This window comes from Cornus florida, unplaced genomic scaffold, assembly GCF_030987335.1.
Source record: "Cornus florida cultivar Cherokee Brave unplaced genomic scaffold, ASM3098733v1 CherokeeBrave_3.0.0_Hap2_Chr08, whole genome shotgun sequence".
NCBI classification, from domain to species: Eukaryota; Viridiplantae; Streptophyta; class Magnoliopsida; order Cornales; family Cornaceae; genus Cornus; species Cornus florida.
In genome coordinates, this window is record NW_026775578.1 from 9,863,731 (window position 1) to 9,935,819 (window position 72,089).

The 72,089-nt window shown below is 38.0% G+C and overlaps 4 protein-coding genes and 1 non-coding gene across 5 annotated transcripts; all 5 read left to right on the plus strand.

The window, feature by feature from the left end:
• The first annotated feature begins 782 nt into the window (after positions 1 to 782).
• Positions 783 to 4,520, plus strand: LOC132269698 (disease resistance protein RPM1-like). The gene is made up of 3 exons (XM_059770955.1): positions 783 to 3,525; positions 3,746 to 3,839; positions 4,280 to 4,520. Exons 1-3 carry the CDS (start codon positions 783 to 785, stop codon positions 4,518 to 4,520), a joined length of 3,078 nt encoding a protein of 1,025 aa, XP_059626938.1.
• Positions 4,521 to 9,069: 4,549 nt separating this feature from the next.
• Positions 9,070 to 11,376, plus strand: LOC132269310 (probable N-acetyltransferase HLS1). Its single transcript, XM_059770461.1, has 2 exons — positions 9,070 to 9,583; positions 9,754 to 11,376. Exons 1-2 carry the CDS (start codon positions 9,353 to 9,355, stop codon positions 10,747 to 10,749), a joined length of 1,227 nt encoding a protein of 408 aa, XP_059626444.1. The 5' UTR covers positions 9,070 to 9,352; the 3' UTR covers positions 10,750 to 11,376.
• Positions 11,377 to 33,808: 22,432 nt separating this feature from the next.
• On the plus strand, positions 33,809 to 35,921 carry LOC132269311 (zinc transporter 6, chloroplastic). Its single transcript, XM_059770462.1, has 2 exons — positions 33,809 to 34,724; positions 35,467 to 35,921. The coding sequence occupies exons 1-2, from the start codon at positions 34,011 to 34,013 to the stop codon at positions 35,779 to 35,781; spliced, it is 1,029 nt and encodes a 342-aa protein (XP_059626445.1). The 5' UTR covers positions 33,809 to 34,010; the 3' UTR covers positions 35,782 to 35,921.
• An 18,723-nt stretch (positions 35,922 to 54,644) lies between these two features.
• On the plus strand, positions 54,645 to 54,718 carry TRNAI-UAU (transfer RNA isoleucine (anticodon UAU)). The gene has a single exon. It is a non-coding gene; the product is annotated as a tRNA-Ile (tRNA).
• Positions 54,719 to 62,611: 7,893 nt separating this feature from the next.
• Positions 62,612 to 64,377, plus strand: LOC132269312 (cytochrome c oxidase subunit 3). The gene has a single exon (XM_059770463.1). The coding sequence runs from the start codon at positions 63,446 to 63,448 to the stop codon at positions 64,241 to 64,243; it is 798 nt and encodes a 265-aa protein (XP_059626446.1). The 5' UTR covers positions 62,612 to 63,445; the 3' UTR covers positions 64,244 to 64,377.
• Positions 64,378 to 72,089: the final 7,712 nt, after the last annotated feature.

Genomic DNA, 72,089 nt, shown 5'->3' on the forward strand with positions numbered 1-72,089 from the left:
TGGTGTCTGTGTCATGTCACCAATTGTTATTGTGCATGTGCTATCACAAAAAAACAGGTGCCCTGCTCATTTCAGCTTGAAAGTTGCAAACTCTAAAACGCTCACACATCCCATATCATAGATTGAAGTACACTGTTAGAAAAAAATAAGAGTTTGTTTGCTTTCCATTGTCCAACCATTGCCCCCTTCATGTTGCTTTTATTCCACATAAGGATCCATCATAAATGCATGACAACCCCCATAGAAGGCCACCCTTTGAGATTCCCCAACACACACAAGAGCACACACACAGAGACAAAACCACCAAAAGTCAAAGATCCCTTCTGCGTCTGATAAGCTCAGCTCTCTCTTCTACTAATGCAATTTTATTTTATTTTTATTCCTTAGCCCTATCACTTATCAGTGCCCTCTAATAAATTATTCTGCCAGCCACATCAAAACAATAATTGTTTTATAAACAGTAAGATAAAAATATGAAAAATTGCATTAGAGGATTTACCAACTGAAATCTACTATCCACTAGATTCGATAAGCAATTCTTAAATTCATGGAAATAAGCTGGCTTTAAGTAACCTTATCAATTCGACAAGCAATGATCTTATATTGTGTGATTTTGACCTTATCAATGTTAATAGACCATATTCTGAATCATGCCACTTTGATTTATTATTTCTTCTATTTTTCGGCTTTTAAGTTAGCTAAGCATGTACCTAACCAAAAAAAGTCAACTGAGCCATTAAACGTTGGCCTAGTTTGTACATAAAACTTCAGGCATTCCCTCCATGACTCCACCACCTGAAGGCTACCTGAAGAAAATTGAAGAGAGAATGGCAGAGAGTGCAGTAACCTTTCTGCTCAACCAGTTGACGCTCTTGCTTTGTAAAGAGGCAAAGCTCTTGGGAGGAGGAATACGGGAAGAAGTTGAGTGCATCAGAGATGAACTGGAACGCGTGAGGGCTTTCCTGAGAGTTGCTGATGCAAAGGAAGAGACTGATCCAGAACTCCAAGTATGGGTTAAGCAAGTGCGGGAAGTTGCTTACGACACTGAAGATGTTCATGATGAATTCATGCTCCACCTCGCTCATCATCAAGGGGACGGATTCTATGGTTTTCTCTTTAGGATGTCTTGTTCTATCAGGAACTTGAAAGCTCGTAATCGAATTGCTTCTGAGATACGAAGAATCAAGTACAGAGTCAGCAATATTGCCGAGGGACATCAGAGATACCGTTACAAATTTAGTCTCTCAGAGCAAGGATCAAACTCCAGTATTATCAACAATGCATGGTATGATCGTCGAGGTGATGCACTTCTACTAGAAGAAGCTGAACTTGTGGGCTTTGACAAGCCTAGGAAACAGCTAATTGAGTGGCTTGTTGAAGACAATCGGAAACTCAAAGTTGTTTCAGTGGTGGGAATGGGGGGGTTAGGAAAAACTACCCTTGTTAAGAGAGTTTATGAGGATGTAAAGGTGAAAAGAATTTTTCAGAACCATGCTTGGATCACCGTTTCTCAATCGTTTGAGCTCAGGGAGCTCCTAGAAGACTTAATTCAACAACTCTTCGACGAAATTAGGCAGCCGGTCCCTCAAAGAGTCGAAACCATGGACAACAACAAGCTGAAGGCACTAATCAAAGATTTCCTCCACCAGAGCAGGTATGTACTTGTTCTAGATGATGTTTGGAGTATAAATGCATGGGATGTTTTCAAATATGCATTGCCTAATAACAATCGCGGCAGCCGTGTACTGCTTACAACGCGCATTGTTAATGTAGCTTCTACCTCTTGTGTAGAATCTCATGGTAACATCTATACTATGAATGCATTGTCTCCGGAAGACTCTTGGACTCTGTTTTGTAGGAAGACATTCCAAGAGAACTATTGTCCTCCACATTTAGAAGGACTCTCACGAAGTATCTTAGGAAAATGTGAGGGCTTGCCACTTGCAATAGTGGCAATTAGTGGTGTTTTGGCCACGAAAGACATGAGTGGAATGCATGAATGGGAAATGGTTCACCGCAGCCTTTGTGATGAACTAGAAGGCAATGACAAATTTGAGAGTATGAAAAGAATATTGTCTCTCAGTTATAATGATCTACCTTACTATCTGAAAATTTGTTTCTTGTACTTTTGTATATTCCCTGAGGATTATCATATAAAGAGCATGAACCTAGTTCGACTGTGGACTGCGGAAGGATTTGTGGAAGTTAGGGCTGGAAAAACAACAGAAGAAGCTGCCGAGGGCTACCTCAATGAGCTTGTCAACAGAAGCTTGGTCCAAGTTGCAGATACAACTGAAGATGGAAGGCCTAAAATTATACGCATTCATGACCTTTTGCGTGAAATTACTATTTCGAAGTCAAGAGAACAAAACATTGTAACAATAGCTAGTGAAGGAAACACGTGGTGGCCGGAAAAAGTTCGACGCCTATCAATCCACTATACCTTGGGGAATGTACAGGAAAGTAAAAGTTTTTCTCAACTTCGTTCATTGCTCATGTTTGGTGTGGCAGAACATCTGTCCAAGTCAACGGTGCAGATATTATTCAATGGTGGTGTGAGGTTGTTGAAGGTTTTAGATCTCAGAGGTGCTTCTTTGGAGACACTTCCAGATGCAGTTGTCAAATTATTTCATCTCAGGTATTTAAGCTTGAGGAGAACGAAGATTAAAATGCTTCCAAACTCCATTGGAAAGCTTGAAAACCTTCAAACTTTGGATATTAAACACGCCTATGTAACTGAGTTGCCTATTCAAATCCTAAAGCTCCAACGACTTCGTCATCTCCTGGTGTATGGTTACAACATAAAAGAAGGTTATTTGCACTTTATAGATGGTTTTAAAACATTAGCAAGGATAGGAGGATTGTCATCTCTGCAGAAACTCTGTTACATTGAGGCAAACCATGGTGATGGTGGCATTATAGCAGAAGAGTTAGGAAGGCTAACCCAACTGAGGAGATTAGGGATTGTTAAGTTAAGAAGTCAAGATGGACTGGCTTTGTGTTCCTCCATTGATAAGCTGAGCAACCTTCGGTCATTGACTGTAGGTTCATTTGACGAGGACGAGATCATTAATATTCAATCTTTGTCTTCACCTCCTAAGTTTCTTGAACGACTTTATTTGGATGGACGTTTAGAGAAGTCACCACATTGGTTTTCTTCTCTCCATAATCTGGTGAAAGTAAAATTAAGATGGAGCAAATTAAGAGATGATCCACTGCCCTACCTTCAAGATTTGCCCAACCTGGTAGAGATTGAATTGTTTCAAGCGTATGAAAGGGAGGAATTGTGCTTCAAGTGCGGAGGGTTTCAGAAGCTCAAGATATTGTGGCTTCTAAGCTTAAAAGGTTTAAGTCGGGTGACAGTGGAGGAGGGTGCAATGCCATTTCTTGAACAGCTTTATTTCCGAGAATGTGAATTGTTGGAGGAGGTGCCCTCAGGTATTGAGCATCTAACCAACCTTAAAATCCTTGAGCTTGTTGATATGCCTCATAAATTAGTTATGAAATTGAATCAAGACAGACAAGGTGAGGATTATTGGAAAATTGCACACATCCCCAAAGTTTGGATTGGAGCTTTACAAGATGGCCGTTGGGAAGGACATTTCCTATAGAGTAGAAGTATGATAGACCGACAAAGAAAGTCTCCTCAGGTTAGGATGATCATTTCCATTGTTGTATTTATTATTATTGTTGTTATGTTTTATTGTACTGTAACATTTTTATTTATTTATTTGTATATAAACAGGGAGTACTTGCATATCCTTTTATCAGAACAGAGAGTGGAGTGCTGGAGTAGGCAAATCTTGCATAGTAGAATGCTCAATCAATTTTTTTAACAGGTAAGTTGGTAGGGACGATCGCGAACTTGTCCATTTTTTAATCGTTTTCATTTCATAATACTTATCTTGCAATGATCTCTAGGCTCTTAAGCCAATTATTTTTTAAGTTATCAAGTAAGGATCATTTAAACAATAGAATGAGTTTAATTTTTAGGATACTAATTCAACATTAAATCTCAAATTGCTTGAACAAATTGGTTCCCAGAAATACCACCTAAAGAGAACTGAAAAACAGTATCAATCTCAACTTCAATGATCAGAAAATTAAAAGGTGGCCACTTTATATATTTACTACCACTCCTGACAGATTATCATAATTTAAATTAAAGTCAGCAACTATATATAATTTTCATAAGCTTCCAATGTGGCAAAGAATGGCCATCAATCCCAAATGTGGAAACTCCTTTCATATTGTGTGCATTCAGCAACTACATTTGCAGCTTTCCTCACTCTCTCAGTGACCTTCTTGATTCCATTATTGTTGGTGTTGCATCTGAGTGTCAATGTATAGCGAGGCTAGGCCTTGATCGTCATTTGGATGAAGAGGAGGAAAAATTAAGGCTGTCAGCACGAGCTATGGTAGCTAATCCTAGTGATGGTGGTGAAGCAAATAGCAAACATGCGGTTGACATATTTGGGCAAACTCATGCTCCTGTAGCCAATGAATATTCGAGTGCATGAACTATGGGTGATATATTATGGCTGGAAGGTTTGCCCCTCATTTAAAGAAGTGCATGAAAAAGGTAATTCTCTTCCCCTATAATTTCCTGAACTCAACTTAACTGAACAGAGGTTTAATCACAACTAGTTATTTCTTGAATACTGCCAATTTGTTCAGTTAATAATTGATTTAGAGATTAAACGATGGATATTTCGGTTCCTGTTGTCTGTAAGATCTTATTTCATGTAATTCTGTACCATATGCATGGAAGTTCTATTGAAGGGCTTCCCTACTTGTTTGCAGGGTAGAGAGGCTCGTCTTGTGGCAACAAGAAGTAGCACAGCTGCAGAAAAACTGGTACTCACAAGGGAGCCCAACTGGTCCCAGCTACTCTTATTCGAATTCCACGGGCATGAACCGGTTGCCAAATGGAATACCGGTGTTGCAGGTGAGGAATACTCAAATGGCACTTCAGAAGAACAATGAAACAATTCTAAACAGTGGGTTGATGAATCATGATTTATGTTTTCTTTTTCCTCTTTTCCTGCTCTATCTTTACTTTGGAGGAATGTAAACAGGTTTACGTAATTTTTTATTTTTTTTTTCTTGTTCTTTTTTTCATAGCAACATAGTAGGTCTAATATGTAGCTATTTCACAAACTTAAGAGAGAATGATCACAAACAACTCTTGGATGTAATTAGATTTTAAGTTGTTATATAAGTTGCTTGAACATGTTTCACTTTACCGTTCTTTATAAATGAATTGGAAACTTCAGATTTTGTAATTGGCTAGGGATGGAATGACCCATGACTGGTTGGAATCAGGGATTGCTTTTTAGATCCTAATTTTTTTCTCTCCATAATTTTCAGTTTTTTTTTTAACAAATATCAAGTTTTAGAGTCAATTTATCAGTATCAGAGAACTGTCAGAGCTTCTCTTCATTTCCTCCTCTGCAACAAGCAACCTTCCTAAGGTATACTAATATCCTCTCTTTTTTTTACCCTGTTTATCACCCTTGAACATATGATCCTGTTTTTTTGTTTAAATAAATAAAGGAAAACGATTAATGAAATGAAAAGAACAAAAAAAAAAATAATAATAAAAAATTACAAAATTACAGCACCTGGTGCTATCTTAGCTGATCAAACACAAGGAAGCTGATGTATGACTATGTTTTGAAAATATGGTAAAGGGTTGGGGGTGGGTTCGGAAATTGAACAAATGCCATTATGCTACCCTTGATGGTACGAAAACATTAACAGTGAAAAAGTTATAGTAGTGTTTTAGTATCCTATTAAAGGCATAACATTCTTTTTTTAAATGTTAATGTTTCACCTGAACAAAGAAGAGTTTGGTTATCCAAGTCTCATCATGGTACTAGTAGTGTCTCGTTTTCTGGATATGGAAAAAGGTATCTTTCTTATCCTCAATCCGTGTTTTTAATTTTTTTTTTACTGGTGTCAGTTTCGTCACATGGCTTGTTTGTACGCTAGTACCAAAAATGGGACTCCCAGATTTCAAGGTGGACCCATTATCATTCAGGGCCATCATAATTTGGACTTCACCCTTAATTGAAGCCCAAATCCAAAGGCGTAGGCCTTGATTTTGATTATCAAGTCAGAAGGAAGGAGAGGGAAATTATATCACAGGAGTGGTGAATCATCATTTTTTTTTTTCACAAATTTTTATTCCGTATGAAAAAAACTAGTGGATTTATTAAAAATTAAATTAAATTACAATATTATTTTTCATAAATTACAACAATATTAGATAGTGATAGATCTAATAATTAAAACAATTTACAACTCTTCCTTTTCTTTTCTCCTAACCAACATTTCTACTTTCTTCTCTTCCCTTCAATCTAAGAGAACAATATGAGAGAATAACACAGTCACTTCTCTAAAGATATCTCATTCATTTAGTTTTCTCTCCGACAAGGATAAGTGATACATGGGAATATATGAGAATCACTAGACTTGACTCGTTAGTGACAGCTTGTCAATTCCGAAACTCGTTGTTCATCCCAGATATTTTCTTATTGAATTGCCTTTCTTGAAAACATATCGAATTTTATTGTTTTATAGATAACGTTTTCAATTTCTCTTATTCTGAATTTTTATTTTATTTTATTTTGGCTAAGTATTTTTTGTTCTTGTTTGTTCTTTGTGGCTTCTCTCCAATAAGATAAGGTCTGAAATATTTCAGATCCACACAAACGTTCTTGCTAACCAACAATAGATCTATATGTAAGAAATTTCTGAATGCGTACTCTTATCTATCTACATGTAACGTTGTTATTATTTATTTTTACCTACTTTAAACTCTAGACTCATCATTTCAGAATGCTGTGTGTGTGTGTGTGTGTGTGGGGGGTGAGGAGTTAGTGGAAGGGTGAGATCTATTGCATTATGAGGAACCCTAATGTAGAGAGGACCAATGGACCTCCATTATCTTGTGTTTTGCATCCAAGTGTCAATGCTCTCTCTAACACCGGTAAATTTGTATAAGTGAGAGTGGAGGGAGAGTAAATGGATAGGGATGATTAAAAAGGAGACTCTTTTGGAAGATACTAAGAAAAAACATTTTCACACCTATAATTACAATAGTATGAATTTTGAACCATGGAACCAAAATATATATACCTGGCCCAATAAAAGGATCGAACCCCCAAAAACAGCCAAATTCCCCCAACCCACCAATGTGTTTTCGTGTGGGACCGACCCATCTCCTCCCCCCACAAGAAAATGTGGGGTCCCACTACTCATGGACACATTATAAATGGCTCCAAAGTATCATTGAGATAAAGCATGCAGACAACATAATGCATGCAAAGAAAAACAGAGAGAAAACAGATTGTACATTTATTGGATGGCACTTGTGGAGGGTTAAATCATGAATATAGGGCCCCACTTTAGTAAAGATGTCTAGTAAAAAGATCTCTCACCCCCTTGTTGCTAATGGTGGGGCCCAACGTGATTTCCACATGTGAGAGTGTTTAAACACGTGTACGCTGTGTGATTGGTTTCTGCCTCTATAGTGTACGTGTCTTTTCTTCGCAATAATGGGGAGTCCATTTGATTAATGAATTAATAAGTGTGAGGTAGTTGAGACCTTTAAGTAGGTTAAAGTGCAAAGGAAAAGAGGAGATTGAGACAGTTAGGGTTTCCGTGGCCATTTTTTGTGTGTTAGTGATATGATGAATGTGTGGTATAGTGCAATATTACTATCAGCAACTAGGATTTTTATTTTTATTTTTATTTAATGTTGTCTCAAATAGATCACAAATGATGAATGTGTCGTATAGTGCTGAAATATTACTATCAGCAATTAGGGATTTTTTTTATTTTTATTTTTTTTAATGTTGTCTCAAATAGATCACAGATGAACTATGTGACTCTCTTTCACTTATATTTTCCTATTTTTCGATTGCACTTTTATTTTCACATTCAAAAGTTCTTTCTCGTTTCGAACTTCTGAACTTCATACTTAAATGAACTTAAAATTTAATGTGATTAACGGGTGAAGTTAATCCTTTGTTAATAACAAAATTAAAAATATATTTATGTTAAACTAAATCATTATAGGTCGTGAAACTAATATAAATCCAAACTCAGCTTAGTTCAATTGACCCCAACTATACAAATTAGATTTATTACTGTATATTATAAGGGCAATATATTAATTAGGTTATGGCAAGTTTGGTACCCTCTAGTACACGTGCTTAAAGCACGTGAGTATGCCATGATAATTATTAAATTCTTTATCATCATATTATATACATCTAATTTAGCTGAAAGCGAGACATGGTTGTAGTGGTGTTTCACTTTCACTTCCGAATCCAAGTGTTTAAAATGAGGGACCACCCAATACAACATAGAGACTCCAGACAACGAATCATACAATAAGATTAATAGTACAAATGAAAAAGATCAGTGTGTGAAGAAAACGACCTCCCCTCTTACAAAAAGCTGAAACACAAAAAAATCTCATTCATTAATTTAATCCTCCACTTAATTATAATGTTAGCTACATTACTCAGTTAATCTTATGTCATACACGTAACCCGCCGCTCTTAATTTACTTCAATAGCATCTCTCCACGTTACGATTAGTATTTTTAATTTTCTGATCATAACAATCTTAGAAAGAGCAAGCTCAGATTATATTCCAAGATATTTTTGAGCTTGGTAAGGATTAATTCGGGTTGGTGTGGTACGTGTACATGTATGATTTATATCAGTACTGTCAATGGGGTATATAATTTAATTTTTCTTTGGTACAATGTGTTAGTGTGTGTGTGTGGAATGAGGAGGGTTGGCCAACAACAACAGCCCATATGCTTAGGCGTGCACAATGTCGTGAGGCTGAGGTTATCCTAACGTGGATGGCCGGGGTAATTAAGTTAATAATGATAAGGGTAGAGACAAAATACACATTCTATAATTAATCACCTTTTGTCTGCTATGATTGTTGAGACCTAGGTTGATGATGATGTTGATCCTTACAAACAAAGAACATTCCTCTATCTCCTCACCTTAGATAATAACTCCACTACTCAATGTCCTTCCAATAAAGGGTCTTGGATAAAAGATTTCAAATACGGACCTACCATTTTGATTTTATTTTTATAAAGTGATTCTACGTAGCTTCGTATTAATGTGTGTGTGTGTATATATATATAATGGATCGATGGATCGGAGGATCACTATGAATTTCAAACTTGTGTCCTTAGCAGTATGTAGCTAGCAGAAACTAGCTGGTACCCTTCTTTATTGTTTCACCAGCTCTCTTAGCAGTAAAGAGAGCTAGAAACCATTGTAGAGTTCTCAATAAAGTGTTTATATATATATATATGCGTGACATATCACATATATATGGTTCTTATATACATATGTTTTTAGTAAGTAAAATGGCAATTGTGAAGATTAAGATACGAAGCTACGACGAGGAAATTGACAGAGCTAGAGTGGAGGATCTGGAGAGAAGATGTGAGGTAGGGCCAGCAGAGCATGTGTTTCTCTTCACAGATACCATGGGTGACCCCATCTGTAGAATCCGTAACAGTCCGATGTACAACATGCTGGTACCACTAATTTTCATATATTTATAACTTTATAATTATCATATCATATCATCATCTTCATTTTCTTTATTGTGTTCATATTGATGATGTCTTATCGAAAAAAGAAAAAAAGAAAAAAAAAAAAAAAAAAAAAAGGAAAGAAAAATAAATATATATCTTTTGTTGGTTAGGTAGCCGAGTTGGACAAGGAGATTGTTGGTGTCATTCAAGGATCTATAAAGGTGGTCACAATCCATAAGCCCCCTAAGGATCTAGCCAAGGTGGGATACATCTTAGGGCTAAGGGTCTCACCTCTTCACCGGCGAAAAGGGATTGGTTCAAGGCTAGTGCACCATTTGGTAGAATGGTTCATCACCAACCAAGCTGATTATGCTTACATGGCCACCGAGAAAGACAATGAAGCCTCGGTGAGGCTGTTCGTGGACAAGCTCGGGTTTGTCAAGTTCAGAAGTCCATCAATCCTGGTCCACCCTGTTAACAATCGATTGTATCGTGTTTCGCCAAGCGTTGAGATATTGAAGCTAAAGAAAGATGAAGCTGAACTTGTGTATCGAAAATTCATGGGGTCAACCGACTTTTTCCCACAGGACATAGATAAAGTTCTAGGAAATGAGGTGAGCTTGGGCACTTGGGTGGCCTATCCACGAGGCGAGTCATGGAGTCAATTTGGGGTGGAGGGACGTTTTCCAACCAGTTGGGCCATGGTGAGTGTTTGGAACAGTGGAGAACTATTCAAGCTGAGGATAGGGAAAGCACCGTTATCTTGCTTTCTATATGCAAAGAGTTCTAGATTGATGGAAAGGATATTTCCTTGCTTCAAAGTGCCTGCGCTACCGGACTTTTTCCGCCCATTTGGATTCTACTTCATGTATGGTGTGCACCGGGAGGGCCCATTATCCGGCAAGCTGGTCCGGACGCTTTGCCATTTCGTGCACAACATGGCCAGAAAAAAGTGTAAGGACTGTAAGGTGATTGTAACAGAAGTTGGAAGCTGTGACTCCCTCAAACTTCACATCCCACATTGGAAGTTACTGTCATGCCCAGAGGATTTGTGGTGCATAAAAGACCTTAAGAATAATAATCATGAAGAGAAAAACCACCCACTTCGTGAATTGGCAAAAAAACCAGCAACAAGAGCTCTTTTTGTTGACCCAAGAGAGGTATGAACAAAAATACTATCAAATTGCGATCGAGGGAAAAGAAAAAGAAAAAAAAAAAGCAACCTCGATCTTATGTGATGGGTTTGATAAGTCCATATCCATGTATTATTGTGGCTGCTGGGGGGTTCCTCTCTTGTTCCTTTCACATGTGTGACCAGTACAATATCTCTTAAAGATTTCCTCAATTGGGTGCCCCCCATGGTGTCTTTGTTATAATGTTGACATCCATGTATGTTTTGCCTTGTGAGTTGGACTAATCAAGCTTGGGTAAGTGGTCCATCTTTGTCCCATCTATTTAAGGTTGGGATTTGTACACCAGTCCCTCCGACCACCGTCGACACTCTTAACGTGTTTATGTAAAAGCACTAATATCAACAAATTCATTATTTGAAGTGAAAGACATTTCAAAATCTATAATTAGGCCGCCTTATATATTTTTTTGCTGAAGTTTTAGTGCTGGAACATTAATTTTTGGTTATCTTCTCTTCACTGCTTACATTATTGTCTATGTGATAGGGAAGATGCCAACCTCGCTATATAGGTCACGTGGGAATAAAAATACATATATGGTTGGCTATTCATAGCTAGGGTTTCAAGTGCTCTGTTGTAGTAGAGGTGGGTATCAATTAATTTTAATTAGGTAAAGAAGCATGGGTTAGGCTTTTATATAATCCACTCATGGCAATTAATTAGAAGCTAGCTAGGATGCTCCATATATATATATAGCCTCTGTGTGTGTGTGTGTGTGTGTGTGTGTATATATATATATAAATATAAATATTCACTATCATTTTCTTTTTGATGAACCGCATGTGTGCCAATAAGGACTTTGCAACTGTGTTTAATGATGATTAGCATGATGGAGACGCTAAAGGTGGTGTTATTCTTCATTGGATAGATAGATAGGGTAGAGATGGGATTGGGAGGTTATTTGAGAAAGTGCCAAAATTATATTATAATGGACTTGAATTTGTTGATTCTAGGAAGAACCTTTCGTCCTTACCGGATAATTTCGGTAGTGGGTTCAGCAAAAGCATCAATCCATGGTGAAAAACTGATTTATCTAATTTAGAGGCTTTACTTATATTTTAGCTGTTTCAGAATTTATTTAGTATTATTTTTTTAATATGTATACACAAACACACAAGAATGAATATCAAGAAACCTACAAGCTATATTAGTTATACATATATATTATTGATCCAACTAACAGGATTCATCTGATCACAAAAAACTAGAAGAAAAAATAGTTCATATTTATAAACTCTATTTATGTAAAGGCATATAGTTGTGGGAGGGAGGGGGAGGGGCATTATATAATTGTGGGATATTCTACCAGGTTAAGCAAATATACACCCATGCCTTGCCAATCTCCCTTGAAGAGATTGAAAGGACTTGTACAAGTTTAAGTTATTGCCCATTTGGTGTCGTGATATTCTTCTTATTGAATGATTGTCCAAACAGTTATGTTTAGAATTAAGGCGGACCGGAAGTGTGAAAACTTAAGTCAGATAAAGAGATAACGGGAACGAGATCGAATTCAAGAGTGAAAGTGTAAGAATAGTAAAATTAAGTCATAAATAATAATAATTTGAATCACAACATGCTGAGTGTGAGAACAAAAATACACTCAGAACGTGAGAGTTACACTCATTTAAAAAAAATTGTATGACTCAAGTGAAGATTACACCAACCACACAAGCTTGGCCTCTTTATAAATTAATTTGTGGTTTAAAATTCCCCAAACAACTCCTATCTGAGCCATGCTTAGGATGTAATTAGGGGTTCCTAGCTAGCTAGCTAGTGGGACAGGTCAATCAAGTAGATTATCAATGGGAGAATTATACTAGTATATGTTAGTGGTTAAAGTCAATTTCAATCTTCCTTGGGAATAGTCTGAGTGACAGCCAGTCTAATCTATAAAAATAAAAAGTCAATTTTTTCTTGGAAAGACGGTACTGGAACTTATTTCTTTTTCATCTATTGAACCATCACTTTTAGTGTTAAGCACAGACCCTTGGCTAGTGTTATTATTCACCGAGTTGAATTTTCAAAATCACATGTGATATAATTCTTATTTTTTTCCTCGCTTTTGCTAAGCAATTAATCTAGATTATTCATGATTTTGGCGGTTTTCATTTTCGATAATGTGAATGAATGACAATAAAGCTATTCCAGATAAATTCAGTGACGATTTTTGCAAGATAAGAGAAAAGAGATGACCGGTATGGTGTTGACCGGATGCACTCCGACGGTCAAGTTAGTCCTCCTCCATTTCATCTCCGATCAAGCATTAAATATGAAATTTATGACGTACCTTTTTCTGTTGATTGGCCTTATTTTTATAAAAAATTGAAGTTGTCGTTTTCGCATTTTCTTCTGAGAGAGAAAAAATTAGTTAATCGTATTATTAGTACAATATTTGAATTAATCAAATCTTATCATTTAATTACCTTATCAGATGATTACCTTATCTCCTTAAATTTATTCATGTCACTTAAAATTGCTATTTAGTCAAAAATTTCGTATCATTATATATTATATATTTAAGTTTTTCAGTTGCTTTGGTTTTTGGCTCTGTTTGCGCTCTCTGTAAACTGGCCTTCTCCAGTTTTGTGGCTGATCTTCGCTGGGTACAGTTGCTTTCTTTTCTTTATAATATTTACCTTTTCTCGAGAAAAAAAGAAGAGTAAAGTCAAGAAAGAAAACAAGTTGAATGTCTGCAAAATCAAAGCCACTGCTTATGGATAATGTTTCGGAGTGAGTACTTTTTACTGATGTACGTAACTGAAGGCTGATTAATTATTTTGATGTTATTAATGACACCAATTTATATTCAAATAAAATTATTTGTCCACTTCTAAAATTTATTATTAATATGTCACTGTGAATATAATTTTATCTGTATCGTTTTTAAAATTTATTATTAATTTATCACCGATATGTGAGTATAATAATTCGATTAGATCGGTACGAATGACACGATCAAATCGAATTCGTAAATTATTTACCCACCTTTAAAATTTACTATTAATCTCAAAGGAAATGCTCCCAGATTAGAAACGATTCAGTCTTTTACTCTAATTGATTAGATGGAAATATATAGAAAAATAATCCTTTGTAGATACACTGAAAGTTTCTGAAACCAAAGTAGATTAGATTACTAATATATTTAAGAAGTCTATGAATTGTATTTTGAGTTTAAATATTTGAGCCTACATCCTCAAGATTCGATTTTTTTTTTTTTTTTTTCAACAGCAACAAGAGGCTAGATGGTGTTGTATGCTCATTGCTTTCATTTGGGCTGTCAAGCCCACCTCAATATGGTACTGGCAGCTAGACTTGAACCAACCCACGAAACATCCTCACACTCTTTTGGGCGTTTAATGGGTTCAGATTGAATCATGAAAGAGGCTTACCTCCAAATTAATTAAACCAGTTTAATTATATTTTAATTTATTTTATTTTAAAATTTTCAAAATGCTCGCCCCCATTTAATTCGGCCCAATATTTTGAGTACCTTTTAATTATCTGTAAATGGGGTGTGACTGCGCTACAACTACAGTTTAATACTGCTCTAATCACCATATTTTGGTAAAACCACTTATGTTGAAAAAGATACTTCAACGTGAAGAGAGGGATGGATGGAGTCCAATGCAATGAAAACCGAACCCTTTGGGTCATTGGTGGTATATATTTGGGCTTGGGCAGGTATCATTCACACAGCATGTTTATGGTCCAAGACTGGCCCCTTCTAATATGTGAACTTTCAAAATTCTGTTAAGGTGTGTTCGATTATATAGTATTGTAGTATTCGAATTGAAATTTGTGGAATTCGAATTTAATTGTATAGAATTGAATTCTTCGAACAATCTTTAATAATCTAAATATAATATTATACTCTAGTGCTGTAACTGCAGTTACATACAAAAGCGTCATTAAACTTATCAAAATAATACGTATCATTTTATACTTTGAAATTCACCAATTAATTGGTGAAACAAGACCCTTTACATTGATGAAATTGTAGTGGGTGATATTAAAATATGGGGAAAGTGCAAGAAACACTCCTGAAGTATACCTTTCATAGCACTTTTACCCCTTATTTTAAAAGGTGTGCAAAAAACACCCCTATTCTTTTCAATTTGTGCAAAAACACCCCCTCAACTAATATAATACCCATTTTACCCTTTCACTTTTCCAAAAATGCCCTTACCAAACCCAGAGATCACGATCCGCCTTGTTCGTCCTCTTACACTCATTCTTCAATACTAGAAACCCAAATCATGATGGGCCTTATTTGTCTTCGGAAACCCACAACCACAACAAAAGTATTGCATTCTAGCATCATCACCACAACCTGTGGCATCACAAACTTCGGCAGTGCTTGGATGGTGGAGAGACGGTGATGGCGAGCTTGGCCGGTGGAGATGGGCTGGTGTAGCGGTAAGCTCGGCCGTGATGGTCTGACCGACGATGAAGGGGTCGGTTGTGGAGAGGTCGGTCAGTGAACTGTGGATGGTGAGCAAGAGGGATACTCGGCGGGATTAAATGGCAGTGGCCTTGCGGCGGGTAAAGCGGTAACGGATTGGCGAGGATGAAGACAGCCGACGAGCAAGGAGGGGACTTGGCGGGTGGTGGCGATAGCAGTGAACAGTGAGTAGTGAAGTCGCGATTCCGGCGATGGTTTGTGAATTGTGGCTTCGGATGATGAGTCCAATTCTGAGGAGGCCCCGGACGACATGGGCCGGATCCGACTTGCAAACACTACATTCAGTCCGTACAGCTGGGTCGGCCCATATAAAGACACTGCCATATGGGCCGAACGCGAGTAAGCCCATCAAAGGTGACCAGGACTTATGGAGGAATAGGCCCAGATCCAGCAATCAGTCAATATCTTGTAAATATCTTGTAAATATCTTGAAAATATCTATAAGTAGGATAAGGAATAAGGAGGAAGGGGATCTTTTTGGAGGGGAGGTGTAAGAATTCTAGAGAGAGAAAGAGGGGAACGAATTTCTTGCATCTTCAATTGGCGCCGTCTGTGGGAAACGCATGGAAGTTTGGTTGATCAATGAGGAATATCGAGTGGATTCAAACCAATTCGGTTGATCGAGACTCAATCTTTGGGATTTGGATCCAGATCTGAGCGATTGTGACCTACTTTGGAGGAATTACAATTCTTGAAGCTTTGGCAGGAGTGACTTCAGATCTACGCAACAACGAGTTGTTCGATTGTGGCAGGATCTGACGGATTTAGAGTTCAGACAATTCAGATCTCGTAAACAGTGAGCATAATTCGGAGAATTAGAAGCCAGATCTAAAAATTCCTACTCACGAAGCTCGGATCTACTCGCGAACTTGAGATTAATGCCTTTACTCCGTTCGGGAATAATGATAGGTGAAAGCTCCAATCCGATGGAGGCTGTCCAGCAAACAAAGCTTGAGGAGTTGATGAACTTGATTGAAGCTCTCAAAAAAGAGAATGCAGAATTGAAAGCTGGAATGCAACATCGGCAAATACCTGCGGTTTCGCATCCACTTCCGGTCGGAGAAGGAGGTGTTCAATCTAATATCGCACATCAAGGCGAACAGGACGAGAACAATCAGTCAGCTCACCACCGTGATGAAAGGATGATGGACAATTTGCCGCCAAATGTTCGTCGAGTTGAAGATCACGAAGGATCGACTCACGTTGATCCGCATCGGGAAAGGATCGACCGAGAGGAAGTGATGGAGGTTGATCGCCGTCGAGTAGCGTCGCCTTGGCAAAGAGAGTTCATAGAGGAACGGTCGTTCGATCCGTCTTACCGGCCCTCCATGGTTACTATCACTCATCACGGTTCGGAGGGCAGAACCGTAACTCACAGAGCTACCGCTGGACTCCAGAGAGAGAATGAAGCTCTCCGATCCGCAGCTCGGATGGTGGATTCACCATTCACCGACGAGATCTTGAATGCCCCGCATCCAAGGAAGTTTGCTATGCCAGTTTTTATTCTGTTCGACGGAACGACCGATCCGATCGATCATGTGTATCATATCCAGTTGAAAATGGCCCTGAATACGGAAAACGACTCTTTAATGTGCAAATGTTTCCCTACAAGCCTAGCCGGACCGGCACTCAGCTGGTTCAAAAACTTGCATAGGAGCTCCATTGGTAGTTTCAGAAACCTGTGCGATCGGTTCATAAGCCAGTACTATGGGAACAAGCGCCCGCCGAAGGACATCTCGAGCCTATTCACGATGAGGCAGCACAAGGATGAACGTCTCCAGGCCTTTCTTACCAGGTTTAATCTCACTAAGAGTATGGTGATCGAATGCCACCCTTCTACAGCAGTTCAAGCCTTCAAGTTAGCCATGACACGCGGAACTCCGTTTCACACCAGTCTGGTAGTGAACACGCCGACTACTATGGATGAACTCAATGAAAGAGCCGATGGCTTTGTGCGCCTAGAAGAAGAGGAGGCAGCTAATGCTCGGACAACGTCGCTTGTGTCGACCGAGGAAAAGTCCAAGGCAAAGATCAGGCAGAAGCAGGCTCAGCCACAACGTCAGACCTCTTGGAAGGCAGAAAAAAGGTCCAGGGAGGAAGAGCTGATTACTCCGCTGAAGGTCACTCTGGCGAGGCTGTATCAGGAGAACAAAGATAAGTTTCATCCACCACTGCCAATTAAGCAACCCCTCGAACAGAGGGATCAAACTAAACATTGTGCTTTTCATTCTGATTTCGGTTATCAGACTAACGAATGCAGGAACCTGAGGAGGCAAGTGGAGATGTTGATAGCTAGAGGGGAGTTCGCGAGTTATGTTCAAGGTTCGGCGATGGAGCAGAATCGACCGGTGGAACAAATAAAAATGAGTCATAAACAAAGCTCCCACAATTCACAACCAGTTCGTATACTCAATGCTATCCATGGTCGACCCGAGCCTAGTGAAGAGTCAGATGAGCTGCTCCGGGTGCGCCTGCGGCAGGCGCAAATGAAGAAAAGGGTCGGCAGTGTGAATACTCTACACCAGCAGAGCCCGTCGATGCAGATAAAGTTCGACTGGACAGACCTGCAGCGTGTTCAACTGCCTCATGACGACCCGTTGGTAGTCAGTTTGACAGTGGCAGATTGCTTGGTGCGCAGGGTTCTGATCGATCCTGGGAGCAGTGCGAATGTCATGCCGAGGGACACATTTGACAGGCTCGAGATTAAACCAGAGAGGCTCAAGCCCACTGGAAATCCCTTGTTAGGGTTCGATGGGAAGAGGGTGGAGCCCGTCGGGATGGTGGAAGTGGAAGTTCAAGCTGCAGAACGAGCTCTTATGGAAACTTTTGTGGTTGTGGAAATTCACCCCTCGTATAATCTCCTGATGGGAAGAGGATGGATTCACAGAGTTCAAGGTGTACCCTCAACTCTGCATCAGGTCATGAGGTGCCTCGGACCCGATGGAGATAAAGTGATAGACATTCGGGGGGATCAGGTTGCAGCCAAAGAGTGTTATTCCGTCACACTAAAGCATGCTGGGAAAGGAAAGGCGCCCGTCCGTTCGGCAAGCCCCAGATAGCAATTACAGGAACCTCCGCTCGAGCAGAATAGGGTGGAGGAGTCAGTCGACTTGACCGCGGAGCCCCTTCTGGATGTGCAGATCGATCAGTCCAGGCCAGAACGAACTACCAGAGTAGGTATAAGACTGACCAGAGAAGAGCAGCAAGAGCTAGTGGATTTCTTGTCCCACAATGCCGACGTATTTGCATGGAGTCACCTAGACATGCCTGGAATTAGTCCCTCCGTATCCTGTCATTCCCTGAATGTCAATCCCAATTTCAAACCAGTGAAACAGAAGCAGCGAAGATTTGCTCCAGAACGTAATCAGATCATAGCGGAAGAAGTCGATAGGCTGCTTGATGCGGGATTTATCAGAGAGGTGCACTACCCTGATTGGTTGTCCAACGTCGTTGTTGTGCAGAAGAAGAATGGGAAATGGCGAGTATGCATTGATTTCACCAATTTGAACAAAGCCTGTCCGAAGGACAGCTTCCCGCTGCCTAAGATTGATCAAATGGTGGATGCCACCACTGGGTATGAGCGTTTAACCTTTCTGGACGCTTATTCAGGTTATAATCAGATTCTTATGGATCCCGCAGATGAAGAAAAAACTTCTTTTGTCACCGAGCGAGGAACATACTGCTACAAAGTTATGCCTTTCGGACTAAAGAATGCGGGAGCAACTTATCAAAGACTTGTTAGCAAAGTTTTTAAGAATCAAATGGGTAAGATTGTGGAAGCCTATATTGATGATATGGTGGTAAAGAGTAGAAAGAAGGATGATCATCTGAAGCATCTGCAAGATGTATTTGATGTACTAAAGCGATATGGGATGAGGCTCAATCCAACCAAGTGCTCGTTCGGTGTGAGTTCCGGACAGTTTCTGGGACACGTGGTCAACCGCAGAGGCATCGAAGTTAGCCCCGCTCAAGCAGAGGCTTTGATTAAGAATGCCGAGCCAAAGACGATCAGAGAGGTGCAAGCCCTCACAGGACGAATAGCTGCATTAAGTCGATTTATTTCAAAATTGTCAGATCACTGCAAACCATTCTTTGACACGATTCGGAGCCATGGAAGGCAGGTCTGGGGGGATGAGCAACGACAAGCATTGACTCATTTGAAGGAATATATGCAGAATCCACTAGTCCTGTCAGCCCCAGATCCGGAAGAAAAATTATTTCTATATCTTGGAGTATCTGGTGTCGCAACGAGTGCCGTTCTGATTCGTTGCAAGGAAGGGGTGCAATACCCGGTATTTTATGTAAGCAAAACACTGACGGAGGCAGAAAAAAGATACTCAAAGGCCGAACGGGTGGTACTTGCACTTGTAAATGCAAAAAGAAAGTTGAGGCATTATTTCGAATCCCACCCCATAGCTGTTCTAACGACTTTCCCAATCAGAACGCTTATGCACAAGCCAGAGCTCTCGGGCAGAATGACAAAGTGGGCCATAGAGTTGAGTTCATTTGACATAACGTATGAGCCGAGAACAGCTGTTAAAGGGCAAGCGGTGGCCGATTTCCTGCTAGAATGTGACGCCGAAGATACGGAAGAAGACCTTAGATGCGGCTCTTGGAAACTTTTTGTGGATGGCTCCTCTAACCAGATGGGGGCTGGAATTGGAATCAAACTGCAAACCCCAGAGGGTACTTCCTTGAGCCAAGCACTCAGACTTGAGTTCTGTGCCACCAATAATGAAGCGGAATACGAGGCGTTGCTAAATGGATTAAAGTTGGCCAGAGAGTTACAGATCAAAAGTTTGACAGTGTATAGTGACTCGCAGCTGATTGTTCGGCAGGTAAATGGTGAGTACGCGACCAAGGATGACACGATGGGGGCATATCGTTCTGCCGTTCTGCATAAAGCCAAGGACTTTGCAAAGATTGAATTCATACAGCTGCCGAGGGAACATAATGCAGATGCAGACCGGTTAGCATGTAGTGCTTCGAGTTGCGGTGAAACATTGGCGAGGGTGATTCCAGTAGGAGTAGTGACCCAGCCATCTATTTTCGAAGAACCGTTGGACTCTGACCCTTGGCAAGTCAACGTCATACCGTATGAACCGAGTTGGATTGACCCCATCATTACCTATATTCGAGATGGCGTTTTGCCTATGCAAAGGGATGAAGCTAGGAGACTCAAAAAGAATGCTGCAAAGTACGCCATCGTGCGAAACCAGCTGTACAGAAGGTCCTACTCTGGCCCATACTTGAAATGTGTCACCCCCGCGGAGTCGCAGCAGGTATTGCGAGCTATTCATGAGGGTGTGTATGGCAATCATTCTGGGGGGCGATCGTTAGCGCATAAAGCAATGACACAAGGGTATTTCTGGCCAAACATGTCAAGAGATGCGGAGGAGTTCTCTCGAAGGTGCGATAAATGCCAACGATATGGACCATTGATCCACCAACCACCTGAGGAATTGCACGTAATGGCCTCGCCATGGCCTTTCGCGCAATGGGGGATGGATGTGGTCGGTCCTCTGCCAACTGCAAGAGCTCAGAACAAGTATGTGTTACTGGCCACGGATTACTTCACTAAATGGGTGGAAGCAGAACCATTTCCTAGCGTGACTCAGACTCATGTGAGACGATTTATTTGGAACAATATTATCTGCCGTTTCGGTGTTCCCAGATCAATAGTCATGGACAATGGGACAAACCTCGACAGCAGGCAAGTAAGAAAGCTGCTGGAGGAGTATGGAATCAACCAGAAGTTGGCTGCAGTAAGTCATCCTCAGGCCAACGGACAAGCAGAAATCACAAACAGAACCATTTTCGCCTGCATTAAGAAGAAGCTGGAAGATCCCACAGACGGCGCCAATTGAAGATGCAAGAAATTCGTTCCCCTCTTTCTCTCTCTAGAATTCTTACACCTCCCCTCCAAAAAGATCCCCTTCCTCCTTATTCCTTATCCTACTTATAGATATTTTCAAGATATTTACAAGATATTTACAAGATATTGACTGATTGCTGGATCTGGGCCTATTCCTCCATAAGTCCTGGTCACCTTTGATGGGTTTACTCGCGTTCGGCCCATATGGCAGTGTCTTTATATGGGCCGACCCAGCTGTACGGACTGAATGTAGTGTTTGCAAGTCGGATCCGGCCCATGTCGTCCGGGGCCTCCTCAACTGCCCCCATAATTGCCCCTTATTTAATAAGGGGTAATTATTGATGGCGTCTCATCATGATGTTGACGGCTCGAGATAACCACGTGGGGGAACGGACGGTCAGATCCAGAATCAATGTTCCGGGGCTCGAGGAATTTCTCGCCTTCCCGACGCTTCTGCCCTCGGGCCCCTTCGCCTTTATAATGCTCTAGAACACCACTTCACGTCCTTTTACCGTCTCCATCATCAGTCAAGTCTCTCTCTTTCTAGAACAGTGCTAAGCTTTTTCTGGTGAAATCCTTCAAGAGTCATTCTTCCAGCGATCTTGCAGTCCTCCGAGGTTAGTTTCGTTCTTTTTTACTTTCGGCAGGCTTCCATTTACCCCCTTTTAGATTTTTCAAGCACTTCCACCATGGTTGTAGATCTGGATGTTCTTCGTATGAGACTTAGACTTCCTGACAACATCGAAGTTAGGGTTTGCCCTCAGGACGTTAACATTATGACCGGCGCCGGCCTCCTGCCCGGCGAAGTCTTATTCACGAACCTTCAGTTGAATGTTGTTAGGTTCCCTCTGCACCCTTTCTTTAGTTATGTCTTCAATAGATTGGGGATATCCCCTCTGCAGGTCAACCCCAACTTCTTTAGAATCATATTTGTTATGCTCTTGTTGATGCGTGACAGAAATCTGGACCTTGACCTCATAGACCTTCTTCTGTGCTATAAGGTCAGTAAGATCCGTACTAACGAACCCTTCTACCACCTCTACCCGTTCGAGAAGATGTCCATATGTACGGACATAATAAAATCTGAGAAGGGTTGGAGGGATAGCATCGTGGGCATTAGTGGGGCTTGGTCTTCGCCGGCTGCAGAGGGTTACCCAATCCCGAGCGCCTTTGGTGTCTGTTCTGTCTCCTCCTATAAGAAATTCAAATCTCATAAACATGATTGCCCTGCGGATGGATGTGGTCGGTCCTCTGCCAACTGCAAGAGCTCAGAACAAGTATGTGTTACTGGCCACGGATTACTTCACTAAATGGGTGGAAGCAGAACCATATCCTAGCGTGACTCAGACTCATGTGAGACGATTTATTTGGAACAATATTATCTGCCGTTTCGGTGTTCCCAGATCAATAGTCATGGACAATGGCACAAACCTCGACAGCAGGCAAGTTAGAAAGCTGCTGGAGGAGTATGGAATCAACCAGAAGTTGGCTGCAGTAAGTCATCCTCAGGCCAACGGACAAGCAGAAATCACAAACAGAACCATTTTCGCCTGCATTAAGAAGAAGCTGGAAGATCATAAGGGGAAGTGGTTGGATGAACTCCCGAACGTTCTATGGGCTTACAGAACCACCCCAAGGCGGCCGACTGGGGAGAGCCCGTTCGCAATGGCGTATGGTACCGAGGCAGTTATACCGGTTGAGCATTTAGTCCCCACTATCAGAAGCTTAGCATGGAGTCGAGATCAGAACGACAAGATGTTAAGATTGAACCTCGATATGATAGACGAAAGGAGGGACGCAGCGGCTATAAGGTTAGCATCGTATCAGCAAGTGTTGGCGAATAGTCACAACAAGAGAGTAAAACACAGGGATTTTGCCCCTGGCGATCTGGTTCTGAAAAGAAAGGTGGGGATGGTCAAAAAAATGATGCCACCCTGGGAAGGCCCATACAGAATTGCAGAAGTCATTGGCAAGGGGGCATATACGTTGGAAACCATGGCGGGAAGGTTGGTCAGCAAGCCCTGGAACGCCACGTCTCTGAAGAGGTACTACCAATAAAAGCTAAGTTCCGGCTTTAATTGGATGTTGTTTGTTGTCAATCAAATACGTATGAATGAGCAAGTTACTGAAATTTACAAAAAATAACTTTCTTTTCCAACGGTCTACTATAAAAATTTAAAGCCAAGTGGCAAGTGGCATTCTAGCCGAGCGCCAGGCACTTAAGCAAGATAAGTGGCAGCTGGCACTATAAGCCGAACGCTAGACACTTGCTAAAAACTTAAAGCCAAGTGGCAAGTGGCATTCTAGCCGAGCGCCAGGCACTTAAGCAAGATAAGTGGCAGCTGGCACTATAAGCCGAACGCCAGACACTTGCTAAAAACTTAAAGCCAAGTGGCAAGTGGCATTCTAGCCGAGCGCCAGGCACTTAAGCAAGATAAGTGGCAGCTGGCACTATAAGCCAAACGCCAGACACTTGCTAAAAACTTAAAGCCAAGTGGCAAGTGGCATTCTAGCCAAGCGCCAGGCACTTAAGCAAGATAAGTGGCAGCTGGCACTATAAGCCGAACGCCAGACACTTGCTAAAAACTTAAAGCCAAGTGGCAAGTGGCATTCTAGCCGAGCGCCAGGCACTTAAGCAAGATAAGTGGCAGCTGGCACTATAAGCCGAACGCCAGACACTTGCTAAAAACTTAAAGCCAAGTGGCAAGTGGCATTCTAGCCGAGCGCCAGGCACTTAAGCAAGATAAGTGGCAGCTGGCACTATAAGCCGAACGCCAGACACTTGCTAAAAACTTAAAGCCAAGTGGCAAGTGGCATTCTAGCCGAGCGCCAGGCACTTAAGCAAGATAAGTGGCAGCTGGCACTATAAGCCGAACGCCAGACACTTGCTAAAAACTTAAAGCCAAGTGGCAAGTTGCATTCTAGCCGAGCGCCAGGCACTTAAGCAAGATAAGTGGCATTCTAGCCGAGCGCCAGGCACTTGCCATAAACAAACACACGGCAAAGCTAATATAAAAGAAAAAGAGAGAAAAAATATGTATGTATTGAAAATAAGTTGAATAGAGCACAACACATAGGGAAAAAGAGTTATGTCGTTTCATTAATATTGAGCATTGAGTTTACAAAAGAGAGATGTCCATCATTACAAAAAGATATGGAATGGAAGAATCCAAAGGAGCCCTAGCTAGACGCCTCAGTACCAACAGCATCCTGGTCGTGCCGACTCGCCTCCTCGGCCCCATCAGCCGTCTTACCTTCACGAGGTGGAGAATCAAGGTGAATGACTGAATCGTTCGGTTGGGGCTCAGCGTCAGCAGTGGCTATGGAAGGAACCACGGTTGACGATTGAGGAGCGGTCAGTGGCAGAACGGTAGGAGGAGCTGTGATGATCCTTGAGGAAGCAATGTCCTGGCACTCATCGAATATGCGCTCCGCTTCGGTGGGTTCTGGGTCGATATAGACCCCCAGAGGTTCGATCCCCAGATCCTTGTCTATCTCATCCGGAGTGGAGCTGGTCTGTCCCTCATCCGGAACCCGGTCGGCGAAACCTTCCCGGAATCCTTGAGCATACCTAAGAGCACCGACCCTTGAGAATTGAGCGTGAAGAGCCAGCATCCCACCACCCACTCTGCTGATCGCATCGATCAGAGCGGTACGCTCGTCCAGAGCTCTTTTCTCGAAAGCCATCCGAGCAGACTGTTCGTCAGCCAGAAGGCGCTGGAGTTCTGCCTTTTCTTCTCTAATTGATTCACGCTCAGTCTGCCAGACGCTCTTTTCAAGCTGTAGGGCGTCCTTCTCATCCTGAAGAGAATCATTCTCCTTCTTCAGGACATCTCTCTTTTGTTCGGTTTTGTCAAGCCGAGCCAGTACCTCGGTATTCTTCATGGCGAGGAGGTCGTTTTCTTTATTAGCCACCTCCAGGCTGTCAGAAAACTTACGGGCCCTGGCGTTCCCCATCTCCACCTGCTTCTGCATGGCCATCATTCCGAACAATGTCTGCATAGGTGCACATTAAAAACGGTTAAGCCAATAGTCAGGTCGGGCGAAGGCAAGACCAAATAATATGAGAGAATTCATGAGTTGGAAAATAAAAGTCACCTCCATAGCAGATTGGGGAAAGCGGCTGAACACATCCTTCTGGGAAAGGCCCTTTGCCGCCTCAAGGTCCTTCGGAGTCCACATGCTCCTGTAGTAGGCCATAGCGGTCTGGCCATCCTTCAGCATGGTCTCATTCGGTTTCACGAACGTCCCATCCGTTCGGGTGTACCGAGGGGCCCATGACGGTAAGGTGGGGATAGAAGGGGGGCCTGAAGCAGAAGCGGAGCCACCAGCTGCAGCAGGCCCAGAGGGAGCAGGAGCTCTGATCGCTCGGTGCAAGAGAGCACCCGGCCCGGAGACCCGGGTCCTTCTAATGAGAGGCTCCTCCTCAGGATCGACTTCACTGTCAGGATGAGGCCTTTTGCCTCGTTCTTTGTCCCGACCGCCCCCCGCAGCAGCAGGAGCTATGGTAGCTTGGGGAGACGCGTTCTGGTTGGCAGCAGGGGCGCTGGCAACAGGGTTAATAGCCACTGTGCTCGGGACAGTGTCAGAGATGGTGGCTGAGGAAGAGGCTGACGCTGGAGAGGAGGTCGCCCCAGCAGCAGGAGTGGCTGGGGGAGTATTTTTCTTCCTGCCAAAAGAAGGAATCTGAAGTCTGCTCATGTTGTAGCTGAGTGATGAGAGCGCTAAGAGGTTGTCTGAAGTGAGGAGATCTGAGCAGGAAGGAATATCGTTCAGAACGTATTTTTTCAAGTAGTTACTCCTATCCCTGCAAACACTATAGCTCAAGTCATCACAAGGTATTCCTAAGGAACGGCATAAGAAAGTACAAAAACGAGGAACGCATGTTTCGCAGGGGCAATCATGTTTATGAGATTTGAATTTCTTATAGGAGGAGACAGAACAGACACCAAAGGCGCTTGGGATTGGGTAACCCTCTGCAGCCAGCGAAGACCAAGCCCCACTAATGCCCACGATGCTATCCCTCCAACCCTTCTCAGATTTTATTGTGTCCGTACATATGGACATCTTCTCGAACGGGTAGAGGTGGTAGAAGGGTTCGTTAGTACGGAGCTTACTGACCTTATAGCACAGAAGAAGGTCTATGAGGTCAAGGTCCAGATTTCTGTCACGCATCAACAAGAGCATAACAGATATGATTCTAAAGAAGTTGGGTTGACCTGCAGAGGGGATATCCCCAATCTATTGAAGACATAACTAAAGAAAGGGTGCAGAGGGAACCTAACAACATTCAACTGAAGGTTCGTGAATAAGACTTCGCCGGGCAGGAGGCCGGCGCCGGTCATAATGTTAACGTCCTGAGGGCAAACCCTAACTTCGATGTTGTCAGGAAGTCTAAGTCTCATACGAAGAACATCCAGATCTACAACCATGGTGGAAGTGCTTGAAGAATCTAAAAGGGGGTAAATGGAAGCCTGCCGAAAGTAAAAAAGAACGAAACTAACCTCGGAGGACTGCAAGATCGCTGGAAGAATGACTCTTGAAGGATTTCACCAGAAAAAGCTTAGCACTGTTCTAGAAAGAGAGAGACTTGACTGATGATGGAGACGGTAAAAGGACGTGAAGTGGTGTTCTAGAGCATTATAAAGGCGAGGGGGCCCGAGGGCCGAAGCGTCGGGAAGGCGAGAAATTCCTCGAGCCCCGGAACATTGATTCTGGATCTGACCGTCCGTTCCCCCACGTGGTTATCTCGAGCCGTCAACATCATGATGAGACGCCATCAATAATTACCCCTTATTAAATAAGGGGCAATTATGGGGGCAGTTGAGGAGGCCCCGGACGACATGGGCCGGATCCGACTTGCAAACACTACATTCAGTCCGTACAGCTGGGTCGGCCCATATAAAGACACTGCCATATGGGCCGAACGCGAGTAAGCCCATCAAAGGTGACCAGGACTTATGGAGGAATAGGCCCAGATCCAGCAATCAGTCAATATCTTGTAAATATCTTGTAAATATCTTGAAAATATCTATAAGTAGGATAAGGAATAAGGAGGAAGGGGATCTTTTTGGAGGGGAGGTGTAAGAATTCTAGAGAGAGAAAGAGGGGAACGAATTTCTTGCATCTTCAGATTCTGATTGGGGTTGCGAATTGGTAGTTATATGTTGGATAAGCTCACAGCTGAGCTTCTCCTTGCCCTCCGATGCCACGCCGCAAGTTCATAGTTAATTCATCACGGCCGTTCAGCCATCCTTGCTTGTCGGTTTCATATCACCGTCATCCCATCCATCGCCAAGCTCCCTCTTGCTCGCTGTCCACCATCACTCGAAGCCGCAAGCTCACGATCGATCCTCACCATTGCTTCCTCGCTGGAAAAGGCGGATCCACATCGCCATTCTCATCGCCGGTGGGTGACCCAAGCTCTTCACCGGCCTCGGTGCATCTTTGCAGCCATCGTTCGTTCCCCTTCCTCGTTACCGAAAGTATTGCCAATAAGAACATTTCAACTTCTTACCGGCCCCTTTTAGTCATTTCGCAAATTTTTTTATTTTATATATATTATAAAATGTGTTAATAAGGGTATTTTAGTTCAATTTTTATAAATAGGACCTATTTGAACAAATTTCATGGTTTAGGGGTGTTTTTTGCACGGGAGGGGTGCAATATGCACTATAAGCATACTATAGGAGTGTTTTTTGCATATGACCCATTAAAATATATATATGGTGAGGCGTCTAGATAACATTGTACCTGAAAGAATTTTGATTCACCAACTCCATATCTATATTGGGGGTTCAGGAGTGAGAAGTGAACTGTGAAAAAAGACTTTGGCCCTGTTTGGCGTGGTCTCTAAGGGATTTAAAACGGGTTTCCAAGTCCCAAAAGGCATTCCAAAAAATAATATACAAATGGTTTCTAGGAGAAGTGGAAGCCACTAAAAGCCTGTTGTTGGACTGAAGTCGAAAAAACAGGATTTTAAAAACAGACGGTACTTTAAGAAGGAATATTTAGTTGACAAAATTGTCCTTGTATATTATATTAAGGGTAAAGTGCAGTAAACCCCCTTAAACTATTGGTCATTTGCAAGAAACCCCCCTGAACTACAAAAAGCCCCCCTAAACTATGATTTTGTTGCAATTTACCCCCTTAAACTATTGGTCATTTGCAAGAAACCCCCCTAAACTACAAAAACCCCCCTGAACTATAACTTTGTTACAATTTACCCCCCTGAACTATGATTTTGTTGCAATTCACCCCCACGACATCAGCTTCCGGCACCGAAAATTTTGAAAAACCAGTTTACCCTTATAACGCACTGCGTCGTTTTAACTTATACACTTCTTACATTTTTTTTTTTTTTCTGCCAAAAGATGTTTTTCACCCAACACAACCCAAAACAGAAAGCTAGAGAGAGAGAAAAAAAAGACCAAAGAAATCCGAGGTCGGCGGAATGGCTCGGTCTCGGATGATGGCAACTTGTGCGCGGAGGACTCAGTTGTGATGAGAGCTCGGTTGACTCGACCGTGAACTGTGGAGGCGGCAGCGAGCTCAAGGGGTGAACTGTGGATGGCTGTGTGCTCGAAACACGAACGGCGGTGTGCTCGATTATGGAGATGGCGGAATGGGCCAGTGAGCTTGGAATGGACGATGGAATGGACCGGCGAGCAAGGTGAGCTGAACGGCAGGCAAGGCGGTGACGGCGATGGGCTGACGCATCGGTGTAGAGAAGTGCGATATATATGGCCGACGGAACTGGTGGGTGGTGCAACGGCTATGATGGAGTTATGATAGGAGACCCACCGATCCCAGCAACAAATTCCTTGGCTTCATCGTCCCTTTCAGTCAATCAATTCGCGTAGATGGGATAAACTGCAAAAATATATATAGTTCAGGGGGGTTTCTTGCCCATACCTCAATAGTTCAAGGGTTTTTTTTTTCAACTTTTATAGTTCAGGGGGGTTTCTTGCACATACCCTAATAGTTCAGGGGGGTTTAATGCACTTTACCCTTATATTAATTTTTCCATATTAACCCTCCAATTGTATTTAATTGCAACCTTTCTTTTTCCTATGGTAAAATTTTTTGGGATGTGAAGAATAGAGAGAAGAAGAAAACACGGGTAATTATTGTTTGACGATAACAACCTTTTTCAGAGAGAGAGAGAGAGAGAAAAAAAAGAAGGTAGAACGAAAAATGGCGAGACTAGGACAAGAGTATTATTCAAGATACTTAAATGAAATATTGTATATGTACTGTGATTTAAAATATAATTTAGAAATAATTGTATTACTTATTATTTATTTTTATTACTTTATTAATTGCAGCAAAATCTTTCATTATTTGATTTCTAGTTAGTAACTTCTATTTTTTTTTTCTTCTTCGTTTCTAACCGAAAACGGAAGAAGTTGATTGAAAAAAAAAAATCCAAAGGAGGTTCATGGCCAAGGGTAAATATGTCCAAGTAACGACCATTTTGGAATGTACCAGTTGTGTCCGAAACGACGTTATTGTTAACAATCAACGGACATTTCCAAATATATTACTCAAAAGAAACGACAGCAAGATGAAGCTGAGGGGATAAGGAAAGAGACACCTATGATAGCACATGTTTTAGCCCTTTAGGGATTTTATAGATAGAAACCTGTGGGATTTCAGAAAGTTGGTCTGCTAACACATTTCTCTCTCTCTCACACACACATATATTTTCTGGGGATGCTGTCGACGCCTCCACACCTCAACACCAATTTCAATCAGGGAATATAATGGGAATGGACTGGTTCGAATCTGGGACATATGGTACTTCAGGCCGTTGCCTTACCAACTCTACCAAGCTCTGGGGGCATATATTGATTAATGGTAGGAGATATTTAATAAATTAACTTTTAATTTTAGAAATCCTCTAATTTTAGAAATTCTAACCAATTAAAAATGTGACTATGCAAGGACAATTACTTGCGCCCAATTAGCACTCTTCAAGAAGAATTGTGCAAGGCTATTATGATAAACTTGTAATTATTTTACATATACTCGGGACTTTGTCATTTTGTTTTCAAAAGCACTTCATACAAGTAAAATGACTTTTACAGATAGGATAACTTTTTAAAAGTCACGTTCACTAAACACCCCAAATTCAGTATAACGAATGCATTATTTTAAGCCCTTTATAGTAAGTACTTAGTAATTTTGGAAGCTCCTCGAAACGCTACCTTTGAGTATTAGATAAGCTCGGTTTCGTTTTTTCTGGTGCTGAGAAATCTAGGGCACGAAAAAATAATAATAATAATAATAACAATAATAATAGTACTAATAACATATGGCTTCAGGACTCAGGTTAGGAAGAGCTTCCTCAGGAAGCTAGTACTTGATAGCTAGCTTTGCCACGAAGCTCCACCAAGGGTCTGATTTCGGAACTCTTTGGTTTGAACAATTCAAACACTTTCAAAAATGGGTTTTGGACTTTAAAAGTCGAAATGAGCTTTCGAAAGCCCATACCAAAAAGAGCCTTGCAAAACACATTCAATTGGTAACAATTAATTTGTGAAAATTCAACCCTAATTTGTTGCACTAGGTTGGATTTGGTTTACGTTGTTTCAGCAGTCAGCACTCACCAAAATTATGAAAAGACATTAAATTGGTAGACTTTTCAAATGCAGACTTTTCATTGACACTGATTCATTTGTCCATAATGCAAATGCAGACTTTTGAAGGACATCCATTATTTGTTCATAAATCAAGGAGGACACCCCATTTATTTGTCCACGATCAGATGCACGTCGGTGAGGGGAAGAAAAACAAAAGCAATCGAATTTTACTGTCATTATAATTGGTGTGAAAATATTTTTTGTTTTACGATTTTTTTTTTTTTTTATAATTATTATTTTTACACGTGAAAAAAATTTATTACTCATCAATGTGCATGGACGGATCCACATTGAAGGGTGTGGGGACAATTGCCCTCGCTGAGTTTTTTTTTTTAATAGTATTTTATCTTTATAATATACTTATGAAATATTACATTTACCCCTACTAAAATTACTAAAAAAATGTATTATTGTCCCCCAAAATTTATTTTTGCCCTCACTTATCTTACTTCCTGGCTCCGTCGTCCCTGCTAGAAATCATATATATATATATATATATATATATATATTGAACATGATCAATCAAAGGTGAGTTATGAATAGTTATACTTACAGTTTTACACAAAATTTTAAATTGGTGAATTTGATTTTTGACATATCCAATAAAAATGCAAAAAATAATTATAAAGTTATAGTTATAATAAAAAAACCGATAGATAAGGAGAAGAAAAAAAAAAAAAAAAAATTCTCTTATTCATATATATAATAAATTTTTTTATTTTATTTTATCACTCCATGCATGAGCCTTAAGATTAATTTTTTGATTAATTTCATCGACACCCTCTCAAGTTTGGCTAAATATCACATTTAAATATTTTTCGAAAATAACTCACTTAGATCTAATTTTACTTTTCCGTCACTAACTAACAGTTAAAAACGTGCCAAAAAATAATTTTGCCCCTAACTTTTAAATTTCACTTATTTCAAAATATCAGTTAACTAAAATGACCCTTTTACCCCCGCCAAATGCACTCGAGTTGACTACAATTACAAATTTACAACACATAAAATTATGAATCAAAGTGACTGATGATGCAGACAACAGAATCCCATCAAAACGCTCTTGTTGAAATCTTGAAGAGAAGTTATTTATTGGTTGAATTCTTGAATTTCATCGTTCCAGGTACATACAAACACCCTTAAAAAAAAATCCTCAAATGTTGAAATCTCTAGCTATTTCCTCATGCCCCCATTTATTACTCTCTTTGATTTTGTAGATGATGGCGCCACATCATACTCTATGTGACACTATTTATTACTGAAAATACATCTAGTTAGTACTAATTGGACCATGTCAGGACCTGTCTGGCATTTCTCTAAAAAATCGATAGTCTCAAGCTACTAGGCCTGAAATCGCGAAGTTGAACTCGCAAGAGGATGGGTCTCGCCATCTTACCTCTCATGTGGAGGTACCCCGCTCCAGTCGAATGGGTCTCACCATCTTCTCTGAAGCTTTCTTCTGCAGAGGAAGCTTCAAACTTAACTGTTTCATCTCGAGCTCCTCCTGCATATGAGCTTGAGGCTTAAAGGGAGTATGGAAGCTCGGGACCAAAGAAGGCAAGTCCTAAGCAATTCCCTTATATCCTCTTACTTTGCGGGAATTTGAGTATCAGTGGTTAGATGGCTGAGTTCTAAGGATCCATCTCATCTCGAGTTCTACACAAGGGGGATGGAATTTTTAATACCCAATAGCTTAGTTCGAGTAGCAAAGATCACATAATACATTAAATATATCTTTTATAGAATTACCACGGAATAAAGAATGAGCTACCATTATAACCAAGAGTCCTTCCCTAATAAAGCGACTATTGGATAAAGAGGAAGTTAGTTCTCATGACCAAATGAAAGTATTATAAATAGGAATGAACCTCATCATTTAATGAGGTTGGAAAACATATACATCACCACAACTATGACTACGAAGAATAGTCTTCTAAGACTCGAGTTATCATAGGGTGTTAAACAAATATGCCCTCTCTCTCTCAATCTCCTTAACGGAGAATCCCTTGTGCTAACTTAGAGCTCCACTCAGTCTTTAATCTTAGCATTCCCGACGGACGTGAAACAATCTGCTCACATCTTCACGAACTATCATCAACAGGTTTTCATTGGAAGAAAATAACAGAGAAAGCCAAACATCAACTTGTGAGGAGTGAAAGAGGGTTTTAGCGGCGTAGAGGAGACTATGGTTGTGGTCACACCCAAACCCATCACCGCCACCGCCACCTGCACAAGAAACCCACCCATTAGATTGAATCAATCCATGCAATATATGGGTTTGCAGATAAAAAAACACCTTCATTCAATGAATTACTCATCCACTGGAATTATGAGATAGAACTTTGTTTCCACACAAAATGATGATTCCAAAACCTACAACCACCAAATTTCATGCCCAAGAAACCATAAACTCCAAAATTAAAATTCCCAAATCAAAATTGTAACTACACAGATTGATATATAAATCAAAATAATGGATCTTGAATTTGGGTCTCACCAAACTTGCTTAATTCTCAATATATATATATATATGAACCTGTTTGAAAAAACAGAAAGTATGCCGCGGATATTTTGATCTTTTAAATAATTTTATAAAGTTAAAAAGGGGATTTGACAAGATCAAATGGTAACAATGTCTTTTATCATGAAAAAAAAAAAAAAAAAAAAATTAGCATGACACAATTGTAAAATAACTTTTAAATTGTGATTGAAAAACGAATCAAATCTTTGTAATGTGAGTGAAGGTAATTTTTGAGAAGTGTTTCAATGTAGTATTTGTTTAAAATTGATGAAATGTTAATGAAATTAACCCTTTAAATTTTTTTTATATTTTAAAAACAGACAATTGTGCTGTATAAAATGAATAAAATCCATGACATGGAGTAATGGAAATCACACACATCACACTATTTCCAGTGACCATATCTTATCTGTCCTTTATTAAAAATTACCAGTGAAATTTCCAGTGACCATATCTTAATTGCAAAAGTGGCCCACATTGGACAGTGCCGTGTGATGACCGATCTAGCTGGGCCCATTGGGCCCACGCTATTTAAAAACCTATCCAACAGTCCAGCATCTCAGTGGACTACACACCATTACCAACCAAAAAGTCTTGTCTCTCTCTCTCTAAAACTAAAACAGTAGTCGTGAATACAAAGAACATTTCCTCTCTCTAAAACAGAATTTCACACACACTCTCTCTCCCCATCTGTACCTAAATTCCTACGCCAATATTTTCTTCTGGTACTGAGCCATGGCGGTGTGCGCGACCGACACGGCTCGAGAACTGGCGTGCAGAGACAGCCGAGCGGCGACGAACCTCAAGCTCATATCCATCTTCATCATCTTCTTCACAAGCGTCGTGGGAATAACGTTGCCGGTGATGCTGGCCCGCCTTTTTCACGGCAAGCCAGTGTACGACAAGGCTATCCTGATAATCAAGTGCTTCGCGGCCGGTGTAATTCTCTCCACCTCATTGGTCCACGTCCTTCCCGACGCATTCGACGCTCTCGCCAACTGCCAGGTGGCGTCACACCATCCGTGGAAGGACTTCCCGTTCTCCGGCCTCGTCGCGCTGATCGGAGTACTCGCGGCTCTGTTAGTGGACCTAACGGCGACTTCACACGTGGACAGTCACGGTCACGGTGAGAAGACGAGCGGTACTCATTACACGCCGATCACAGAAGAATTAACAGAGAATTGTAATAAATCGAAATCGAAATTGAAATCGGAGGAGGAGCGAGTGGAATCGGGCGAGTTGACGACGAGTTTGGAGGGAGACGAGTTGGTGAAGATGAAGCAGAGATTGGTGTCACAGGTGTTGGAGATAGGGATTATATTTCATTCGGTGATAATAGGGGTGACGATGGGGATGTCTCAGAATAAGTGCACCATAAGGCCGCTTGTTGCTGCACTCTCCTTCCACCAGATCTTTGAAGGGATGGGCCTCGGAGGTTGCATTGCTCAGGTCATAAATCAATATCATTATACTATAAATTACTAATACATTTATTTATTAATTTATTACAATTAAATTAATTTTTATATATATATATATTTATATTTATATTTTGATCACGTGTTATCGGGGGGTGCTGATTGGGACACTCACGTTGGCTGATTCAACTTGAGGATGCGCTATCCTTGTTACTTATTTCAAGAAGAAATGTCACGCGCCTCTAATTAAGACGGTTGGCGTCCAATATTGACCGAATCTGATATAGATTGCGTGAAAAATAATTATATTCTTCTACAGTAATACATAAACCGGTAGTATTGGTTGAAGTTGTTTGGGTCGATTGGGCCAGGTCCATGACTCACAAAAGCCCACCAACACTGCGGTGGATTGCACTTTGTGTCTGTGAGTGTTCAGCCCAACCACCTTTATTCATCCTTCATTAATAATGACCAACTTAAATGATATTGTCGCCTAATGCATGAATTTTTACTTTTTAACTTTTATTTTCTCTTTATGATATGCCAACTTTACCCTTGGGAACTAGCCCCTACAGAGAAGAAATTGGGTGGGGACCTCTTCTTGATTTTGATTTTTTTTTTTTTTTGTTTGGCCGAGCCTTGGAAGATCAGAATTTAAATGGTGTATTCTAATTGCATAGGTATAGCAATGACCGTGTACATCCGTCATATTCAATATCTTCTCCATCTTTCCTTAAAAGAAGTTGTCATCAAAATCTATTTATATATGACAGGCGGGTTTCAGCTTGGGAACAACAGCCTACATGTGCTTCATGTTTTCGGTGACCACACCAATGGGGATAGTGTTAGGGATGATCATTTTCTCGCTGACAGGCTACGACGACAGCAGCCCAAATGCCCTAATTCTGGAAGGGCTTTTGGGGTCCCTATCTTCAGGTATACTCATCTACATGGCACTCGTCGATCTCATAGCTCTCGACTTCTTCCACAACAAGTTGATGAGCTCTCAATCATGGTTGAAGAAGGCATCGTTCATTGCCCTTGCTCTTGGCTCTACTTCAATGTCTATCCTTGCTCTTTGGGCATGAATTTTGTACAAATTTGCAACACAAAAACTATGTCATTGGAAGCATAGCTTTGAACCCCATTTGAACTTTCCATTTATGTACGTTCAGAAACTATGTCATCATGTTGAATTTTATACATTAGGGACATTAATAACATAATAGTGACGTCAGTCTTTACTCACACAAATTATTTAAAGTTGTCAAAGATAAAAAAATCATCACCTACAGACAAATTTGCCATTTTCTGCACATTATTTGGGAATCGAGAGTATTTTCCAACTCCCAAAAAACACAAACCAAAGTGCACACGCATTACGCACATACTAATAATAAAGTTGGAAAAGGACTTGGCTAGCTGGACTAAGTGGACAATCTGTTGGACAGTCTTTCTTCAAGTGTCTTTATTAGTTATTGGTGTCAAAAAACTTTTTTCATTTTCTGGCGTGATATCACCTTTTTTTTCTTTTTTCTTTTTGGGCACTGAGCATGAAGTCGTGAACATTGTTGAAGTCTACACATAATCCACTAGCCAAACACTCGATATATTATTGCGTTCGTGTGTTTACATAACCGGAGCCTTAACTGATTGATAATATCTCTGGATTTACATGAATTTGCTGGGTTTTTATTTATTTATTTATTATTTTTTCTTCAAGAAAATTACATGAATTTGAGTTTGTTTACTAGTGAATGCATAAATATAATGTGATCTTGAAAACTTATTCAATCTTACGTGTCTTCTTTCTGTTGTATGATTAGATTCAAACACTAAATTGAAGGATGCTAAACAGTGCGCAATTATATACTGATATGTACCACTTCAATTAAGCTTAGTAAGTGTATTGGTGCCGTAGAAAATTTACTCAATATATTATTGGATTGTAGCCCGTGACATTATTCTTACTTATAATAAAATAACCAAACATTTGAATCGGAAATATATATATATATATATATATATATATATATATATATATATATATATATAAAATCCATTTCTTGTTTCATCTTTTGACATGGGAGAAGTAAGTTAGTGGGTTTCTCCCATTTCTTGTTACCAAGCATCTTCCTTTATTATTAATTAATGGTTGGTGTAGTTAAGGCTCTTCTCAATCAAAAATTGCTGAGCAGATCGCAAAGGATTGGAACCTACCAAGCTCATTCTATGAGGCATCCCATTCGAATATTTTCGTCAATTTCACCACCTGACCTGACCTCCAAACCTTTTACCAGGACCCTTCCATGGCTTCTCTGGCTTGTTCATCAGTTTCACGCCTATGTTTATGGAGGATTAGTTGTTAATCCGTGGGCCTCATACTGGAACAACATGTTTGGACAACCTAATGTAATGGATTGGTTTTTTTTTTTTTTTTTTTTCATTTTTTATTTTATTATTATTATTTTTACTACTATAAGTAAGTGTAAATTAAAGAGAAAATAAACTTTACATATTTACAAGGGCATCCCCCAGGCCAAAACGAGGGCCATTGGACCAGGAAACCCAGAGTACAGCTGGTCAAAAAACAAAGCCATACAAGCCCACCCAAATGAAATAGGCCCACCCTACATATTTATGGGTTCGTTTTTGGTCCGTGAAAATGGGCTAGTGTTTGTGGCCAGTGGCCATCATAGTAGTGGCCCTAGTGGGGTATGCCCCCATTATTTTTTAAGATTAATTTGACCAAATATCACATTGAAAACTCATTTCAAAAATTATTATCACTCACGTCTTTTTTTTACTCACATTGTAAAAGTTACTTTCCAGTGTACCATTTTTTTTTTTTGCACATCGTTACTGACTTTGTATTAACTTATTAAGTACTTGTTTAATGTATAAAATGACTTAACTACCTCCACATAACCCATGTTAAGTGACTAAAATACCCATTACCACCATGTACAGACTCATCAACTATCATCTCACCATGGCCACCACCACCAGTACTCACACAAGCACATATACACACATTCACACACCCACATATATCAACCACAGTTCCACAATACAATTTAAAACAATTAAACACAAATTCGATTTATTACAATTAAAAATAAATTATAATGACTTAGAATTAAAACAAGTTTAATAAGAGTTTCAAATTAATATATACATGGACAAATCCAAATTAGAGTAGGAAACTAATTATATGGGTGTGTGACTGTATTTAGTATGAACCCGTAATAGATTTATAGAAAATGGGTAGTCTAAAACTAATTATGTGTTTGTACATATTTAAAACTAATTATGTATATGTGTATACATATATATAGTATAAACCCATTCTGGGACCATCAATAAGAAGATCAAATGTCTTCCTTCTCTTATAGTAATCTTTAAAATAATTCCATTCAAATATTAAAGAACACCTCAATATTCTAAGTAACCCGGATTGCTAAAACTCTTGTTTTGTGTTCTATTATTACCTCAATTTCTGCGTGTTTATATATACATATCTATATCTATACTATTATTAAATGTGCAAAGTGTTTCAGTATTTTAGTATTTCAGTAGTTATTTATTAATTGATATAAATTCTATAAAACTCAAAATTACCTAATAAAATTCAAATTAATTCAAATTAACAAAATATAAAAAGAGTTTAATTCAAATTACAAAGTCCCACATTGGTTTTAAGTAAAAAAGATTGCATGAAAGCCTCTTATAAAAACTATAGAGCTAAAAAAATTATAATCATACCTTCTTGGTCTTTTGGCTATCCTTTCTTGGTCTTTTGGCTAAGACCTTTCTTGGTGTTTTGGCTAAGATCAAGTGTAGTACTCCTTCCCTGGTCTTTTGGCTAAGACCTTTTTTGGTCTTTTGGCTAAGATCAAGTGTAGTACTACTTTCTAGACCTTTGTTTGTGTCGGCCTTTTGACTAACCCTTCTTGGTCTTTTGGCTAAGACCTTTCTTGGTCTTTTGGCTAAGATCAAGTATAATACTACTTTCTAGGCCTTTGTTTGTGTCGGCCTTTTGGCTAACCTTTCTTGGTCTTTTGACTAAGACCTTTCTTGGTCTTTTGGCTAAGATTAAGTGTAGTACTACTTTCTAGGCCTTTGTCTTGGTCTTTTGGCTAAGACCTTTCTTGGTCTTTTGGTTAAGATCAAGTGTAGTACTACTTTCTAGGCCTTTGTCTTGGTCTTTTGGCTAAGACCTTTCTTGGTCTTTTGGTTAAGATCAAGTGTAGTACTACTTTCTAGGCCTTTGTCTTGGTCTTTTGGCTAAGACCTTTCTTGGTCTTTTGGTTAAGATCAAGTGTAGTACTACTTTCTAGGCCTTTGTTTATGTCAGCCGTTTGGCTAACCCTTCTTGGGCTTTTGGCTAAGACCTTTCTTGGTCTTTTGGCTAAGATCAAGTGTAGTACTACTTTCTAGGCCTTTGTTTGTGTTGGCCTTTTGGCTAACCTTTCTTGGTCTTTTGGCTAAGACATTTTTTGGTCTTTTGGCTAAGACCTTTCTTGGTCTTTTGGCTAAGACATTTTTTGGTCTTTTGGCTAAGACCTTTCTTGGTCTTTTGGCTAAGATCAAGTATAGTACTACTTTCTAAGCCTTTAGCTAATCTGTCTTGGTCTTTTGGCTAAGACCTTTCTTGGTCTTTTGGCTAAGATCAAGTGTATTACTACTTTCTAGGCCTTTGTTTATGTCGGCCTTTTGGCTAACCTTTCTTGGTTTTTTAGCTAAGACCTTTCTTGGTCTTTTGGCTAAGATCAAGTGTAGTACTACTTTCTAGGCCTTTGTTTGGGTTGGCCTTTTGGCTAACCTTTCTTAGTCTTTTGGCTAAGACCTTTCTTGGTCTTTTGGCTAAGATCAAGTGTAGTACTATTTTCTAGGCCTTTGTTTGGGTCGGCCTTTTGGCTAACCTTTCTTAGTCTTTTGGCTAAGACCTTTCTTGGTCTTTTGGCTAAGATCAAGTGTAGTACTACTTTCTAGGCCTTTGTTTAGGTCGGCCTTTTAGATAACCTTTCTTGGTCTTTTGGCTAAGACTTTTCTTGGTCTTTTGGCTAAGATCAAGTGTAGTACTACTTTTTAGGCCTTTGTTTGGGTCGGCCTTTTGGCTAACCTTTCTTGGTCTTTTGGCTAAGATCAAGTGTAGTACTACTTTCTAAGCCTTTGTTTGGATCGGCCTTTTGGCTAACCTTTCTTGGTCTTTTAGCTAAGACCTCTCTTGGTCTTTTGGCTAAGATCAAGTGTAATACTACTTTGTATTTCAGTATTTATTTATTAATTGATATAAATTCTATAAAACTCAAAATTACCTAATAAAATTCAAATTAACAAAATATAAAAAGAGTTTAATTTAAATTACAAAGTCCCACATTGGTTTTAAGTAAAAAAGATTACATGAAAGCCTTTTATAAAACTATAGAGCTAAAAAAATTATAATCACACCTTCTTGGCCTTTTGGCTAACCTTTCTTGGTCTTTTGGCTAAGACATTTCTTCATCTTTTGGCTAAGATCAAGTGTAGTATTACTTTCTAGGCCTTTGTTTGGGTCGGCCTTTTGGCTAACTTTTCTTGGTCTTTTAGCTAAGATCAAGTGTAATACTACTTTTTCGGTTTTTGTGTAAAGAGTTTCAGTATTTATTTATTAATTGATATAAATTCTATAAAACTCAAAATTACCTAATAAAATTCAAATTAATTCAAATTAACAAAATATAGAGAAATTAAGCACTCAAAAAGTTACGTACGTGAGCAAAATTAATTACATACTTGAAAGAACCTAAACAAGGTTAATTATATATAATTCATATATATATATATATATATATATATATATATATATATATATATATATATATATATTGACCGAGGCATATTATAAGAGTTTGTAATAATTGAGAACAAATATATTTCGATTCACTGGATTGGATGCAACTTTTTTTACAGAAAAAGAAAAACTATATATATTAACTGAGTGTAAAATATAAAAGCATGGTAGAATGCTTTTTCAAAGAAAATTTTAAAACGTTGTCGTTGTTGTTCAATTGTTTTTACTTGTGAAGACATCATGGAATGCTTCCAAGTTGCGGTATGTGTGTCACATGTAACCACGGGCAGAGAAAAAAACAGGTAGAGGTTAAGAAACATGTCTCCAATGAAAAATTTAATAACTTATGTTTTTGTCAAACCCTAAGAATAGCCAAACTGAGTCACCTTGCAGGCTTCTCCAATATATAAACTTTGAAATAACACATGGATTCATATGAAAACAACAAATAGAATTATTGCTTTTTTGTTGGGCTTTAGATTTGACTTACTCATAATTTACTTATTTTTAATAATTAATTTCAATCTCAAACTATTGAGTAACCCTAAATTGGGTAGTCAACTTATCTGATGGTAAAGGACTTTTGAATTCTCATGATTTAAACGACTTGGGAAGATGAGTTTTGAACTGAGGGAATGGGCTTTGTTTGGGTTGTTTTTAAGTGTTTTGGGGTTGTTTGGAACTTGGAAGCCTACGTATAAGGATGAGACAAGAATTGAAGGTGAAAGAAACTAATTCTCATGACTTAAAAGAACTCGGAAGATGAGTTCTAAAGCAGAGGATGGATTTGTTTGGTTTATTTGCATGTTTTTGCTATACTAAAATTCAAAAATATAATAATTAAAATTCAAATTATATTCAAAATTAAAATTAAAATTAAAATTATACTATACTACTACTACTAAACCTAACACGATTACAGCACACAAAATATAATAAATTATAATAACAGTCCCAGCAGGCTTTGTTTGGGTTGTTTTTAAGTGTTTTTGGGTTGGTTAGAACTTGGAAGCCTACGTATAAGGTTGAGTCAAGAATTGAAGGTGAAAGAATCTAATTCTCATGACTTAAAAGAACTCGGAAGAAGGGTTCTAAAGCAGAGGATGGCTTTGTTTGGTTTATTTGCATGTTTTTGCTATACTAAAATTCAAAACATATAATATTTAAAATTCAAATTATATTCAAAATTAAAATTAAAATTATACTATACTACTACTACTAAACCTAACACGATTGCAGCACACAAAATATAATAAATTATAATAATAGTCCCAACAGGAATGAATTCAAAACCTAACACAATTACAGCAGGAAAGGATTCATGGCGAGGGAGAAAAAGAGTCCATTTTGAATATTAATTAAATCTATATTCTCTCTATATATATAAGTCTTTTTTTGCCTTCATCTAATCACATCAATTTTCAAGGTAGGTGCATTGTTTTATTATTAATCTTATGTTTTGATCATGCATTGTTTTATTATATATATTGCTACATTTAAATGTATACAAAAATAAAATAAAAAAACCTAATCAATTGTCTTTCTCTTCTTCTTCTTCTTATTAATCTTATGTTTTGATCATGCATTGTTTTATTATATATATTGCTACATTTAATGTATACAAATATAAAAAAAAACCTAATCAATTGTCTTTTTCTTCTTCTTATTAGTCCAAATTTTGCCAAGATCGAAGCCTTTTTTTGCAAGGTACGTGTCACCCCCACTCCATATTAGTAGAGTAATTCGTTAATTTTTTATTATATCTATATATTTATGGATTGTAATTATAATTTTTTATTTATTAAATTTGAATATTGTTATTGTTCTTTTCCTAATATATATAAATATACATGATATATATGTTAAATTTACCATAGTTTTGATAAAAAGTCAGGAGAATTTGTCTTTTTCAATAAAATAACGCAAAGGAACGGTATATTATAAGAGTTTGTAATAATTGAGAACAAATATATTTTGATTGTTTGTAAATAGTTACATAAAAACAAAACTCTATAACGTTTGATTTAGGTTTTTTCTTTTCTTTCTCTCTACATAACTATAGACAACATATCTATTTTGATTGTTTTCACTGAATTTTTTTGATAATCATCTTCAAATAATTGAATTTTAGTAAAAAATTGTTAGAGTGGAGACTAATTATTTCATTAGGAAAAAATTAGATATGAACATCGTTCACTGGATTGGCTGCAATTTTTTTTACAAAAAAAGAAAATATATATATATATATATATATATATATATATATATATATTAAATTCAGATATGCTGTAAAATAGGAAAGAATAATTTCTATATCAAATAAAAAATAAGGAGAAAATAAAAAGATATGGAAATAAAGAAATAAAAAGAAAAAAATTAAAAAGAGAGAGACCAGATTAGCAAATTCTAAGGTTGTTTTTTTATTTTTTTTCATTGTCTCTCTAATGGTAAACATCTTTTACATTTTTTTATATTATAAAAGCATGTCTAACATATCTCTTTATCTATACATATGTTTAAATTTGTTAGTCACACTTGAATGGCACCCACACATAAACAAAATCAAAGAAGTTCAGACAATAAAAAATATTATGCAAATTTATCTACCGAGGAAAGACAGAAGAAGATTAAAGAAGTAACAGATGCAGCCAAAAGAAAAAAAATAGATGTCGAACAATCAACACATGTAGAAGAACAAAAGAGTTTAGATAATAGAAAATACTATACAAATTTATCTACCTAAAGACATGAGAGGATTAAAGAAGTCACATATGCAACCAAAAGAAAAAAAGGAGACATCGAACAATCAACACATGTAGAAGAACAAAGGAGTTTAGAACACAGCAAATACTATACAAATTTATCTACCGAGGAAAGACATAAGAGGATAAAAGACGTCACAGATGCAACCAAAAGAAAAAAAGGAGACGTTGAACAATCAACACATGTAGAAGAGCAAAGAAGTTTAGACAACAGGAAATGTTATGCAAATTTATCTACCGAGGAAAGACAGAAGAGGATTAAGGAAGTTAAAGATGCAGCCAAAAGAAAAAAAAGGAGACGTCGAACAATCAACACATGTAAAAAAACAAAGGAGTTCACACAATAGAAAATGTTATGCAAATTTATCTACTGAGAAAAGACAAAACAAAATTCAAGGTGTAACACATGCAAGAAAAAGAAGAAAGGGAGACATGGGATAATTATCCCATACACCATCTCAAGCGTTAAAGAAGGTTCCAAGTTGTTCTCACTGTCTTGCAAAGAAATTTGAACACGAGCCTCCGACTTTTTGTTGCTCAAATGGCGATGTACTCTTGTCCCAGATGAGTTGTACAAATTATTCACATCCTAAACTGATGCCTTCACGAAGGACTTTCGTCGATACATACGTGCATATAATAGCATTTTTTCTTTTACATCTTTCGGAGTCCGTTTTGACAAAAATCTCGCAACTATGAAGAGTGGTATATATACTTTCCGAGCACAAGGTTAAATATATCATGAATTACCCTCACTCTCAATATAAGACAGATCTCCATGTTACCTCCAGTTATACTTCTATGACACTGACAATGAGTTACAAAATATAATGAATATTTTAAATGACTCGAACTTGAGTTAACCTATTGTTGCAAAGTTGATGAACATATTGTCGTCAAATCCGTATGCTTAGTTCCTTCGTAGGTTAAAGGATATTCCCATTTCAGACAACCATGAAATTGTTATTAAAAATGATGTTCGACTTGATCAAAGGGTTTTCAATTCGCTAACAGCAGACCAAGTTGCAGTTGTTTGGATAGAAGGAGCATACCTTGACATGCGCTTAGAGCGTGACATAATTGTCGTTGCACACTACGGCAGAAAACACAGAGTGAGACACTATTTTGGATGTTATGATCCACTGCAATATCCTCTACTATTCCCATACAGTGAGATCGGATGGCATCGTAATATCAAGAATCGTCGTCAGCCTTACCCTGGGACAGATATTACACATGAAGATGATATCTTCGATGACTCCATTGTGACAGGATCTAGAGAAGGTAAATACAATTATCAATTTTGCTTTATTTATTTTAAAAATAAAACTCTCATATAATTCAAAATATCAATTTTTTTAACTCTTATACAAATTGAACACGTAGGTGCCGAAGGAAAGAGAGCTAAAAAAATTTCATGCAGACAATATTATTGTTACAAGCTTCAAATCCGCAACCAGGACTGATCAATTCTCTTATATGCCGGGAGATTGTTGCAACAATATAGTTTTGATATGTACATTAAGATTGAAACAACATGTTTGGATTACTATCGAACTGAACAATCACATATTCATGCCGAGCTATATCAAGGAATTGTTGATAGTGTTGTGGTCGGAGAAAATAGAGGAAATAATGTTAGGAAAAGAGTGGTTCTTCCTTCATCCTTCATTGGAGGGCCTAGGGACATGCGAAAGAGATATTATATATGATGCGATGTGTTTGGTTCAAAGATTTGGAAAGCCAGACCTTTTCATCACAATGACATGCAATCCTGATTGGAATGAGATCAAAGAGGAGCTGAAACTGGGACAATTAGCTCAGGATAGACCAGATTTAACAACAAGGGTGTTTCGAGCAAAGCTATATGACCTTAAACAATTATTTCAAAAACTCATATTTGGAAAAGTGGTTGCACATGTTTATGTGATTGAATTTTAAAAAAGAGGACTACCACATGCACACATGTTGCTTATATTTGAATCTGAGCATAAGATTACAAATGCAGCTCATTATGATAAGTTTGTTTGTGCCGAAATCACAAATGAGAATGAAAATCCAACACTTTATGCTAAAGTAGTTAAACACATGATGCATGGGCCTTGCGGAGATTTAAACGTAAAGAACGCTTGCATGAGGGATCGTAAATGTAAAAATCATTATCCTCGACAGTTCAATGAGCAAACGATACAAGGTCAAGATTGTTACCCTATATACAGAAGAAGAAAAGATAGTTTGACAGTTAGTGTGTGTAATACCCCTAATTTTAAAAAAGATATTCCTGGTATTTAATGGTATTTAATTTATTATTTAAGTGCATTTTATTTGATTATGTGTCATTATTTTTTTTTATTAGGTGCTTAATTGTTTTCTTTTGTGGTGATTTAATTTATTTAAATGATATTTATTTTTAGTTATTTGATTGGAATTACTTGTTAGTGTTTTAATTATTTAATTGGCATTAATGGTTTTAGTGTAATTGGTTTAGTTATTTGATTGGAATTACTTGTTAGTGTTTTAATTATTTAATTGGCATTAATGGTTTAAGTGTAATTGGATTAATTATTCTATGTGTGTCTTATTTTATGTGTGTCTTATTTGGTTTAATTGGGTTTACTAATTATTATTTTGTTCAATTAGATTATTTGTTAAGTATTTAATGGTGAATAGGGTAATTAGGTAAATACATCTAACTAGGGTTTTAATTACAGTATAAATTAGGGTTTTATATTATAGCCGTCGTAGGTTTCTACGTTAATTGGATGGGCCGGTTAGGATTGTGAGTTGGACTTAAATGAACCTAAGGTTTAGGAAAACTCTATAAGTATAAGGTAGACGTCTGTGTAGGGTTTTTTTAAACAAAGCACACGTTTTGTGGAAGTGGAGAAGGAAAAACGCAGTTTTTCACATTCTGCCCAGATTTCATCAAACATCCGATCCCGCTTCGTCCATGGTTCGATCGAGCTAAATTTTGGAGGAGAGGTTCACAACTCAGTGACGCACAATCTGACGGTGGAGATCAGAGTTTGACCTCGGGAACAGTGATTCGTACTCGTGAACAGTAACTGGGTCACATAGGTTTTTTTTCCATTCTGCCCAGATTTCATCAAACATCCGATCCTGTTTTGTCCGTGGTCCGATCGAGCTGAAATTTGGAGGATAGGTTCATGACTCAGTGTCGCACAATCTGAATGGTGGAGATCAGATTTTGAGTTCGGGAATAGTGTTTCGTACCCATGAACAGTAACCGGGTTTTGCAACTCGCCGGGATTTTTTAAGAAGACGACGTTGAAACTTTGAACAAAAGTTTCTGAGGCAAGATTCTATCCTTACTCTTTCCCTTAGGCTTCATACTCTTTGCACTCTTAAATGATTCCAGGATTAATGAAGATTAAACCAAACTAAAATGATATCTGTTTTGCTATGAAACTGGTAGTTACAGTAGTGTTGTATGCTTGTTCAACCTAGACTAAGCATGTTTGTGGATGCATTGTGGTTCTGTGGTTCACGTTTTTCCTTACCACTGCTAGTATAAATTATTGGAATGATGGGTCTAGATGATAGCTATCTTAACTTCTGTAATAGCAACTGTTGGAACTTAAATACTAGGAGGATTTGAGTTTAACACTAGATCGGTTTTGTGGAACACTATAATTTGGGCCTGTCTACATACATACTGTGAATATTGTTTTGATACTTACATTATCACAGTTAGTATCAACTGTGGAGGTTAGGATTTTGTGATACATACCCTACATATCTGTATGTCATTTGTAAGGTGTTAAATGGAAGTTTTAATTAATTCTGTCTTTATATCAGACTAAAGGGAACAACTTAAATTGGGCATGTATATGTTGTTGTTGTGACCCTGTTTATCAATGCTTATTTTATCACTGCTAACATTGAATGTTGGATGTTGGAATTTAGTTGATATATACTTGATTTATTGGTATTATTGACTACTGGAGGATTGGAAAGTAGGCACCGGTATGAGACAGTGACATACTAAGGATGGGTTTGGTTTTTAAAGCAATACTATTACCCACCTACTTGGAATAAGGATGGGATTAACTAAAAGTTAAGTCCCGTGGATTTGTATTGTCATGGCAACTACTTGTTGAGCAGCAATACCAGGGATTTTGGATGGATTTTATATATGTACTGTTATGGTGCCTCGGTATGAGCTTGAGCCTCAGGACCGATGGCTAGGGAGCGTATATGCATCGGGATGTGTAGCTGGCTACGATGGTTGGAGGTGTACCCTGTTTAGGTATAGGTACATATGCCCACTTCGTGTGCGTTTTAGCATGTTACCTCTATTCAGGTTGAGACCGGCCTGTAGTCCAGTGAGAGTCCTTTAGTGTGACTATATATATATTTACGGACTATCAGCTATTGTTGAATTGTTTAGGATGTACATGCGTATCGGGCTTCTGTTTGGATTGTAGTAGTATAGAACTTGCGCCTGGGCCTGACCCACTTCTATTTTTTCAGGTACACGATAGTTCCAGGCTTAGACGTGTTCATGCTGAGCAGAGGTCTCTATTCACTCTTCCGACGATGTAGGCTCTCTCTATAGTTTTATTTCTGGATGTTTATTACAGTTGTTCTATCTTCCGTTTAGATGTTTAATAGGGGTCCACTAGAGATGGATTCCTAAGTTGTAAACTGATGAAGTTTTGGAGTTTGGGTTTGATGGATTTTAATAATTATAATATTTTACAGATTCTATTTTTAGTTCCTTCCAGTTTTAATTTCATTTCTTAATTTATTTTGTATTCCGTGTTCATTATAAAATATTAATTGTTTGATATTCCCTCGGATTTGGGCCTGGGCCTGATCAACCCGTGTCTCGGATCTGAGGGGTATCACAGTGTGCGTAATGCAACTTTAGATAATAAATGGGTTGTTCCCTATAATCCATATCTTCTGCAGAGGTACGACTGTCATATTAATGTTGAGATATGTTTAGGGTTGTCAGCAGTCAAGTACCTTTATAAATATATTTACAAAGGGCATGATCGAGCTGCAGTTTACTTATCAAACACTGATGGTGATGACATTATTGATGAAATAAAAGACTATCAAGAGGCAAGGTGGGTATCACCACATGAAGCAATGTGGAGAATTTTTGAGTTCAATTTAAATGAGATACATCCTTCTGTTATCAACCTTCAGTTGCATCTCCCTAATAAATATATGATATGGTATTGGGAAAAGCAGAATCTCGAATATGTAGTTCGTTCCGATAGTGTATCACAGACAATGTTAACTGAATTCTTCCATCTAAATTCCTCGTGCGAAGAATCTAGAGCTTTTCTGTATAGAGAAATCCCAAAGCATTTTGTGTGGAATAAGTAAACCAAGTGCTGGACTGTTAGAAAAACAAAAGAGGTAATCGGGAGAGTCAACGCAGCCAACCCTTCTGAAGGAGAACAGTACTACTTGAGAGTGTTATTGAACCACGTGCGTGGACCAACATCGTATGCCGATCTATTAACTGTTAATGGGGAGAAATGTCCGACATTTAAAGAATCAGCACAAATAAGGGGTCTTCTTGAAAGCGACAACAGCATTGTAGAATATCTTGACGACGCCGTGTGCTTTCAAATGCCAACGGCACTCCGCCGGCTTTTTGTTAATCTACTGGTTTATTGTGAGCCCAGCAATGTCAGAAAATTATGGGATGACTATGTTGATGTAATGTCAGAAGATTTTCCATGCACAAGTACTTCATCTGCAAGTTATCGAGCCAATGAAGCTCTTAAGAGTATAGATGGCTACTTAATAAGCATGGGGCAAAGTGTAAAACAATTCAACCTGCCAAATATAGTGTTCCGTGATGTACGTAATCACAGTTCTACCAAAGAGATTGACGATGAATATGCCATTGTTACGCCTTCTGAAGATTATAATGCTGTAGCGACTTTAAACGCTGAACAAAAGAATGCATAAGATATGATAGTGGAATGTGTTCTCTCAAACAAACCCGACATCTTCTTCATTGATGGCCCGGGTGGAACTGGGAAAACATATCTATATCGTGCAATACTAGCAAAGGTCAGGTCCGAAAAAAAGATAGCTTTTGTAACTGCTTCTTCAGGAGTCGCATCTTCTATTTTACCTGGTGGCAGGACCGCACATTCGAGATTTAAAATTCCAATATTAGCAAACGAGTCCGCAGTTTGCAACATTTCAAAGCAAAGTTCAATAGCAGAGCTAATGCGTAAAGCAAGTGTCATTATTTGGGATGAAGCACCAATGGCTAAACGTTATGCAATTGAGGCAGTTGACAGGACTCTCCAAGATCTCCTTGGTACCACGGAACCTTTTGAAGGAAAAGTAGCAGTCTTTGGTGGAGACTTTTGACAAGTATTGCCTGTTGTACCTCGAGGGACCCGGGCTGAAACAATTGGAGTAAGTTTGGTAGAATCGTACTTGTGGAAGAAAATGAAAAAGATACAGCTGAAATAGAATATGAGAGCAAGAACTGATCCTTCATTTGCAGATTTTCTACTACGTGTTGGCAGTGGGGAAGAACCAGTTCTGGTGGACAACATGATCAAGTTGCCAGATGAGATAGTAATAAAATCTACAAATGAGGAGGATTTAGAAAAAGAATTGAGAAATGCCGTTTTCCCCCACCTCTTCGAAAATGCACACTCGGCGGAATATATTACAAATCGAGCAATTTTGGCAACCAAAAATGATTTCGTTGACAAATTGAATGAGAATCTTATTAAACAATTCCCAGGCGAACCCACTACGTATTATAACTTTGACAAAGCTACTGATGATACGGGGACCTATTACCAAGAAGATTTCCTTAATTTATTGGCTCCAAATGGCCTCCCGCCACATAAGTTAATGTTAAAAGTCGATTGTCCTATAATGTTGCTGAGAAATTTGGATCCGACAAATGGATTGTGTAATGGTACCAGGTTCATCTGTTGTGGAACAAAGGCCAATGTGATCAATGCAGAAATCAGCCATGGACAACATGTTAGAAAACAAGTACTAATTCCAAGAATACCTCTATGCCCGGCAGAGAATGAAGCTACGCCTTTCCATTTTACACGAAAACAGTTTCCAATCCGGTTGAGTTTTGCAATGACAATAAATAAGGCACAGAGCCAAACAATTCCTTATGTTGGAGTTTATCTACCTGAGCACGTGTTCTCCCATGGACAATTATATGTCGCACTATCTAGAGGAACTTCAATGTTAACTACTAAAGTACTTGTTAAGAAGGATCAAACAAACATTAGAGGTGGTACATATACTAAAAATGTTGTCTATAAGGAGGTTCTCCAGTCTAAAAGGTAAGGATACACCCACTTTAATATCCATGCCTTCCCATTTCACTACCAATTATTAAAATATTTAAATCTTTCACTCACAATTTTATTCTTTTAAAAACATAAAAAAATATCAACTTCGATTTAACTTACTATTGATGTATATATATATATTTTTTTTCATTTCTATTTTGATACTCAATCATTCTTATTTCACAATTTTATTTTTAATTTTTACTTTCTTTAACATTAATTCTTTTTCTTTTCATCATACAGAAACAGTCATGAAAATGAAGAAAGGTCACCAAAGCTTTGAGTTAATAAATTCACTTGTTAGTTTAAAAACAGAATCGATAATAAAAGTAGTTGTACTTCAAAGAGCAATCGAGGAATACACATCAGGAACAATGTTGAAAGTAGCTCTGATGGATAATGATGTAAGTATACCATCGGCTATTTCTGTTAGTTTCATTAAATGCATCTATATTTGTATGGCAACATTATTATTTAATGATCTTATTAATCCATTTACACATCTTTTTTACTCTTTCAGGGAACACAAATTCAAGGTGTCTTATTTAACGAGTTCGTCACCAAATTCAGTGATTCACTATTGCTTCACAAGACATACAGAATTTCTAATGTAACTGTAAAAGACGTTAATCCTATATATAGGAGTGTGCACAAGGAGTATGAATTGAAGTTTCTTAATAATACCTCAATTGAAGTTGAAGAGCTTGAAGTAGTAAGTTTAGAAACAATAAACTTTAATTTTGTGGACTTCAAGGAGCTGAACAAGTATACTGATGCAAAAGAAAATATGGGTTAGTTTTCGTTTAATTCTCAACTCTCCATATATATGTTCTCTCTTGAACACATATAAAATTAAAATTAAAATTTTTTATTTTTTATTTTATTTTTAATCTGGCTATATGTTTTGGGAATTGTTATTGAGGTATCTCCTACATTGAACATATGTAAAAAGAACACCAAATGCACAACCAAAAAGCGGGAAGTCATTATAATGGATATAAGGTACGTCATTACTATATTACATATATGATCATAATTATGCCTATATAATATAATGACTAAAGTAATTAATCTTTATTATAGTTCAAGGACAACTATTTTGACGTTATGGGAGGATCTTGCTGAGAATGAAGGAAACTTTATCATGGAACTAATACAAGAAAGACCTATTATCACAGTTACACATGTGGCAATCAACACATAAGGTAAATTATCATACAAATTGATACTATTTACATTATATATTATTAAGTAAATCTATAATAACAAATTTTTACAAATAATATTGTTATATTCCAGGTCTGTCTCTTCAAACGCAAAAAGGATCTACATTGCAAATCAATACGGATATTGAAAGTGTCAAAGCATTAAGACATTGGTTCGTTATTCATTCCAACTTCTTTTACATTATATATATATTCATAAAGCTATATGTAATCTTTTTCTTTGAGCATGTTCATATATAACTAAACATATATGTCAGATGATATTTGTTTTTATATTTTTATATTGCAGACTTCTTGATGCAAAATATACACTATTTGTAGAAAGAGAACATGTTTTTCTGTTTTATTTATTTAATTATTTTACAAGATAATTTATATGTGGACAAGTCCAAGGAGAACATTAATAACAAAGATATAAGAAGTTTGATTTCCAGTACAAAAGATCAAAAATTCAATGGTGCTGAAAAAGTTAAACTTGAAGACATAATAAGAAAATCGACAATGTCCTTTGAGGTATTAAATTTCAGTATATTTCTTAATCTTTCTTAATTGTATATCACATTTTTAGATTCAATTCATATATTGAGAAGTTAATTTTTGTTGTACAACCTGCAGAAAACAAATTACTGTTTCGAAGTAACAATTCAAAATGTCGTTAATGACCGCGAACCGTGGTACGACACCTGTGAGAAATGCAACAAGAAAATAAAAGTTGAAAAAGATAGAATATACTGTCCTCGATGCAACACAACAGACCTAAAATGCATTCAAAAATATTATTATATCCTAAAACCTTATTATTGTATTTATTTCAATGGTTTAATAATATTACAAATACATAATTCTTTGTTTTCACTCATATGCAAATTCATGATGATAATTAAAGTGCGAAGTATGGAACATATTGCAACACTTGCAACCCTAACAATGTTCAAAGATTGCCAAACATTAATAAATTGTTCACTATATGATTTACTACAATTACAAATTGAGGTAATTTCCCACCCTTATTCATAAAATTTTAATTAAATTTAAAAAAAATACTTGAATTTCTCAATAGCTCTAAATTATATTTCTTCTTTCTACAGGATATGGATGAATTCAGCAACAAAGTGACAAGCTGTAAAGGGAAATCTTTTATTTTTCTGGTGAAGATAGACAATACTCAACAGCAAGTCGTGAAAACTTATTTTGCGGTGGAAGAATTAAAAGAATTGACACTTGACAATGATTCATTTCATAAAGAAATGATATATGCAAAAAAGATAAAAATTGATAAATAAATAACTGAGGAATACCTTTATTTTCAAACAGTTATAGTTTTGGATTTTCTAATGTATTTTGTTTCTTTTGAGGTGACAATTATTACAATCTAAACATTGTTGGTACCCTTTCGGATTTTATAATATATAGAATTTTTATATAGTATTTATTTATGAATGTTTTGTAAATTATAGAATTTTAATTTTCATATATTTTTTTAAATGTTTATAGTTTTCATTCATTCATTAATAAAAAACCTTATTTTGTTTCTTTTGAGGTAACAATTATTACTTTTTAAACATTGTTCATATGAATACTTTTATTTTCAAAGAGTTATAATTTAAGAATTCATTAAGGTGACAATTATTACTCTCTAAACATTGTTCATATGAATACTTTTATTTTCAAAGAGTTATAGTTTAGGAATTCATTTAGATGACAATTAATACACTCTAAACATTATTGATAAAACATTCAACACGTGCATCGCACGTGCATTTTACTAGTATATATATGTGTGTGTGTGTGTGTGTGTGTGTGGAGAAAGGTTGTTGGGAAGATGATGATAGAAGTCCTTTTACATTGATGATAATTTGAAATAAATAGTATTAAAAATTTGGGATAAAATTGTCTTTTTACATGTTTTTAACGGTGTAATTGACTAAAAAGTAAAATTGAACTTTAGTGATATTAATTTTCGAAAGGTATTTTATTTCAACTATATCTTATTTATTTATCCTGTGATATTTGGTCAAACCTAAGAGAATATTAATAAAATAAATCCTATTTTTTATATCAATGATATCTTATTTATTTACCAAAAATAAATAACTGAGATATTCTGAGATCCTATTTTATTTAAAGTTGATAAGAGAGTCCTTGTTGGACTCTATCCTTTGAAATCCTACCCCACAAAAAATTATAAAAAAATAAAAAATGAAAATAAAAAAAGAAAAAGAAAAGAAGAAGAGATCGGACATTGCAGCAGTATTCAAAATTTTTACAGCAATATATAACTTTCTTCCACTGTGTGCCTGCTCATGTTCAGTTGCATTGCTGGCATCGATCTGACACTTGTAATATATCCCAGGTGAGTCTCAAAGTCGTCTTCTGTGTTTCTTCAAACCAGTGAGATGTTACTCTAATGAAATCAAGAGATCATCCTAGGTGATAACCACAGTTGCTAAAGCCTTGAAGTTGGCAGTTAATGTACCTTTCTGTATAAACCAAAAAAAAAAATAATAAAAAAAAATAGAAAAATAAAAAATCATTATAAATGAGGTACGTAGGATCAAATACAGAGACTAATGAACAGGTAATCAAATGGTTTTTACATGAGGCATGCCTCCTTTTCTGCCTTTTATTGTCTGTTTTGTTGCAATGAAAATTTGCTTAGGAAAAAAACAACAATTGGTTGATTGGTTTGTTAATGATTCGTATAATTTTATTTTTTTGCTTTAATCAAATAAAAGTTAAATTATAGTTATACCATAATTACTTTAAATAATAGATACTTTAAAGAACTTACAAGAAGGTCCCGTAGCTCAGTTGGTTAGAGCGTTGGTCTTATGAGCCGAAGGTCGCGGGTTCGAGCCCCGCCGGGACCATTATATTTCTTCTCAATTTTTTTTGGTCTGCATGAGCTAGGAGTCCAATCTGGTTCTCAATTGTTTTCTGGTTTCATGGGCTGTCAGGTCCAATCAATCTGATTAGTGCGGTCCATTTTTTTGGTGTCTTCATGGGCTAGGAGGCCCAGTCCAATCTGGTTTGTATGGTCATTTTTTTTCTTCCCAACTCAAAAACCGTGTTTAATGTGACCCAATTAAAAAAAAAAAAATGTTTTAATTACCTTTCAAAACAAAAACTAATTTGTTTTACTTTTTAATTTCTACAAAAAAAAATTTATTTTTTTATTTTTTGGTCTTACATAATCCAATCCTTCGACAAGATGTATGTAAAGAGAGTGGATCCATCTTTCCAGGTTTGGGTCACATTAAACACGGTTTTTGAGTTGGGAAGAAAAAAATGACCATACAAACCAGATTGGACTGGGCCTCCTAGCCCATGAAGACACCAAAAAAATGGACCGCACGAATCAGATTGATTGGACCTGACAGCCCATGAAACCAGAAAACAATTGAGAACCAGATTGGACTCCTAGCTCATGCAGACAAAAAAAATTGAGAAGAAATATAATGGTCCCGGCGGGGCTCGAACCCGTGACCTTCGGCTCATAAGACAATTTAGAAAGAGGGGATTCTAATATGGATACACGGGTTGATAGAGTTAGAACAACGCAAAATGCTATTTTTTTCATGCCAAAACAATATTTTGAGAGGAGTTATAGTGTCAAAATGCTATTTTTTCATGCCAAAGCTATATTTTGAGAATTCTGCTCCAATAGTGCATTTCATTCAAAATGCTATTTGGAGTGTATTATTTTCATCCACATGCTATATTTTGAGAAACGACACCTTATGAGAAAAAAGAGATCTCTCAAAAAATTTTGAGAGCTGCTATATATAACAATATTTTTAATAACTTCAAAATGTGAGAAGTCTTTTGAAAGTCCATTGGAATGTATTATTTTCATCTACCTGTTATATTTTGACTTTAAAAAACCATGTGAGAGGATATTGAAGATGCTCTAAGTTAATGAGTAATGCCCCCAATGAAAAGATATGAAGAGGAGAACAATTTGCATAATATCAAAAGAATAATAAACTTTAGCAACTTGCAGTCACATATGAGTCGTGTTGTTACTGTAATTGTTTTATTAATACATACATACATCAAAAGGACCAAGTGAAACAAATCAAACATAAAAATAGAATTAAAATATCAACACACATCAAAAGGATCAAGTTAACAAATCAAACATAAAAATAGAATTAAAATATCAACATGTAATTGAGAAAAAGACGAATTAAGTTAGATTATGGAAGAAATATCTGGACATTTCATCACTTTGATCAGACAACTCCAACACCTAAATGCGGCGCTAACACTGAAAATCAATTCCAATTCCATATAAAACTTAAATAAGTCTTTTGCATGGTTCCTTATTGAAAATGTGCATATGCAGATTTGTAAATTCAATTTTAAAATTTATTAAACAAGAATTTTATTTGAATACTAAATTCAGATTAGGTCGAAATTGACAACATCAATTTGGATTCATGGTGCCTAATTGCTTAATCTGGACTTAACCTCAATATTATTTTTTATTTTAAAAAAACTAATTCTAGACTATAGAAAGTTTTGCTCAAACATTTAACCTCTCCACTCAGGTTTATAATTATGTTTCTGTTCTTATATGTGTACTGTATTTTATGACAATAAACATGTATTCCAAAAATATAATTAAAATTTAAAAATTACAAAATATTGAGATTAATATATTTTTATTATTAATTGCGCCGATTATTGATAAAGCGGGGGTATGTGTTCCGTATGTATTAACAAAACTTCAGAGTTAGTGTAATATACTATTGAAATTTTGAATTGTGACTTTAAAATTATAAAAAATCTAAATAAAAAAGAAAATAAATTTTTTTTTTTTTGATAAGTTTCGACTTTTGACTATATGTTAAACAGAATAAAATCTTCTCTCCCCTTCTTTATTTTCTTTTTATTTATTAAAAATAAATAGTTTGACTTCCTATTCCAAATATCAGCGCTTTACCGAATAATCATTCAACCCAGTCCAAAGCAATTATCCAACCTAATCCATTTCTTTTGGATGCTTCCTCACAGAAAGCTCATCAAATTAGTCCTTGACACTCTTTAAGGAAAATGTAAATACATGACCTAAGTCACATTATCCTTCTCAACAGGTATCACTTTCACGTTCCGAACACGTTTTTGCTCTCACGCCTCGCACGGACTTTCACTCAAATTCTCACTGTTTATGATTTAATTATGCTGCTTGCACGCTCTCGAATTCGCTCGCACTCCCTCTTTATGTGACTTAGTGCATCACCAAACAATGACACTAGAATGGAAAATACATCGTAATCTTTAAAAAGACTAAATTACCCCTAGAGCATTTTGTTAAATCTTTATTTTAGAATGTAAAATTGAGTCGCGTTAAGGACAAAATTGTCATTAGAGTAAATAAGACTACACATACCTAATTACTTCAAATATCCAAAGAGAGACCTAATTTCTTCAATTTAGAGAAAGAAAGAACTTACACTAAAAAGTGAGTTGACACTAGGCCGGCTTTATTTACAAAAATAGTACTCTCTCTATATAAAAAAATATGTCATACTTTCCCTTTTTGTCTGTTCTAAAATGAATGTTGTGTTTCACAATTCAAAATACTATATTTTTTTAATATTCCTAATTTACCCTTGTCTTGAATTTCTAAAAATAATTAAAAATTATATGTGGACCCACCATAAAAAGCTGGCAACATGACATAGATGCACTATAGAATAAACAAAGTAACAAACAGTTTTAAGACCCATGTGCTAATCCGAAAATGATAAACCCTCTCCCTTGAGACTTTCTTTAAAGTCCCATATAAGAAAATGATTTCAATTTAATTACAGCATTTCTTAACTTTGACAAACCCCTTCTTTTTTTTTTTTTTTTTTTTTTTTTTGGGACTATTAAATCCAAAGCAATAGTAAGACAGCGTAGAAACACCTAGATGAAAAAATAATGCAATTTACTCAAATCTATAATTCCAGAAACAGAGTTGACTTCATTTTTTTCTGTTGAGTAGGCCTAGTTTGATTATTGCACGCGCAAGAACTGATGAAATTGTTGTTCCATCACCAGCAGAATTATTTATTATTGAGTTACACATATTAGATGAATAAAATGGAAAGAGAGATCAACTACAATGTTTATGGTGTGAAAGTACTTTGGTAAGGGACAATATATATGGTGTGAAAGTATGTTGGCAAGGGCTAATAATCTAATCTCATATATATATATATATATATATATATATATATATATTCTTAAATTGAGGAATTTTTTATATAAAAAAACATGAAACATTAAATACAGGAGACATCTGAAAAATAAAGAAGGCTATGAGTTCCCTCACCAGAACGCAACACACAAAACAAAGAGACCCAAACGGATCCCTGAAACAACATAACACAGGGCCCACACAAGGCACATGCACAATGTACAAATAAACAAAAAAATCAACAACAGATGGAGCAGTGATACGTCACATGTTGAAGGCTTCTGTCCAATAAAACCAATTCTCAAAGACTGTACCAACAACTACTTTAGAGAAATACTAACTTAGTTACATACATTTGATTGAAAATTTAAACTATTTTAAAAATTAAAGGAGTGAGTGCCCTTTTAATCACACGATATCTACTTTATAAGATAAGCGAGTAAAGTTTAATTTTTCAACCAAACTTACGTAACTAAGTATTTTTCTAAAATTTGTATGATGGATGTATCGTACATTCATATTTCTAAATTCTTAAATTGTAGAAAGTTTAAGTAGAAGTATTAAAGGATGAATACAATCCAAATTTACTTTTTTAAGTATGGGATGGATATGAGCACTAATAATTGAAGTAGAAGTACAACGGTACAAATTAGTAGGGTCTAACAAAGAACTACTACTACAACAATTCATCATGATTAATGCTATAGTATGACCACACTACCACATTTGTCTGATGAATAATGCATTACAATTTACAAATCATTTAGCTCGCATCTTTAGATATTTGGCAGCTAGCAATATTTGTGATTGATAGATACATAGTGTGTTGTATATTCACTCTGTACAATAATAGCAATAATATTTTTGTTTGTTAATGAAAAATAGCCGACAAGGAGCATCTTTATGAAAACTGGAAATAACAATTCATTACATAATTTGCATGTGCATTCTGAATGGTACTAATTTGGTCAGGACCATCTTTATGATACTTATGTATCCATCTAGATTAAATGTGTTATAGCTACAAATTAATTAATTTTTCTTGCTATAATATTTAATCTTGGATTGTTGTTATTGGATTTGATTATGCATGGTCAAATTATTGCCCTCCAATCTACATCTTACATAGCTATAGAAAAGTCATAACTACTATAAATGATAAAATAAAAAATAAAAAAAAATAAAAATGGCATAAGAGATTAAGGTGGTTTGAAACAGGACTCAGCCAATTTTGAGTCTTCATTATTATTTCTTAAAATTACTTTAGAATTTACAGGATGAATGGTCAAATCATCGTTATTTTTTTTTGTATATATATCGTATGACTCAAATCTATATATTGTACTATCCATAAGTGATTTGGCATCCAATGTTAATTTGACTTCGTCTTCCAAATATCAGTGCTTTACCAAATAATTATTCAACCCAGTCGAAAGCAGCCAAACTGAAAGCTCATTGAATTAGTCCTTGACTTTCTTAAAGGAAAATGTACATGCATCATCACCAAACAAAATCACTAAAAAGGAAAATACATAATAATCTTTAAAAAGACTAAATTATTATTTCAAATTAATTTAAAAGACTAATTTACCTCTGCAGCATTTTGTTAAATCATTATTTCAGAATGTAAAATTGAGAGTAGTTTTAAGGGCAAAATTGTCATTAGAGTAAGTAAGACAACACATACCTAATTACTTCAAATATTCAAAGACAGACCTAATTTCTTTGCTTTAGAGAAAGAAAGAGGCGACACTCAAAAGTGAGTTGGCACTTGGTAGTAGGCTTTATCTACAAAAATAGTAATCAGTTAGCTCACACAACTTAGGTGAAGCAAATGAAGCTGTACGTGTGCAACAACTAGTACTATAGATAGTTACATATTTAGAAAATTGATTTGATAGACAACAACCTGATTCACACACATTGATTCAATGCCTCTAACCAGCTCATGCACTACTTCGAGCTCTATAAATATACACATCCATTTACGATCAAAAATAGTAACCAGTTAGCTTACACAACTTAGGTGAAGCAGATTCACACGCATTGATTCAATGCCTCTAACCAGCTCATGCACTTCTTCTAGCTCTATAAATACACATCCATTTACGTTCAATGACAGTATCTCTCTTAAACAAAAGTCTCAAACACATACTTAACTATGGTGTTGTTCTCTAAAATTGGCATTGTTGGAGCTGGCATAAGCGGTATTTCTGCCGCTAAACAGCTGGCCGAAAGCAGAATATTTCTAGACCCCTCCAAGGCAGTCAGTGGTAGTGGTGTTTGAGGCCACTGCATTTGAGGGTCTGGAAACATTCTTCTTTCAAGTCCACCTAGCTTCAGATCCCTCGTTGTGATTATAAGTTTTCGGATTATCCTTGTCCTAATAGGGATAATTCGAGTTTTCCATCTAATTTAGAGATATTGGATTACTTATTAAAAATTGATTTGATATGGGTTAAAAAGGGGCTAATACTACTATTAAATTTTTTTTTTTTTTTAAAATTAGGCTGAAAATACAATACTAAATTTTTTTTTTTTTTGGGGGCTCAAACCCACCCAAGCCCTCCTCTGTGTCCGCCTGTGATTGTATGTGTGTATCAGTGGGTATATGTGTGTGAAACAGTGAGTGTATACATGCTTTTTTTGAATAAGGGTTTCATTACACAAAGATGTAATGAAATGTAAGGATTTCAAGTTCAACTCATTGTTGTGTACACAACATCGTTTGCATTCCTTGCATGCCACAGTCAGCAAAGTTGCATATTCTCCCGGCTTACCACCAAGATCGGTGGTTTCACAATCACCAACAAACGGGATTTCTACCACCTTTGAGTTGAACTTGACAAACTTGAGCAAATCAAAGTAGCTAGCATAAGAATATAAGTAATCCAATATCTCTAAATTAGATGGAAAACTCGAATTATCCCTATTAGGACAAGGATAATCCGAAAACTCATAATCACAAGAAGGGGTCTGAAGGTTAGTGGACTTGGAAGAAGAATGTTTCTAGACCCTCCAAGGCAGTGGCCTCAAACACCACTACCACTTACTGCCTTGGAGGGGTCTGGAAATATTCTTCTTTCGGCCAGCTGTTTAGCAACAGAAATACCGCTTATGCCAGCTCCAACAATGCCAATTTTAGAGAACAACACCATAGTCGAGTATGTGTTTGAGACTTTTGTTTAAGAGAGATATTGTCTTTGAACGTAAATGGATGTGTATTTATACAGCTAGAAGTAGGGCATGAGCTGGTTGGAGGCATTGAATCAATGCGTGTGAATCTGCTTCACCTAAGTTGTGTGAACTAACTGATTACTATTTTTGAACGTAAATGGATGTGTATTTATAGAGCTAGAAGTAGTGCATGAGCTGGTTAGAGGCATTGAATCATTGCGTGTGAATCTGGTTGTTATTTATCAAATCAATTTTCTAAATATATAACTATCTATAGTCTTAGCAGTTTGCACACATACAACATCTTCTTCACCTAAGTTGTGTGAGTTAACTGCCAAGTGTCAACTCACTTTTAAGTGTCACCTCTTTCTTTCTCTAAAGTGAAAGAAATTTCTAAGTTGTGTGAGTTAACTGACAAGTGCCAACTCACTTTTTAAGTGTCAGCTCTTTCTTTTTCTAAAGTGAATATATATATATATATATATAGTATTGATCTCTTACTTCCCGTAGAGTAAAGAATTTTTTCCGCACTTTCTATAGTGACCATTAGATTAGATCTAATGGTCACATTCCAAACCCACCTATATGCTTTTCTCTTAACACAAAACCACTACCACTATTTATTATTTTCAAATTTTTCAACACTTTCCTTTTAATACAAAACCACTACCACTCTTCACTTCTGCAAAATCACGTCTCACCACTAATAGGATTTTGTTTTCTTTGAAAAAAAAGAATTATAAGTGTTAAAAAATTATTGTATACCTCCCTAAATGCATCCTATTTAAAAATTAGAAATTCAATTTATTTTTCTCAGACCCCTTTGTCACAAATTGTCTCATCTTCCTTCTTATTCTTATTCTTCTTCTTCTTCTTATTATTTTTCAGATTTTAACTAATTGTAAACACATTTCAATTACTCATCAATATCATAATAACTCGCACAATATCCTATTTCTAGTTCTACTATAATAACAAAAATTTATTGACGTAATAAGGAGATTGATTACCAAACATACTATTATTCTATTAAATTTCATATTTCCTTTGTAAATTAGTTTTTTTTCTTAGTGTTTTCTTTAATATTGCTATTATTATAGCATCATTACTATTATTTTTCATTATCATCAAAAATTAATTTTTTTTTAATCATTATGAAGTGATAGATGCAATTTTCTAATATATATATATATATATATTTTCAAAGAAAACAAAAATTCGAATTAGTGGTGGTGATACGTGATTTTCAAAGATGAACAAATTTTTATTTTTATTTTTTTGGTACTTACCTTTTATTATTGTAATTAGTGGTAGTGGTAAATATTAAATTTGGAAATTATAAATAGTGATAGTGGCTCTTTATTAAAAGGAAAATATATAGGTGGGTTTGGAACTTTGATCTCTTGTTTCGGAGAAATAAGTGGCTCACGAGGAATGGAAAGAAACATATTCTATTTGATCTCGAAGTCCTCATATAGCACTTCTGTAAATCCTGGATGGGGGATCGCTTGTAGGAATGACATAATGCTAATCCATGTTCCACACGGCCAAGGAAGCATCGTTTTTTAATCTCATTATGACTTGGTCGTCCGGAAGAGATTCTTTCTCCTCGATCAGAATAGTGTCATGGAAGGCACTACAAGAAAGATATACTCCTTTTCAAATCGCCGAAGACGGACGTTCAGAAAGGTTCTCGAGATTCTCCATTTCTCTAAAGCAAGCAAGCATACCAATACTGAGTAGGTAAAGGATGATGAATATGGAGTTCCCACAGGGGAGGAATAGTGCGGGAAGGTCACGATACCAAGCCTAGCCACTAGGAGAGTCCGCCCTTCCCACGTGTCAAGTTTCATAAATGAATGCAGCCTCAACCAGAGAGATCAACCTGCGCCTTTCTTTTAGGCCGCCGGCGGCGCAGAACGAACTAATCCTAGACCAGCAAGTTTTCCGAAACCGAACTGAATGGAATTGTTACTTTCCTAAAATGCTTGCTGAAAATCAAAGAAAGAAGGCCCATTTTCCCACGTAGTTCGTCGGTCAAACCAACGATTCTCTTCTCAAAGTAATAGAGAGCTCTTTTTCTAGTTAGACTTCTATCAATGCAATGAAAGAACCATCCCTTCCTATTTCTTTTTCCTGTCAGATAGAAAGAAAATCCCCCAAGAGCCCTTCTTTACCACTTTAGGGGGTGAAAGGGGGGTTTACATACAACCGAGAGGCAAAGTGGTTGATGATTGAATCTCAGAGGCATTATTCTCATTTGGTAGATCCAAGTCCATGGCCTCTTTCGGGTTCACTCGGAGCTTTGGCAACCACCGTAGGAGGTGTGATGTACATGCACCCATTTCAAGGGGGTGCAACACTTCTCAGTTTGGGCCTCATATTTCTCCTATATACCATGTTCGTATGGTGGCGCGATGTTCTACGTGAATCCACGTTGGAAGGATATCATACCAAAGTCGTACAATTAGGACTTCGATATGGTTTTCTTCTGTTTATCGTATCAGAGGTTATGTTCCTTTTTGCTCTTTTTCGGGCTTCTTCTCATTCTTCTTTGGCACCTACGGTAGAGATCGGAGGTATTTGGCCCCCAAAAGGTATTTGGGTTTTAGATCCTTGGGAAATCCCTTTTCTTAATACCCTTATTCCCTCTTCATCCGGAGCTGCCGTAACTTGGGCTCATCATGCTATACTCGCGGGGAAGGAAAAACGAGCAGTTTATGCTTTAGTAGCTACCGTTTCACTGGCTCTAGTATTCACTGGCTTTCAAGGAATGGAATATTATCAAGCACCCTCCACTATTTCGGATGGTATTTATGGTTCTACCTTTTCCTTAGCAACCGGCTTTCATGGTTTTCATGTGATTATAGGTACTCTTTTCTCGATTGTATGTGGTATTCGCCAATATCTTGGTCATCTGACCAAGGAGCATCACGTTGGCTTTGAAGCAGCTGCATGGTACTGGCATTTTGTAGACGTGGTTCGGTTATTCCCATTTGTCTCTATCTATTGGTGGGGAGGTATATGAAGGAACGAATCAGTGGATTGAGGAATGAAAGCTCGAAGACAAAGAGAACCGGGATTTTCCAAAGAATAACTGCTGCTTTTCTACTCCCTTTTCTTATAATATACAAAAAACTCTATTCCACTTTCCTACCAAATCTCTCTTTATTCTGGCACATAAATGAAAGGATCGAAGAGATTATGGCAGATCATGTTCACCAAGAAATGACCCGAAATTGGATCTTGGTCTATTTGAGATTGTTCCTTTTAATCGTAATCAAAGATGTTTTCTTGTCTCTCGTTTCTTTTCTGAACAAATCGAAGAACCTAATGGATCGAACTTGAACTCCGGGTGACTTTACAGAGGAACCCCGGGCGGCAAAGCGGTTGGTGGATCCAACCACAGGAAAAATAGGGTTTCGCTAAATAAACGCAGAAATTCAAAAATGATTCAAAAACCTCTGGGGCTTTTTGAAGCTACAAGCGAGGGATCGACAAGATTCTTCGAAAGCGAAGCTTCCCTCGGTATCGGACGTGAATTTCATATGTGGATCATCCCCCATCTTGCTGAGGGAATATAGCAGTTTCGCATCCTTCCTTGCCTATACTCGTCTGCAAAGGATCAGACTCATAGGACCACTACTTCTTCATATTCATGGCATGCCCTATTTTGTGATCTTTTGGTGCATTGAAACTAATGCTGTGTGAATCCGACCGAGTGAGTGGCTAAAATGGGTCCAATTTCGACTAAATGAAGTAAAAGAACGTGCTTTCGAAACATGGAACCAAGGGGCCCTCTTCGGTATCCCCAAAAGAGGAACGACCCTTTTATTGGCTCGTGGAACAACTCAAAGGGGAGATCAAGTGATGCAGGCATAAGGGGTGAATTCGGAGCGAAAGGAACCTTCAGGTGCTTGTTGCATCTCAATCTTCTTATTTGATCTTTACTTTACAAGTCAATCCTTTCACAACTTGGAGAGGAGGCTATTTCTCAAGGGAAACTTTCGGAAGAAATCCAATATTTCTCCATTGCTGTAGTTGTAAGTTCTTCCTTTCTTCCTTAATCATAAAGGATTTTAGACTACCCCGGTTGCCGACTCCCCGGCGAGCTTTTCGTCTCTCTTAGCTGGGCGCTCTATTGGTCGCGGAGGTTCCTCGAGCTACGATCTTACTTTTGACAGATGGACAAAACTCCTCTTTCTATAAGAAATTAGAAGTTGGTGGGATCACGTAAACTTAGGATCTTAGGGGTCTATTCTTATCTATTATCTACTCCAGGCAAGTGATAGGCGAACTGGTTATCAAGCACTTCCCAACCCAATATTCCATTTGATAGTTCTTTTGAATACGTAAAATCTTTGTTTGATCCTGGCTCAGGAGGATGACTTCCATGCGTCAACCCTCTTTTGACTACTATATTTGCCCATTAAAGGCTGCTGCTGAACTGAAGAACCAAGGAACCTTGTTGAACAGTTAGCGGATCCCAGGATAGTCTTGCCGCCCATGCCACCCCATCTTTTCCGGTTATCTTAGCTAGAAGAGTGTCACCAATTACGCATCCCCTTGGAGTGATTTATGGAATGTCAGTCTTTCTCAGAGCATGGGAGAATAATAGTTTAAAAGAAAGTACATCGTAATGGGTATTAATACACCATACGGATAAGGGCAAGGGAGCTTTTGCCCCAAAGACTCCTCTTCAGGAGAGATGAAAGCGAGGTTATGCTCCAGAGAAGGCAGCAGGTTTAGATAAGGGATCCGCAACTGTCTTGGAATTGAACCCAATGTCCGCTACTCCGATCATATAAGAGAAGGTGAGGAAGCTAAACAAAAGGAATCAATGCTTGGTAGGCTAAGGACGTTGAAGTACTTTCTTACTTAGTGTGATCCTGCGGGAGGGAAGAGAAAGAAGCAAAGATAGGGGAACACCTTACATAGGGCTATAACGTTGCTTCACGCTACAGGAGATGGTCATATGAGCTGTTTTGCTTTAGTGCTAGAAGAGGTTGAGTTGCTTAATTTATGGGCAGAGGAGGGAAAGGGGTTGGCTTGTTAGAGAGGTCACTTGCTGAGGCATTCCTGTGGGAAGATGGCTCAAGAGGAAGATGCATTCGGCATGCTATTTAGGGTAAGTAACCAAGGAAGGATGAGCTATCCGGGAATTTTCTATCAATGCTTGATGATGGCTGCTTTCTTGTTTTGGGTTTCTCCCCGCACATGAAACTAGTGCTTTTCTGTCTCTTCCCTTTACACCCTTTTCTATTTATTGGTTTTCTTCACCACTGCTCTGACTTCTTCACATTCCGTCCCTCTATTCCCGTTCCATCTGAGCGCGAGTCCTTTCCTGAGTCATAACGGGGAATATCCCACACCTTCTCTCTGACTATAACCCTTTGCCACCAAACGTGCTTTGTACCTTGCATCTTCAACACCTGGAGTTCCTTCATTTTTCTTGAAGACCCATTTGCAACCAACAATCTTCTGGCCTTTAGGAGGTTTCACTAGCTCCCATGTCTGATTCTTGTGAAGAGATTCAATCTCCTCATTCATAGCAACAGTCCACTTGGCAGATTCATTTCCTGTAACAGCTTCTTGGTAGGTGGAAGGCTCTTTATCTTCAATATTTTCTGCCACAGACAAAGCATAAGCAACTAAATCTGCATAAGCATACCTCTGAGGAGGTTTAATCTGCCTTTTCTGTCTCCCTGTAGCAATACTGTACTGTTGCTCATCTGATACTTGATCATCCTGCACCTCTTCAACATTTGGCTGAACTGGAGTGTTGACTTGTTTCCCTGGAGCTTCAAAGTCATGCTCCACCTGCTGCTTAACACCCTGAGATTCACCTGTAACAAAAGACTCCTTTCTCGGGTGAAGTAAAGCAAACTCATCAAAAGTAACATCTCTGCTGGTAATAAACTTAGGTGACTTAGGATCAGGACACCACAACCTGTATCCCTTCACCCCGGATGCATAGCCAATAAAAATACATTTCTTGGCTCTAGGCTCAAGTTTTCCTTCATTAACATAAGCATAAGCAGGACATCCAAAAACTCTTAAATTAGAATAATCAGCAGGAGTACCAGACCATACCTCTTTCAGGTGTTTTGCACTCAATAACAGTCGATGGTGACCTGTTCACCAAATAGCAAGCTGTGTTGACTGCTTCAGCCCAAAATCCCTTGGACAACCCAGCATTGAAAAGCATACAACGAGCTCTTTCCAAGAGAGTTCTATTCATGCGTTCTGCTACACCATTCTGTTGTGGAGTCTTTCGAACTGTATGGTGTCTGACAATGCCTTCATTACTGCAGAACTCGTCAAACTCTTCTGAGCAAAATTCTAAACCATTATCTGTTCTGAGACGCTTGATCTTCTTTCCGCTCTGCTTTTCAATCATGGCCTTCCACTGCTTAAACTTAAGGAACACTTCATGTTTTTGCTTCAAGATATAGATCCAGACTCTCCTGGAGAAGTCATCAATGAAAGTCAACATATATCGAGAACCACCAAGAGAGGGAACTCTGGAAGGACCCCAAAGATCTGAATGAATATAATCAACAGTGCCCTTGGTCCTGTGAACAGCTGTACTGAACTTGAGTCTTTTCTGCTTGCCAAAGACACAATGCTCGCAAAAGTCCAGTTTTCCCGTCTTCTGTCCACCTAGCAAACCTCGTTTGCTCAATTCTGTCAAACCCCTCTCACTCATATGCCCTAAACGCATATGCCATAGATGGGTAGTTTTGAATTCTTTCTAAAAACCCGTGTTTTTGGCCTCAACCTCAATTTCCCTCTGAGACCTAGTCTCTTTTTTCAAAAGTGTGATCTCATATATACGGAAAATGAGTCAAATTCTCTTACATAATGCAATTCCTAATATCTTCTTTTGTTTGCCCGGTCCGGTTCACCAGGTTTGACCACTACAGTTCGGAATCCTAGTTTCATCATCTTTTTACTAGGGTTCGCTCCAAGCTTGGAAGTCAATAGAAAGAGAGTTAGAGACCCACCTGGAAGAACGGACTTAGGGTTCCCCTCATTGCTTTTCGTGTAGTATGACCTGGTTGCTTATGGAAAAACTCTGTTTGGGGGTTCGTAAGGGGAATGACCCAAAAGATTGATTGACGGCGGTTTGTGACTAAAGAACATGGCCTACTAATATTTCTCTTCTTGAATGGGTTAACCTTCTCGATAGAAGATACACGGATACCTACTCCGACTCACACACGTATTGGAAGAGGATTCATATGTCACATCATTCTCACTTCGTTTCGCCTATGATCAATGCGGAGGTTTTGCTCTATTTCAACCTGGTCAAAGAAGCGAAGTTATGGAATTGAACAGATGATCTCCTTCAACTGGCTGGGACCACCCTTTCTATCTTATTAGTAAAGCGCTAACGAGCAAGAATTTGGGAAGTGGACTGACAAGAGTTTTTTTGGAGTTTGATCGTTCGCTCCGATCTACGAAAGTGATGGAGTTTGCTGTAAATAGCCAGTCAGAAATGACAGAGGTGCTCCTTTTCACCTGATGGTGATTTGATCTGATCTCCTCTTGTAGAAGGGCCAACTCGTGTTGGGGCGGAACCCCAGATTACTCGTTGCTTAGTGGGGAGTCTGCGTCCGATCGATCCACCACGATCACCGGACACCTTTCGACTTGATACGCGCTTGCTGTTTGCTTTCACCTTCTTTAACCCTAAACTCTAAATGGAAAGAGATTGACAGCCCCAGATTCAAGGATAAAACAAGGTTCAACATGCGTGTGTTAAACATATAGCTAGCGCTCCTTCTGAGCCGGGATCAAAATCTCGTATAAGATAAGAGAGATTTGCATTTCTATTCACCACAGGTTCTTTTTCTTTTTTCTTTATTTAATGGCTTGCAGTCGATCCTCAACATTTCTATTCTATGCGCATGATCGTGACCTTTAAGCCACTAGATACCTCTCTCTCGGGTGTTTTCCTATCGCTACCCCAATCAGAGGTTTAAAGCCCTAAATAAGGTCATAGAGACCACCAAGCAAATTCAACCCTTCCAATGTATCGACCCCTGCCCTACCCTTCTGTTTCAGCTTTTTCTTTCGCTGGACAAGCGAGCGCAACCTACTTAGAACGGGCGGCTCACTATCGATTATCACAAAGCTTAGGTGGGGTTCGGGTTGGCGAGACTGATAGGGACAATTCCCATGGTATTCATTGCACAAGAGTTGACCCCTTCCTATAAAATAGGTTTACCAGCCAAAGAAAAAGGCATCTCTGAAACTCTACAGGATGTTATGGCAGGCTATTCTATCTGAACTGGAACTTAAGAAAGTGGCAACTGAGGTGACTCCGCTAAGCTAGCGCGCTTATCAAAGTCAATCAATCTGTCGTGCTTGATTGAGGTTTACCAAATTGGGAAGGGGTGGGTTCAACTTGAGGATCCAATCTTTTCCGGTCTGAGAAATAGACCCCCTCGCGGATCTACTCAAGAGACTTCGAAAGCAAGTGAATATCTCTCTCTTTTCCTTTTTCTCTTTATTAGAGCTAATAGAGAGAGTTTTTACTTTGGTCTTGAAGAGCCTACTCTACTTTCGGCTCTGTTAGCTAGGAGCGCTATTATAGGGACGCGCGGTTTATAGATAGACTATCTTACTTAACGCAACTTTTCTTTCTAGACACAATTCTCCGCCGGATTCGCCGCCTCGCTTTATCACAATTAGCCGAATCTTCTTTTCTTTCATTTTGTGAATGTGTATTAGGGCATCCAGCTTCTTGACTTTCCAAACTAGGTGTGTGTATAGGGGTTGTCTTTGTTCTAGAGAAAGGCCTTTCATCCTTGTGGACGGACGTCAAGTTAAGAGCACGCTTTCCCATAGTAATTCGACCTACTTGTTACGCCATAACCTATTTCTATCTATTTAGTGAATTGCTTTCCCCTTGTCATTGTTGGTGTGGCACTCCTGTTCCAACAAAGCAAGCAAGCTTGTCTATATTAACAATGGGGGAACACATAGAGAGGCCGCTGTTTCATGGTTGCTGGTTGTGACCTTCTCTCGAAGATAGAAGGGAAGCTTGCGTGTTTGGCTGTTAAATAGTATGAAGAAGTGGGGGTTGCCTTCTCTTTCTTGGCTTATCGCGTTGCCCAGGAATTTCCTATTAGACAAGACTCTCGAAATAGCTACGCGAAAGAAGAGCCGATGCAAATGAACTCCTCGCTCAAGAATCGCAACTATAGATCATCCTATAATAACTACAAAGGATTTTCGTTTGGTTCAGGTGCAAAACCCCTAACTATGTCTCCCGTTGGGAATAGAAGCGGTTGAGCGCTGCTGCCTTATCGGCCCTAGGCGTGGCGGGACGCAACGAGCCAGTTCCTTCGTACCCTCGATTCACAGCTGGAATGTCGTTAAGGAGTTATGAGAAACGGTTTGTTACGGAAGGCTTTTGAAGCTGTTTTCTTGAATTCCATGTCATTCCGAAACTTCATAATTTAGAAGCTTATTACCCGCAAGAAGAGGCATCTTGAGTGAAGGACACAGGATCCGAAGCATCCATTTCATTGTCATCTGACCTAATTGAAGCGCTAGGATAACTAGGCAGCTCGAGATGATTATGAGGGTAGGTGACCAATCAATCTTTCGTTGCACAACCTTTGAGAATATTCTCACTTTCTTGACAGAAGGACCAGCTACAAAATAGTTCGTCTAAGGGGTCTATCTCGATTTTCAGATGATTGATTTTCATTTGTTCTTGCAGAAAAAGAAAGACAGAACTAATGGGCATAAGATTCACGATTTGATTTCCTTATTCCAAGTCGGCAATCAATCAAACCTTCCTAAGGGTCCCGGATCCGATGCTTGAAGCCGCCACTTCAGAAGATAAAGATAGGTGAAAAGAACCCTATTTAGGTAGGGTGTTAGGGAGTGAGGTCTTTTTTCTCGGCCTATCATGATTCGCCTACTTGGAACTTTAGGTTCCCCACCCGGTCTCTATCATCCATACCCGGCCCGGCTGTTAGCAGTGGAGCAGGGGAAGACGAGCTCGCAGGGTGACTTTTGAGTGTATAGTCTGATCGTGCTGTAATGAGGAGAAAGCCATGTATGGAAATATGGAAAAGCGAAAGCTTCTTCTTCCTTTCTTTTCTTCGTGAACGAAATATGAATGCAAATAGGGAGTGGAATCGTCTGGAGCAATCTTGGCACGTCAAATAAAGATAAGAAGGGTCTAGACAGACTGGCTAGAGAGAGGAAAGGCGCAAAAGTGTTGAAGTCTCGGAGGTTGTCGGAGCTTGAAGGCCCGGGAAGGAGAATTGCCTATGTGATCCTACTTATTATAGTCTAATAGCCTTTGTTGGGGCATTTTCACCGAAAAAAACCTCTGAGAATAGGAATTGTTACCAAGTTTGACAGAAAGTCTCTTTATTCTTCGCACCACTCGCCTTTGAACTAAGGACCACCAGCCAACTCATTGGATTGTGGGATGACCCAAAAAGCATTCAAGGCCTATCTACTCAATACGCCAGTCCTAGATTTGCTCAATTTCAGCTTGCTTGTTATGACCAATACCATCCAATTTCCAGTAGCTATCCCTAAGCGTCCGTCGAGAGCGAAGTAGAGACCTTAGTTTCCGTACTTCCGTCGCCTATGTAGCCGGTCCCCTCGATCCGAGGATTTCTCTTTGCTTAGGGGCGAGTATGCGCTTTACCTTATACCGATCGGAGATCTTAGGCAAGCGGGTATTATTATAGTCAATGAATCTCCTCACCTTCTACGTGGCAGGTTACCCAATCAATCCCCGTCTACCCGCGCGATATCTGTTTCTCGCTTTTTGCTGGTTGTTCCCTTCTCGATCTCAGAGACAAGGATCACTACGGAGACTCACACGTAATCGAAAA

What these genes read in the sequence shown, in the direction of transcription:
- LOC132269311 (XM_059770462.1), top strand. Translation starts at nt 34,011, where the DNA reads ATGGCGGTGTGCGCGACCGACACGGCTCGAGAACTGGCGTGCAGAGAC. An exon ending in TCGGAGGTTGCATTGCTCAG is followed by an intron (nt 34,725 to 35,466) that starts GTCATAAATCAA and finishes TATATATGACAG; the next exon opens with GCGGGTTTCAGCTTGGGAAC.
- LOC132269310 (XM_059770461.1), top strand. Translation starts at nt 9,353, where the DNA reads ATGCGTGACATATCACATATATATGGTTCTTATATACATATGTTTTTA. An exon ending in GTCCGATGTACAACATGCTG is followed by an intron (nt 9,584 to 9,753) that starts GTACCACTAATT and finishes TTTGTTGGTTAG; the next exon opens with GTAGCCGAGTTGGACAAGGA.
- LOC132269312 (XM_059770463.1), top strand. Translation starts at nt 63,446, where the DNA reads ATGATTGAATCTCAGAGGCATTATTCTCATTTGGTAGATCCAAGTCCA.
- LOC132269698 (XM_059770955.1), top strand. Translation starts at nt 783, where the DNA reads ATGACTCCACCACCTGAAGGCTACCTGAAGAAAATTGAAGAGAGAATG. An exon ending in ATTGAATCAAGACAGACAAG is followed by an intron (nt 3,526 to 3,745) that starts GTGAGGATTATT and finishes GTATATAAACAG; the next exon opens with GGAGTACTTGCATATCCTTT. An exon ending in TCAATCAATTTTTTTAACAG is followed by an intron (nt 3,840 to 4,279) that starts GTAAGTTGGTAG and finishes CTACATTTGCAG; the next exon opens with CTTTCCTCACTCTCTCAGTG.